The 50,610-nt window shown below is 51.2% G+C and overlaps 2 protein-coding genes across 5 annotated transcripts; both read left to right on the top strand.

Moving 5' to 3' along the window:
• The first annotated feature begins 6,557 nt into the window (after positions 1 to 6,557).
• Lrrc15 (leucine rich repeat containing 15) lies at positions 6,558 to 20,515 on the top strand. Its single transcript, XM_021643897.2, has 2 exons — positions 6,558 to 6,639; positions 14,969 to 20,515. Exon 2 carries the CDS (start codon positions 14,972 to 14,974, stop codon positions 16,736 to 16,738), a length of 1,767 nt encoding a protein of 588 aa, XP_021499572.1. The 5' UTR covers positions 6,558 to 6,639; positions 14,969 to 14,971; the 3' UTR covers positions 16,739 to 20,515.
• Positions 20,516 to 22,384: 1,869 nt separating this feature from the next.
• On the top strand, positions 22,385 to 32,494 carry Cpn2 (carboxypeptidase N subunit 2). Of its 4 annotated transcripts, none has more exons than XM_060370177.1 (3): positions 22,385 to 22,519; positions 28,017 to 28,112; positions 28,269 to 32,494. In XM_060370177.1, the coding sequence occupies exons 2-3, from the start codon at positions 28,017 to 28,019 to the stop codon at positions 29,607 to 29,609; spliced, it is 1,437 nt and encodes a 478-aa protein (XP_060226160.1). In that variant the 5' UTR covers positions 22,385 to 22,519; the 3' UTR covers positions 29,610 to 32,494. The 4 variants fall into 4 exon arrangements, with proteins under 4 accessions (XP_060226160.1, XP_021499559.2, XP_060226159.1 ...); XM_060370176.1 differs by having other exon boundaries at positions 22,389 to 22,519; positions 28,014 to 28,112; XM_021643884.2 differs by having other exon boundaries at positions 28,017 to 32,494.
• The last annotated feature ends 18,116 nt before the right edge of the window (positions 32,495 to 50,610 follow it).

Raw genomic sequence — 50,610 nt, 5'->3', positions numbered from 1 at the left:
CTGAGATGAGAGATACTTGTTCTATCCCTCCAGACCCATAAGAAGCCAGGACGGAGTGAACTCTTCTCACGCACACAATGGACTCCAAGTGAAGACAATGTCTCATAGTAGGGCCTCGGATGGGGTGACCATCAGGGCACCCCAATGAGGCATAAGCTGAGGACCTGAGTTTGGATCACGAGCACCGATGTAGCAGTAGGATATACAGAATGAAGCTGAAATCCCGGTGCTGGGGAAGCAGAGACTTGGGGATATACCTGGGGTTTGCTGAGCACCTAATCTAGTCAATCAGTGAGCTCCAGGTTCAGCCAAAGACTTTATCTTCAAAAAAATAAGGTGAAGGGCCAGCAAAATGGCTCAGCTGGTAACGGTGGTTTCTGCCAAGCCTGACGACCTAAGTTGGATTCCCGGACCCACAGGTTAGGGAAAGAGAACTGACTCTTGAAAGTTGTCCTCTGGACAGGGAGGCTGCAGCTGGGATACAAAGTGAATAAACTGTAATTAATAAAAAAATAAATTAATTAAAAAAAAGAAAGTTGTCCTCCGGCCTCTGTGTATGTTCCCAGAAAAATTTAAAACAGAAAAACAGGGTGAAGAATGATAGAGGAGGATGTCTCTGACTGCCCACACATGCATGCACACACATGTAAACCTGCACAAGTGAACTCATAATAACATGCACCACACACATAACACACATTCCGACCTTTCCCTCAGGACCCTGCCTCCTGCTCCTGCGTACTTCTCCCCATTCTGAGGTGCCCTGGCTAAGGGCTTCACACCCCCCCCCAAATGCTTGGCCTTTTTCTACACCCTTCTCCATTTCCTCCTCCCTTCTCTCCTCTTCCCTTACTCTGCCACTTACTGCAGCCTCTTTATAAGAATTAATTGTATCTATTTAATTCACTATAATCATGCGTGCTTAGAGACCTGCATAGGCCATAGTGCCTGTTTAGAGGTCAAAGGGTAAGTGGAGGCATCAGCTCTCTCTTTGCATGGCTTCCAGGGCTCAAACCCAGGTCATCAATCTGACTAGCTCCACTGCTACCTCTTGGTCCTTTGGTTGGCTCCCCATCTCTCTCTCTCTCTCTCTCTCTCTCTCTCGCTCGCTCGCTCGCTCTTGCTCGCTCTCGCTCTCCTACACATGCATGCCCATGTCCTTCAGGAGTCTCAGAATTCATCTTCCCCCCAGTTTTGTTTTGTTTTGTTTCTTTTGAGACAGGATTTCTCTGTGTAGCCCTGGCTGTCCTGGAACTCACTCTGTAGACCAGGTTGGCCTCAAGATCCACCTGCTTCTGCCTCCTGAGTGCTGAGATCAAAGGCATGAGCCACCACCTCCTGGCTGGTGTCTGTCTTAAGCCAGGGGATTGGTAGACTCTAGTTAGTTAACATTTCTGGGCTTTGTAGAGCTCGACCTCCGTGCCTTCCTCGAGCTCAGATGGGCTTTCAGACTCCCCTGGACATTCCACAGTGGCTCAGCCATGCCCCACAGCCCTCTGTACCCTCATCAACCAGCTCTTTTAATGACACTGTCCAACTAGTTAGTCTCCCATGCCTACACCTGGCTGATTGCCTTCGCACTTTTCTCTCTGATGATGGCCCCCTACAGGGGTCCCCAGTCCACAGTTGTGAGGGCCTTACTTTGTATTCAGTGGTTGGCTCAAGAATCCATTTCCCCTTGCAGGTGAGAGCAATCCCACACGACGAAGCTCTGGCCAGTGGGCTACGAGTGGGATATTTGAAGTGTACGGCTTCTAGAAAGAAGGACCAAGCCCTAAGCTTCCTTTCCTTGCTTTTCCTTGAAGGTGAAGGCAGTAAGTTCAGCTGCTTGGGATCATAAGGTGACAAGCATGGCTTGAGGATCTGTCGGTGACAACATCTCCAGGGCCAAAAAAAACCTACCATTCTACACCTAGATGGAAACACCACGGTGCTCCAGCTCTTGCGATACTGGCTTCCCTGTTGATAACGCCTCAGCAACCCTGCTCCGTCAGTCCATGGGAAGCACTCCCTCAGTGGACTTCACCAACTGATTGCTAAGCAAGCTACCTGTCGATGCTCCAGGCCTCCCTCATCTCCTGCCTAAGCTGCTACTGTCGTTTTTTTTTTTTTTTTTATCAGGTTTCCCCATTCCACAATCCCTTAGTAACTGTCACCCAGACTATCTGTCTTCCACGCCAGCCTTTCCTCTCCTTGGCATCACTGATTTCCCAGGCCACATAGTTTAAGTTGTCTGCCCGGGGGACATCCTACATATTGCAGGACTTCATCAGCGTCTCTTCTCCCATGCCCCAGATGCCAGCAGCCTGTTCCGAACAATGAGAACAAAAACGTCTTTAGACATTGCCAAGTGTCTCGTGGAAGCCAACAGAGTACACTGATCTGGCTACACTCCAGCTCAATGCTACTGTGGCTGGCAGGATGCATCCCAGTTGGCGAGAGTCCTCCAATGCCGGCTGTGCCCTCCTCCTGGATCGTGGATCCTCTTCTGACGTTGACCCTGCTCTGGAGACGGATCTTCTGTTTCTCACACACAGGGTATGTTGACTGTTCACATGTCCGTGCCTTTACAATTGCTCTTGTTTCTTCTCAGAATGCCTAAGTACCTCCTTATTCTGACAGGAACAGTTCAAGCCATCGGTGCTGACCTCAGAGGCCCCACGGCCTTTGATGCTTCAGAGATGGAGGGAGATGGGGAGGGGGCTGGAAGGAGAGAGATGGAGCAGCACTGAAGGCCACTCAAGGAGGAGACTTTATTCCATTCTCTGGCTTTTGGAGGACCATGACTGACACAGGTTGAGGCTTACCTGAGGAATAGTGTCGCAATAAAATATGGTGATAACATATAGAGAAGTGACTGCTGCCTTGCTATAGCCATGCTATCATTTATAGAAAAGCTGAAAAAAGTGCCAGGAAAGCTGTCATGCCTAGCCAAACCCGGTGGTGCACGCCTGTAATCCCAGCACTCAGGGAGGCAGAGGCAGCCAGATCTCTGTGAGTTCGAGGCCAGCCTGATCTACAAAGTGAGTCCAGGATAGCCAAGGCTGCACAGAGAAACCCCTGTCTCCAAAACCATAAACCAAAACAAAACCAACCAACCAAACAAAAAAACCAAAACCGGAAACAAAACAAATGCCATGCAGAATGAGCTGTGAGAGGGGCTATGACGGTGTTTCCCTGGAAGGGTCTTCCTCTGGCAGTTAGGGCCTCAAGTCATTCTTACTCCTGGTGTGTGGTTTCCTGGAGAAATTTTAATTCTTTTGGTCCCGATAGAAAAGTCCAAGTCCTTCTTTTTTCCTGCTCAGTCTTCTGTCTTGGGGAATTCAGACATCTGTTCTGAGCACTTTTGAATGCAGTGTGTGGTCTGTTCACCGTCGCTCTGTGGGAATGAGATTGCCCTGGCAAATGGCTTTACATATCTTTGTTAGGACAAAGTAGGTTGTCCTGTTGCCCACAACCTTGGCACCCTTGGGTGCTCTCTGTCATCCTCACTTTGCTGTTCCACCGGGGGACTCACAGGATGACAATGCCATGAGGCAGAGTGCTAGAAGGAGTGCTACTAGATTTCCTCCATCGAGTAGAAGCTGGATCCCAGACCCCAGTAATTCCTATTCTTCTTCTTTCCCCTCATTGATTGATTGACTGATTGATTGATTGCATGTGTGTGTGAGAGAGGGAGGGAGAAAGAGGGAAAGAAGGACGGAGGGAGAGAGAGAGAAAACATGCGTAGGAGAATCGTGTGTGTGTGTGAAAGAGAGAAAGAGAGTCTGGGTGCTAGCATACCATGGCATGCATCTAGAAGCCAGAGGCCGGCATTTGGGAGTGGCTTCTCTCCTTCCACCTTGTTGAGTGAAGGCCCTCTTGCTAGCTGGCCTTTGAAATCCCAGGGGATTCTGCCCTCTCCTAGTCCTCTCTTGAAGTAGGAGGGTTGGGACTGCAGGTGTGCATCCGCATCCGACTCTTTTACCCGAGTTCAGTGGCTCCACCTCAGGTTGTCAAGACTGGCCTCAGCAAAACGCTCTCTTACTCACAGAGGCATCTCACAGGCCCCTCTACCATTCTTAACCAAAATAGATCCACACGGGCCTGGAGGAGGGGTCAGACTCCCCTTTGGCTCTTCAGCAAACCTGGTCCTTCTGGTTTTCCCTACTGGCTAGATAGAAAGTAGGCCCTGAGGCCACAGGGCCTTAGGGTGGTGAGTCAGGCTTTTCCTTTTGGCAGTAACAGGTCTTACTGTGGGGGATGGCTGGGCACTATGTTGCTTTCTCATCCTCGAGGAGGCACAGGTAGAAGAGGTTCTATAGGGCACCCATAGGAGGACCTCTTGTACAGCTCAGTCACCGTATGTCAGTCACGTGTTACCGAGAGGGCCAGAAATCTGGCACCCTCTCCCCATGCTAGCATCCTACAGATAGCTCCAATCATGCTTCTTACCCCTTCTGATGCGTCTGGCGCTCCCCACTGCCTGCAAGGTCACACACTCCTCAGGGAGGCCTCCCAGACTCCATCAGAAGCCTGGGCCTCACACACACTTGACATTTGGCCAAGCGCCCTTCCTTGCTCTGCCTTGACGGTTTTCCTCATCCACCCACTGTTTCAGCACCATGACTGCAAATGCTTCTCCCCTTCTCCCAAGGACCGTTCAGTCCCTCGTATCGTCCCCCCTTCACCTGCACACAGTCCCCTCTCTAGAGCCTCTCTAATAGTACAGTGTTTTTTACCTATGCCATGCCCGTGTGAACACTTATTCCCATGGAGAACACACAGGTTTGCATACCGGCTCTGCGCCTTCACCTGTGGCCTCTGGGGAGTCGGCCCTGGCCTGAGCCTTACGATGGAGATAATGACTTCATTTGCAGTATGGGGAACTACTGATAGGCTAATAGTCCTCTCCCATCCCTCCCCACGGAAGGGGACAATTGGCAATGTCTAGGGACATCTTGGACTGTCACCATTGTGACGTTACTGACGTTTGTTCAGAGAGGCTGTTCATCATCTTATCCTGCAAAGCACTGGGCAGCTCCACAGAAAGTGTCACCTCGCTCTGAACCCCACTGCGATAGGGTTGAAAAGTGAGGTGTGGAGGAAGGGACACAGAAATGTAACACAGGTCCTCGAGGACCCCCCTCGTACAGCTATGCTTCGTGAGCGACCATCCTTAAATGTACCCAGTGTTGACAGCACAGTAACTCTGTGTAGAAACCGAAGGAAGAAAACAGGACAAGGGAAATATTCTTATTTTTGAAGGTCCATGGGTGGGAAGCTGATGGCGCTGGGTTGATGGAAGATGTGGAGGCTCCGAGGTTGGGGAGACAGGTTGGTGGACAGGAAGGGGCCCTCCTGAGGAACAGTGGTGGGAAGGGAGGCTGAGGTCGGATGGCTGGGGGCTAGGGGTGTGGTGGCCGCGCTCTCCTCGTTTAATGGCCGGGGCACTTTTGTCGCTGGCTGTGAATCACGGTGCCATGACGAGGTATGATTCAGGCTGTAGGGCTTGACCACGTCAAGCCACCCAAATGACTGTTTCAGTAATAACACGGCACTTTTATGTCCGCCTTTCATGGCAGGTCTTAAAGCTCCCTGCAAACATTAATTAAGGCTCCTGCGTTCCACGAGGTGCTGGGTGCAAACATCACTCTCACCGCTTGGTAGAGAAGGTAAACTGAGCCAAGGCAGCTTCAGCCTTGAAGTGCTTTGTTTGGGGGGGGGGAGAAACAAAGTCGTGGAAAAAGAAGTCGAGGCCTGACTGTCCTCTCCCCAACCGTGACTCCTCCGCCCTCTTCTTTAGGCTCTCTCTGGGACACCTTGAATAGAAATAGTATCCTGGTTCCCTTCTGAGGTAGGGGACTGGGGGGCAGGTAGGGGCAGAGGGCATGTTCAGGCTGTGAAGCAGAGGTGAAAAGTGCAGGCAAGCCCTCATTCCCATTCACCACCTTCATGACTGTCACAGCCCCAGAGACCTGTCCTGCAAGCCCCTCTCGAGCAGCAGCCTCGGAGCAGAAATGGCCTGGGAGGGACATGACACGGTGCTTTTAGAAGAGACATGGCGGAGGAAATTATATTCTTCCTTGGAACTTAAACAGTGAAAACTACTGAGTATTCCTTACATTATTCTTGCATGTTTTCAGTGAAATCGGTGCTACTTCTATACACAAACTTTAGAATAAGGGTGAAGAAAGGGGCGAGGAATGGGGGAAGACGGGGGAGGGGGGGGAGCAGATTCAAAGGCTACTGAAAGCAGGATTTTGACCGCCCCTAGGGTAGTGACTAAAGCAAGTGCAGTGTCCCAGTCACCCAGAGACCCACTGAGGTGGCAGAAAACCCCTTTCCAGCGCCACAGTGGACACAGAAAGCGAATCAGGAGATGGGGAAGGCGGGGAAAAGAAGAAACTTATTTCCCAGTGCAATCGAAGAATATCTCTTGAGCTTGAACTCAATTCCCTGGTGATGCGCGCGCCCGCCCGCCCGCCCGCCCGGAGTCGGGATGCCCCGCCCCTCAGGCTGACACTGCGGCCTGCGGTGACTCACGGAGGGGGGATGCTTAAATGACAGGGAGGACCCAGAAGGCCCTCACTCATGCTGCAGCCTTGAGCCTGACCGGTCCTCCTCCTCTCCTCGCCGGCTCCCTCTTGTTGGCTGCTGGTAAGTGGGCGCCTGCCCTCTGGTCCCGACTTCTCCCCACCTCCCGGCTGGGCTGACTGTAGGACTCCAGAAGGGGCAGGGCTGGAGCGTGCCTGGGATGCTCTGAGGAGGACAGAACAGGCATAGACGGCACAGACCGCTCAGGAGCTGGGCTAGCCTGCCCCCACTGACCCGGTCCCAGGGTCCCAAGCTGTGAATCTTGACCTCCTCCTATTTGCTTTCTTTGTCTTTATGGTTTGTGAAGTCAGCCTGCGGTGCAACGGGGAGCGCTTTTGACCTGCAGGGAGTTAGCTGAAAGTTGACTGAAGCACCGGGTTTACCTCCTGCGGGACACAAGATCCATAAAGGTTCTGGTATTTGGAACCGGAATCATTTCCTTCGCACCTACAGATGTGGCCGCTTATAGGGGGCCCTGCCCACGGATCTGTCCAAGATGGTGAACTTAAATACAGGGTTTCTTCCCGGGAGAAATCAGTCCTCTAACTGTCACAGATTTACAGTGTTACCAGACGGAGTCCAGCGGATGCACAGTCCCTCGTTAGGATTGCCGCTTTGGAATCCAGTTGCCTGGTTAGATGGCGAGGTTCTAACTCTGTGCGCTTAGATGATCCCATTCTGGTCATCCAAATGTTGTCATGGGCTCTAGGTCAGGGGGGCTGATGGATTTGGGAAGGAGAGGCTGGAGGTAGGCTTGTGATGAGAATCAGGTGTTGGTGTGTATGTATGTATGTATGTATGAATGTATGTATGTATGTATGTATGTAGTACTAAGGAACAAACTCAGGACCTCAAGCATGCTAAGCAAGCACTCTGCTACTTAGCTGTAGCCACAGCTGACTGTGTGACTTTTTATTTCTTTTTGAGACAAGGTTTCACTTTTTAGCTCTGGCTGTCCTAGAACTCATGATGTAGAAAAGGCTGGCCTCGAACTCCTGCTGCCTCTGCCTCCCAAGTGCTGTGGAAAAGCAGAGCCTTCTGGACCTTCCAACCTGAGCCGTCTACCTTTAGGGCCAAGTGCACCATCCCAGGCAGACTGTGACTCCTGTCATGTCACATGCCTGCCACATGCTGGCATCTATTCCTGGAGATCTAGCTGGCATTACCTGTTTCGGGCAGCTCTCAGATGTGTGTGTGCCCCTGCTCTGTAACTTAGAAAGTCCCTAACCAGGTCTTCTTTCTTTCTGCATCTGCCTGAACATCTGGAGTGCATTCAGGGCCAGACAGTCCAATTTGCCTGTGGTCATGAGTCAGCTGCTGGTCTCAGCAGCGACAGTGACAGGGAAGGCATGTGAAAGGGTCGTGGCCAGCAAGAGCTCTGAGCACACCCCTCAGCAAACATAGGAAGGTTCTTCCCAGGGCTGGGGGGCCCTCCCCAGACCAGCTCTGTGATGAAGGGATGTGAAGGGTGAGTAGAAGCAGATCCAGATGTGCAGAAATGAGAGGTGGGAGACAGGCTGCCCAGACTTTGTCCTGCCAAGCAAACACGCAAAGGCAGTGGTTACAGATGACAGCTTTCTTCCCTCCATCCCAACCACAGAGAGACAACAGGAGCTGCAGGTTCCAGTGCCTTGGCTGTGGGACACAGATCTGATCCACACCATTTCCCTGTCTCACATCTAAGGTGCCACTCTGAGAAGGAGCATCTTTGTAGACTATTGTTTCTGATGAAAAGCCCCCACTTTCAAACCCCTGCTGTTTTTGTGCCGGGAAGTTATTGCTCTTATAGCAAATTATAGCTCTATTCTGGCCTCTACAGGAAGCCAGGCTAGGCCTGCCCCAGGCTTGGGAGGGTCCCCACAGAGAGCCTGGGGTAGGACTGCTTTACCCTATTCAGTTTCTTTTGGAAAAACAAAACAAAACAATGAACAATATTTTGGGTTTGGTTTGGTTTTGTTTCAAGGGTTTCTTTGGATAGCCTTGGCTGTGCTGGAACTCACTTGGTAGATCAGGCTGGCCTCAAACTCAGAGGTGTTCCTCTGCCTCCTGAGTGCTGGGATTAAAGGCAGGCATCGCCACCGCCACCACCACCACCACTACCTGGCAATATTTTGGCTTGAACACCCCAGACAATGAGGTTATGAGGCTCTTGCCCTGGGATTCAAGGGTGCTTTGTGTCTTGGGGTAGAGTATTCCTAAGCCATGGGCTGTTCGTACTGAGATTTCCAGGCTCAACCCTTCTGGTGACCATCCAAATCGTCTCTCCCCTCTTCCAGGGTACTGTGGTGACCCTAAAAAACACACCACCGGGGCAGCCTCAGTGGGTAAAGTCACTTGCAGCATGAGTTGGGGGAGGATTTGGGCTTAGCTAGTAATGCTGGGTAGGTGGAGGGTGATTATATGTGAGCCAATCAGGTTAGGGGGAGGGGCAAGGCCGGCCCCCTCCTCTTCCCCAGAGGTGGTAGCCTAGACACAGAGGAGGGCCTGCAGGAGCCTCGTGATGAGGTCCAGAGGTTCAGCAGGCTCTGGGTTGAGAGTCTTCAGTTGCCTCACTGAGGACCGGTCGATTTCTCATCTACAAAACAGCCAAATGGTCTAGGAAGATGACGTCAAAGGGCTCTTGTACCTGTGGTGTCCTGGACTCCATGAACTGTATGTGGGAGCAGATTCTAGGCCCAACTAGAGCAAGCTGCAGGTCCCAGGTGGGGAAGGCAAACCAGGAGGTGTGCCTGGATGGTGAGGCAGCCTTCAGCCTCATGCTTTCCCATTCTCTCTCGGTTCTTGGTGGTAAATGATGCAGGCTCTGAGCGTGGCTTCCCGGGTAGTCTAGATCACATTCGAGGTTCTTCCGAGTGTGGTGTGTGGACACTTGAGTCCCTGTGAGTGTGAGTCTAGGCCTCAGCCCAACCTAGAGGTTAGGAGCTCCTTGGGCGGAGCCTCCAGATATCTGATTCCGCTCAACAAGATAGCAGTAATCACTCCTCGCTTTTATTGGAAAGCCGCTTTGTTTCCAGAACCAGTCTTACATCTTGCACACATCAGGTCATTTCACAGTCATAGCAGTGGTGCTGGGAGATCAGATCTAGTCAAGAAAACTCTTATGCCACTGTGTGTGTGAGAGTTTGTATGAGTGTGTGTGCGTGTGTGAGAGAGAGATGGACAACCGGAGGTCTGAGTTCCATCCATGTTTAGCCTCTCTGACTTCACACTTCTTAGAATATGCACCAAAGAGCAGCTGGCAACAACACTGGGCAGGAATGGGCAGGAATGGGGACGATCGCTCCAAGCCTGGCCTCTCTCTTGGGTGACCTAGGGTCCATTTCACTCCAGAGGAGGCCTTGATAAGGAAGTCATCCTCAGGAAGCGTCACACATATGGCAAGAGATCCTCTTTGAGAGCCTCAGTTCCCCCGGAAAGGGCAGTTCCACTGGAAAGGGTAGGAGAGGCCCTAAGGCCTCTAGGGTCGGGGTCTGTGTGCAGACAGAAAGATTAGCTCAGAAGTTGCCCTGCCAGGGAACTTTTGAAACAAGCAGGCTTGAGGAGGTGAGAGTTTTCAAGCCTTGGCATGCAAGTGGGGCCTAGCCCAGGGGCTCTTTGTGGGGAAGGGAAAATGGTAGAAAGGCAAGTCTTCGTTCCAGGATCTTTTTTTTTTTTTTCTCCTCCAGCTGAAACACAGTAGAACTATAAGGGCTTCAGAAGCTTTTACAGAAAGGGAAACTGAGGCCTGCAGCAGTCACCTAAACTCATGTTGTTAATGTCAAGACCAGAGCAGAATAGGGATCTCCATGGCCCTCTCAAAGTCTCAGTTTGTGGCGTTTAAATAAGGAGTCTCTTTCCCGGGGACACTGTGTTTAAGGAACGTGAACAATGGTACAAACAACCCCAAGAAGGCCTAGTGCCCAACCAGCAAAGCCCAGGGCTTCAAGGCTAATTATGGCTTCGCTTGTGAGTCACAGGGTGTTTCTACGGAGCCCTTGTTTCCACTCCTGGGGAGGGGCCGCGTCCATGTCCAGGTGAGCCTCCTGTCCTTCTGTCTGTCTGCCAGCTCTGTGACTCCGTGGATCTGACTGACGCCAGGTGTACCCCCTCCCCAGGGGTTGGCTGAAATGATTGAGGACGCGCTCAAAGCCCGGAGGAGGAAGCTGTAATTAGGGCAGCTTTGAGGACCTTTAACTGCCATTGTCACGGCTGCCAAGCGGCACTGGGCAGCGTGGGCTATTAGGTCACCATAGGTTGGCTCCTTGAGGCCAAGGGCCACAGCCTGCAGCACTGCCAAGGCCTAGCCCCAGGCCTGCTTTGGGTGTTCCTTCCTTGCAGGGCTCAGGCATCTTTGGAGTGCTCCTGCAGGTGGTCAGGAGCAGGAGGATGGGGGTGGGGACGTCGGGGGAGGCACCAGCTGTAACAACCACTGGAAAACAAGAAACGGCTGCACGCAGCACTGGGTGGGCTCAGGAGACAGAGAGGATTCATAAAAAGACACTGCGGATTCTTGCAATATTTGGTGTGCTGAGTGTGGTCCATTTTAGACTACAGTGCCTGGTCCCATGGGGAATCATCGCCTCCCTGGTGTTCCTCCCGGGCTAGGGAGTGCCCTGCCAGAGCTCAGAGGCTTCGTGGGGCTGCCCTGACACCCCTGCCTAGCTGGAGAGTTAGTCTTGGTGGGGGGCTCCTTCCCGCAGGAAAAGACAGCAGGTAGAGCGTCAAAGTGATGGACATGTAATCGCTCTCCATTACTTGGGCTGTGACATCACCCTTGGAACTGGGAAAATGAACATTTAGGAAAAATAAGCAGTTCAGACAGCACCAGGAGTAGTTGGGCCTCAGCCAGGGTACATCATCTCCCACACATCAACCAAGGAAATGGACCCGAGTCCTGGCCGAACAGCCTCTTGGGAGACGGATGGTTCTCACGTCCACTCTGTGGTACACAGCCATGGAACCCGAGGTCTCAGCCGTGGGCTGGACCTCCACAGTCTTCTCCACTGACCGCTTCCATGGGGTGGGAGCCTTTTCTTCATCTCATTAATCTAAAAGCACTCATCTGTGCTTAAACACGGTACTTGCTGCCTCTGTGAGACTGTGCGCACCAAGTATGAACCGAACCCTGCCGAGCCATGACCCTGGCACACTAACATTGGCCTCTGCATCTGAATGGCATCTTTTATCCCATGGCAGCTTTTTACATTCTAGAAAGGCTTATGGATTCTCTAGGTGCTCTCCTGGCTATTCATCTGTAGGTCCTTCAATGGGTGCTCTAGGCTCTTATGTCCTCTCACCATCTTCTGGGAGTTCTTTAAGAAACCAGCTCGTCATTGGCCTTCAGGTCCAGAGTGCAGTAAGATGTGGTCTGATCGGGGGAGTGTAGGGTAAGGTCGCCACCTCCTCCGCTCCACACTCTGTAGTTTGGTTAAGATGGCCTATGAGCACATTAGCTTTTGTAGCAGCGAGGTTTCTTTGTTATCGTCAATAAGAAGCCTTATGTTCTGAACTCCAAGCCCTTTTGTTCCTGTGCTCTCTTTGTATGTATGTGTTTGTTGAGGGGAGGGGGGGTGGTGTGCACTTGTTCCTGCCAGGTGCACACAGGAAGGCCAGAGGTCAACTTCAGGTGTCCTCCTCATTGCATACCACTTTGTTTTTTGAGAAAAAAGTCTCTCGCTGAACTTGGAGCTCCTCCACTTTGCTGATTCCATCCTGTCTCCTCTCACAGCACTGGAATGACTTGTGCCAGACTCTTTTTTTTTTTTTCCAGATTATTTATTTATTTAATGTATATGAGTGTCCTATCTGCATGGACACCTGCAGGCCAGAAGAGGGCATCAGATCTCATTATAGATGGTTGGGAACCACCGTGGGGTTGCTGGAGATTGAACTCAGGATCTTCGGAAGAGCAGACAGTGCTCTTAACCGCTGAGCCATCTCTCCAGCCCCTCTCCTTTTGGTTTTTGTTTTTTAGACACGGTTTCACTCTGTAGCTCAGGCTAGCCTCAGACTTGCAGGGATGCTCTTGCTTCATCCGCCTGAGTGCTAGCATTACAGGCATGAGCTGCTGTGCCTGGCTCTGTGTGCCCTCTGCTTAAGCAGTTTTCTCTCACTCTCTTTTGGACCTGACTCACTGTTTAAATGTGGTCAGCAGCTTCACTTGCCTCCTAGTCTTTTGCCACCAGACTCGAGTGGCCATGGAGCTCTTTTCTCTTCCTCCACAGCTATATATATTTAGACAAGTCCTTCATGAGAGTTCAACAGGCCAGGGCTAGAAAGGGCTGTGAATAAATGAAAAGCTGACATTTGTGTGGTTGAAGGACAAATAGGGCCTTTTTGAGATGCTTGTTTGTTGGGGGATGGAGCGGTGTAGAAAGCCCACGCCAGAGTGGGGAGCCAGTCTCAGGTCCCCATGATCTCAGGGCATGGAGATAAACTGCAGAGCGCCCTCACCACACACAGTGTGTGCCTTGACTGCCTCCTGACACCCCTGCCTTTACTCAGCAAATCCACCCATTAGGAGCGGCAATGCACACCACTCAAAGTCCTCACTTACAGGTTGGAGACTGGAGCCTTAAGACCGAGGCCTCAGTTTCCCTGCCTCTTGCTTCCCTATAAAATCATGAGGGGTGGCAACCGCTTAGGCCTCAAGAGTTATAGGCTCCTTTGAACTAAGACATCATGGATACTCATGCTGATGCACAGAAATCCTTAGTTCCTTGACTAAGAATGCCAGACTGGAGACACTTTGAGGACTTCCTGCCTTTGGGGACCCATGAGTGTAAGCTATGGGTAAGCTGAACAACCCAAAGACATGCAGTAGTGTGGCCATGCATAGGATGCCCTTGGGTCTCTCCTCCCATCTAGCCCACACAATAGCCTCAAAAAGAAACAGAGGCCATCTCCCCCATTTATCAGAGAAGGAAGCTGAAGTTGGAGGCCTGAGAGCTCTCATTCAAAAGCAATCAGTACTGTAAATATCCACACTGGGAGCAATGCCCATGGCTCTGTACTAACCATTGCCATAGGTGACTTTATATGCCAATTCTTTTGTGTACATGGCTCCTGTGTCTAAGGAGACATCTGGACCCACTTATACACCCTTCAGCTTAAAGTGTGTCTATGTTTTCAGGGACTTACTCCAGGCCACCCAGTGTCTCTCTGTGGGAACCAGGACTCACACCAGAAGCCACACCCTTAGGCGTCAGCCGGGGCCCAGCCACCTCATCCAGACAGACAGCATGTGGTATAGACAGTGGCTTCTTATCACAGATGGCTTGGATTAAATCCAGACGAAGCACACGGGGACAGGCTGAGAAAGGGCCAGGGTGGTGATGGTGGCCATGGGCTATTTGGGGGGGGGGGGCAGGAGAGAGGGTAGAAAGAGCTGCTTGCCTTCACTCTTCCCTCCCTCTGCTGGCCTTCCCCGCCCCTCCCTGTAACCCAAACAGCTTCCCCGGGGCTCAGGACCCATGGATGCATCTCGTTTCCCATCTGGTCCTTCCAACGAGGCGATCCATATTCTGTCAGCCTGTCAGATGTGCTGAGAGACAGAGAAGTTATAAGACAGTTCTTCAGGGAACACCACTGAAGAGGGGGCCGAGAGATTTTAAGAGTCGTAGGCGGGGGAGGGGCCTGTCGAGGGCTCACCACAGCCGTGGCTGCCTGCAGAAGACTTGCACAAAATCAAGCCAGGCAACAGTTCAGCGTGGGTGGGGAGGGGCGTGAAAGTAGATGGCTGCTAATGGAGAGACAGTTTTATCTAAGGGTGTGGCCCCTGGTAGGTAGTGGAGATCCCGTGTGTATATGGGCAGCACAAACTGGACTCAGTGGGCTATTAGAGAAAGGACATGAATTGGTACATGTGGGTGGATAGGTGGGGGGGTGGATCCAGGAGGGATCTGGAGGAGGAGTGGAAGGGGAAGTGAATATGATCGAAATACAATGTATGAAATTCTCAAAGACTTAGTTAAAACATGTATTTTTATATTTAAAGATACAAATTTTGTTTTTGTTTTTGTTTTTTTTTTATCTTAGCAAGCTATAGGTTGGTAAGATAACACCCTTAAATAACTTGCTAACTAGGGAAGGAGACAAATAAATGCCACCTAAGGCTGGCTGTGATGTGGCAAGAAAAGAGGTTGGGGTTATCATTTGCACAAGGGTGTGACTAATACTCACGGACGAAATGATGGCTTGGGCATGAAATTGACCGAGTGGGAAAGACTTGAACATGAGGAGCCTTCCAGGTGAGGTGATTACTAGGGCAAAAGTTGAAGGACAGTGGCTCCCTGGCCAAAGCAGAGAGAGCTTTGAGTCAGGTGCATGAGGGTGGGGCTTAAAGCCGTTGGTAAAACTGAAGGCTGGTGGTGGGTGAGGTGACCGTGACTCACACATCTCTCTTCCCACACAGGCCATGCCACTGAAACACTATCTCCTTCTGCTGGTGGGCTGCCAGGCCTGGGCTGCAGGCTTGGCCTACTATGGCTGCCCTAGTGAGTGTACCTGTTCCCGGGCCTCCCAGGTCGAGTGCACAGGGGCACAGATTATGGCAGTGCCTACCCCTCTGCCCTGGAATGCCATGAGCCTGCAGATCCTTAACACGCACATCACTGAACTCACTGAGGACCCGTTCCTCAACGTCTCAGCCCTCATCGCCCTGAGGATGGAGAAGAATGAACTGTCAAACATCATGCCAGGTGCCTTCCGCAACCTGGGCTCGCTGCGCTACCTCAGCCTTGCCAACAACAGACTACAGGTGTTGCCTCTTGAGGCCTTGCAGTACCTAAAAAATCTCGAATCCCTCCTTCTGTCCAATAACCAGCTGGTGCAGATCCAGCCAGGCCAGTTCTCCCAGTTCAGTAACCTTAAGGAACTCCAATTGCACGGCAACAATCTGGCAGCCATCCCAGAGGGAGCCTTTGACCACCTGGTGGGACTCACTAAGCTGAACCTGGGCAAGAACAGCTTCACCCACCTGTCACCTCGGGTCTTCCAGCACCTGCGCAACCTCCAGGTGCTCGGGCTAGCTGAGAACAGGCTTTCGGACATTCCCATGGGCACTTTTGATGCTCTTGGCAACCTCCAGGAGCTGGCCCTGCAGCACAACCAGATTGGCACACTCTCCCCTGGCCTGTTCCACAATAACCGCAACCTCCAGAGACTGTACCTGTCCAACAACCAGATCATGGAGCTGCCCCCTGGCATCTTCATGCAGATGCCCCACCTCAACAAGCTCACGCTCTTTGGGAATTCCCTGAAAGAGCTCTCCCCGGGGACCTTCGGGCCTATGTCCAACCTTCGGGAGCTCTGGCTCTACAACAACCACCTCACCTCCCTCCCTGACAACATCTTCAGCAACCTGCACCAGTTGCAGGTTCTGATTCTTAGTCACAACCAGCTCAGTTACATCTCTCCGGGAGCCTTCAACGGGCTGACGAATCTCCGAGAGCTGTCCCTCCACTCCAATGCTCTCAAGGACCTGGATGAGCATGTCTTCCGAGGCCTGATCAACCTGCAGAACATCTCCCTCCAGAATAACCACCTCCGGCAGCTCCCTGGCAGCATCTTCGCCAATGTCAACGGCCTCATGACCATCCAGCTGCAGAACAACAATCTAGAGAACTTGCCTTTGGGCATCTTTGATCACTTGATGAACCTGTGTGAACTCCGTCTCTATGACAACCCCTGGAGGTGTGACTCAGGTATCCTTCCACTCCGTAACTGGCTCCTTCTCAACAGAGCCAGGCTGGGGACAGACGCTCTTCCAGTGTGTTCCAGTCCCAACAACGTCAGGGGGCAGTCCCTCATCATCATCAACATCAATGTCCCTGCGCCCAGTGTCCAGGTCCCAGCAATCCCTGACGTATCTAGCTACCCAGAAGTACCACGTTTTGCAGACACATCCAGTTACCCTGATACACCAAGCTACCCCGACATCACATCCTCTAACACACAGATCCCCAATGCCGTAGAAGACTACACTGGTCTGACCACCACCGGAGCCACTGATGACCGCAATACCTGGGGCATGACTGACACGCAGAGTGGGCTGGCCATTGCTGCCATTGTGATTGGCATCGTTGCTTTGGCCTGTTCCCTAGCTGCCTGCATCTGCTGCTGCTGCTGCAAAAAGCGGAGCCAGGCAGTCCTGATGCAGATGAAGGCTCCCAATGAGTGTTAGGGAAGGGGGCTGGAGCAGGGCTGGGGAAGGGATGAAGCAGAGGATCCGGGAATGTGAGCGTTCACCTTCCAAACCTGGGTCCACACGGCCAGGCTCTGATGGCCCCTGAGTCTTCCATAGAGAAGCAGGCATCTCAGGACCTTCTACTCCTAAAGGAATCGAATTGGTCATAGAAAGAAAGAAAGAAAGAAAGAAAGAAAGAAAGAAAGAAAGAAAGAAAGAAAGAAAGGAAGAAAGAAAGAAAGAAAGAAAGGAAGGAAGGAAGGAAGGAAGGAAGGAAGGAAGGAAGGAAGGAGAAAGGAAGGAAGGAAGGAAGGAAGGAAGGAAGGAAGAAGGAAGGAAGGAAGGAAGGAAGGAAGGAAGGAAGGAAGGAACAAAGAAAGAAAGAAACGAAGGTCAATGCCTAGGCAGCCTTCAGAGGGGCCCTCTGCCAAATCTTCATTGCTTCCAAGAACAAGCTTCCCTGTGCCTAGCCCCTCCTAGCCTCTGTAGATGACAAAGCCTGCTCACTTGGTGAAATAGTTCTCTGCTGGGACAACCCATGCCTCAAAGTATTATATATGCTGATTTCTTTTTTCTTGCTTCTGTTTTTGTGCCATGGCTTGACTCTGTCCCCTCAAAGGAGAGGTTTCCCTTTGTTTTTCTGCTGCTGGAGGCAGACTAAGTTCTCTATGCAAGAAGGTTTGGATCTTCTAGCTCTGTGCACTGGCTTGGAGGGTGCTCTGTGAGGTAGGAAAACATCTGTGCTGTCTCCTGGGCAGAGTTGTCATTGGCATCAATTGCTACAAGCTCAGCCTCTTAGAGAAGAATGTTTAGAGCTTCAAGCTTTCCTTCGAAGACCTTAATCCCATTACGGTATAAAATCAAGCAGAATGGCTTAAGTTCTCAGAACATGAAAATCGACTCATTGAAACTGGTTGAAGAAAGCAACCTGCTTCCTGGGGTCCTTGCCCTCACCCCATACACTTTCCCTTGTATGGGGTTTTTGTATTGAAGTGTCACCTACACACAGGAAATTGGGAGTGTGGTAGAGCACAGCCCTGCAAATTCTCGCACACTGAATGTGTGATGAGCATGCTCTCTCAGGGTCCCCACCCCAAGCTTGTTCTGGAGTACTTCTGGGGACGCTGTGGACTTTACAGCTTTCCACGGGTTAGGGTGGGATTCTCACAGCCTCCCCCATCACTCCACCGGCAGCCCTTGTCCAGGCCTGGCTGTTAGGAGTAAAAGAGATGTATGAGCAATGGGGACAAGAGGCAGCCAAGCTGGCCAGACCAGAAGCATCTGAACTAAGGTGGCCTGTGCAAGCACACTTCTCCCCTGCCAGCAAGCCCTGAGCTGTTCATTGGCAGCCCCCCTACTGATCCTTTTATGGGCATTATATGCCCATATCTGTTTCTAATTTTTGCTCTTTTCTTGGAAGAAGGAAAATAGCTCAGAGATGAGGTCTTCCAGCTGAACAACCAAATGTAATGGAAACCAGGAATCCTTGAACACTGTGGTCAAATCCTCCATCGACATTAGCCAGCTGTAGCTAGGCTACGGCGTGTTCACAGACAGCAGATATCAGGACACACTAAAAGGTCAAGTGGGGGCATGGGCTGGCCCTGCACAACCTTCTGCCTGGGGTCTTGTTTTGTGCTGGATGGTTTAGAGTTTTCTCTTCGAGTAACAGTTGTAAAACATGCCTTTGACGTGTTTCCTGCCACACATGTGTCTATTTCCACACACTAAACAGTTATGATCAGGGCAATACAGCTTTCCCGGGACAACTGATACAACTTCGAAGAGGCAAAAGCAGCGAAACAAGCAGGCGTGGTGACGCACGCCTTTAATCCCAGCACTTGGGAGGCAGAGGCAGGTGGATCTCTGAGTTCTAGGGCAGTTTGGCCCACACAGAGAGAGTTCTGTGACAGCCAGGGCTACTACATAAGAAGACCATCCCATAAAAACAAAACAGCGAAACAGAGAATTTCAGGTTTTCTTATCACTGAGGGGTGAGCTCCACTGATCACAGGGATCTGAAAATCTATCTCCAACCTGCGGTGATGTGTACAAGGCAAATCAGATATCCCTCTGGGTCTTGGCAAGGGGGAAGCTCACCTGATGTGCAGGCTTCCCCTCCAGTTCCCTAACAGAATAGTCCATAAGGGATGCTTGTGAGAGCCAGCACACCTCATGGGTCCAGGGAAGCTGATGCTAGTCAAAAGACATTGTCTCTCCAAGGCAAATCCGGGTCTCCTGAGTGTTTGCAAAGTATCTATAACAACTGCTACACACTTACCAAGCTGTCTCCAGCCCCTGAGTGAGTGTGAGCATGGTTCTGCTGACTGTGACCTGCCGGTGGGCCCTGGGCTGAAGAGAGTGAGCCGGATCTGCTTTACTGCAGACGGAAGCTCGGTAGAGTGTTGTGTTCCCCAGAACCCTCGGGTGCTCCTTGGTAGCTATGTCCAGCCTCATTTGGGCTAGGGTTGGAGAGAGGTGACATCTACAGTATCCGGTGTCCCCTGTCAGTCATAACCAGGAACCGCTGGTCGCTTCTGACATTGATGGTGGGTGTACCTCATTGGTCCAAAGGCTGGAAAGGGTGGGGCATCTGTCTTCTACTGGCCTGTCCAGGAGCCCACAGGTAGTGAGCTAAGTGAACAGGTGCTGGAGCCTTTCCCTGGACCTTCTGCTTCCACCTTTTCCTTTCTCCCCACGACAGCATCCAGTTGGAGTCATCAGGCCTGCTCCTTATTGACACGGACTGTTCAGTTTCTCCAAACCACATCTTGTAGTAAGGGTAGGAGGTGCCAGGAACAGTGGGTGGAGGGGCCTTTCCAATTGGGTACTGCATTTTGCTCAGTTCTGGGGGATGGAGTGAGCTCTGTGGTCCCTAAAAGTCTGTGATAGGGTACCTTGTCTGCCCCCTGGTTTCTGGACGACCAGCCTTTATGTGGAGCAAGGAGGGGATCCAATGCTGGAGGAAAGCTGAGGAAGACCAACTAGAGCCAGCATGCTAATAGACACTCAGGGTCTGGGTGCCCTTCAAAGCTCTTGATATGAATTCTCTTTCTCACCCTCTTGGCACCTTGTAGAATTAGTCCCACCGTTATTCTTTTGTGTTGGGGCCTTTTCTGAACAGTGACCAACAGATAACAGCCAGATGAGGTCTCCTGGCTTGTCCAGGGCTGTTATCAGGAAACCAAAGGAAAACAGGTCATATGGCTACAGCTGGGTTCTTGGAGCTTCTCACCATCAGCCACACAGTTTCCTCAGGCATCCGGATGGCAGAATGGAACCCTGGAATCCACTTGCTGCCTTGGGGAGTTCCTGGAGAGCAGGCTAATAACCCAGGCCAGGAAGCAGGCATTTTGTGTGTCCTACACATAGCTCGAAGCTCCAGATCCCGATTTGGCTCTGGATCCCGCAGCCAGAAGCAGACCTGGCTGCTGAAGAAAAGGATGATGGTCTCAGGAGGGAAGCCTCCAGCAGGGTTCAAACAGAGTGGGCATCAGGTAGCTTCTGGATGGAGCACCGCCCAGGGCCCTTCTCCTAAGGAGAGAGTGTTCTTGCCGCCGGTTGCCTTTGCTCTGCCTTCTACAACAATCACCCTTGCCCCACTAGACAAGCTCTGTAGACAGTCCCAGTTGCTTGGCAGTGCATTTAGAGACTTCTAGGCTCCCAGGGTTTCACAGAATGTGAGCCCTTAAGGGCAGGGTTGGGGGAATCTGTCCTTTGCTAGATGCTGCTTGTAATGGATTTGGTGTACAGAATCTACAATAAACAGTATGTGCGGGGTCAGTGTGTCCTTTGTGCATTCTCTGTGGACATCCTGGCGAGGGGCCTCACACCTGTGTGTGTCGCCCTTGTCACTATATCTAGGCTGACCTGGGTGGATGGCTCCTCACAGGAAGCTGATGCTAGGTGGAGAACAGGCCTGGGGGGGAGGGTAAGGAGGGGACTCAATAACAAATAACAAGTAATATCCGTAGGCCACTGTGGCTAGTGGGGACTTTGAGAATACGTTTGGCCCGTTTGACAGGTTAAGAAAGTGAATTCAAGGCCAAAAATGGATTTCCCAGAGTGACCTTATGAACTAGTGACTGGCTGTCCTCTCATAGTCACCCAGAGTCCACTGGGGCACACTTAGGGAATTCCAGACAAGGGGGGGAGGATTCAAAGCTGCATACTTATTTCGTGGAGGGTCCCTGAAGCTCTTCTTTTGTTCTGCTTTTCAAGACAGGGTTTCTCTGTGTAGCCTTGGCTGTCCTGGAGCTCACCCTGTAGACCAGGCTGGCCTTGAACGCAGAAAAGCTCCGCCTGCCTTTGCCTCCGGAGTGCCGGGATTACAGGCATGGGCCACCACAGGCGCTTGTTGCAAGTATCCCTCTGGGCACACAGACACACATGGATAAACACACACACACACACACACACACACACACACACACACTTCCCTGGTGCCTCCTAGTTTGTAGATTAGATTTGTAATCGAAAAGTCAGAATTCAAGCTGCTGTGACACCAGATTCCTCTTGTTTGCTCTGACATGTTGACAAGCAGGACCGGTTGTATTTCTAGAGGAGCCAAGGCCCTGAGAGCACAGATACCAGAGCTGCTCTCCAGGCTGGGTGTGAATCTCCCAAGAGATTCAGGTCCCATGCCCTGCCACCCCTCAAGGCAACCATCCTGCCTTTGCCAGGCCAGGCCCCACCCAGCGTGGGCCCGGGGTACACTAGGCTCCTGGTGGTTTCCCACTTTTGAAGACGTCTTTCTTTCACCTGTTTTGAAAGAAAATGCCTCCTATTGGTCATTCAGGCCTTTGCAGTGTGGCGACGTCGTCTGTTTGCGTGCAAAAAAGTAATGCTTTGCAGGAGCTTTCTAAAAGCAAGCAACACCTACACAGCCCCAGATTACTTGGATGGCTGACCCCTGGCACTGAGGCATTGTAGTGTCTCTCTTGGTCACCCCTTCACGCTATACACCTCAAATCGTATGAACGCTCATGTGGAATCACATACACATGCACACAGGACACATTCCTCTCTCGATCATACCCACCACACAGTTTCTCTCATTTTCATTAGATATAGTACATGAGTGCATGCGTGCACACACAACTCCACCTACTCTCACATGCCCACTGCACACACCTTCACACACGCTCTCCCGCGTTCACTTCACACACACGCCTCCACTCATGCTCTCACACGTTTGCTTCATACATACACCCGTAACTCACAATCTCACATGCTTAGTTCACACACACAGACACACAGACACATACACACACATACACACGCATACCTCCACTTACCTTCTCTCATGCTTACTTCACAGCACGCACACACACACACACACACACACACACACACACACGTGTGCGCGCGCATACACTCAAAGGTTTTCTCTTAGTGGTAGTACTGAGTGCTGAGCAGGGCGGCCCCTTAGCCCACACTCTATTCACAAGGAAATGGCCCTCAGCTTAGCTCAGCCTGGAGCACTTTTGAAGGGCTAGCGGCTGACTTGAGGTCTTAGAGCTGCCAAGCCTACAGCTGCAGTGGGATTTTAGCCCTATCAGGCCTCCGTCTATGGGAACCGTTTAGGGTCATTTTGCAATCTTCATAGGCCTTGCCCAAGTGACCTTGGGGACATTCCCGGAACAGTGAATCCACATGAGGGGAGGAACCCTTCCCAGGACTTTGGACACCATTGGGGCTGGATCCAACTGAGCACAGGACACACGAAATACTCCTCTGCTTCCCAGGGCTCTGGCCCCACCTGCCTTGCCCCTCACGGTAGGCCCCCTGGGTCTGTGGGGATGCGGGGACATCTTGCTTTGGGTCCCAGCTGGGGCGCTGGAAAGGGACTTGCTGCTCTTCCCTTCGAAGTCTGCAATAGCTAGTCCCCTTCCCTGGGAGAAGCCCCCGAGTGGATCAGCTAGCCTTGGCTGGGTAGGGGCAGAGAAGGTGTGTCAGGCAGAGTCTAAGGCTGAGGATGGCCTGTCCTGGCTTGCAGGGAACTGGCCGTTAGTGGGGGCAGGCAGAGTGGCCACAGGTTCACGGTCCACCCTTGTTGGTGCCTGTCCTCCGACATAATTAGTGTCTTCCCCCGAGTGCCAGGCTCAGATGATGGTGCTCCCATTCATTCTTGAACTAAATTGGATGTTGCTATTTGTCAAGCACCATGCAGTGCCTTAAATGTTCTGTCTAATCAGGGCCTAATTTTTACCCTAAGGGCTAGGATTCTAATTAGGATGAGGAAATTAAGGCTTTGATGTAGATGGGAGATGGGAACCTTTTGAGCCCACACGGCTTGAAAGTACAGCATCTGGATTTGAACGCAGAACAGGCTATGCCCACAGAGCCACAGTGCTTCTCCACTCTGTTAAGAGATAAGGAGAGGTGACAGAGAACCTCAAACATTCCATTCCTTCAGCCTGGTGCCATCTCTTTGCCCAGCTCTGACCCAGGTGCTGGGATGCAGAGCTGGGAGCCAAACTAACGGCAGCAGGACTCTGACCCCTGGGGTTCAGTTGGGATATGATTTACTAGAACACCGAGCAAAAGGGCCCAGTGACCTGCTAGGTTAATGAGGGGCTGTCCTGAAGGCTTGCTGGGAACCGGCTCGGAGGAGGGATAGAATAGGAGCAGGCAGTGATAGGAACAGCAGGCACAGATGTTTTACCAAGGGGCTGGAGGTGTGGCAGAGTGGAAGGGGACAGCGCGCAGTCCCCGCCTTCTTATGTCAAGGTGCCAGCTTTCCCACAAAACCAACACAGCAAAGAGCCCAGCTCCCCTGATCCTTTGCAATGCCGGATGCGAGAGCTACAGACCAGGAAGCACTACCATAGGGTGCTGGAGTTGGTGTTTGGGTGTGGGGTCAAGCCTCACACCTCCCAGGGGCCCCTGAGATCTGTGCCTAGTGTTTTATAGAGTTACCTCTTATAAAATAGCTTTCTTCTTCTTCCCCTTAAAGTGGATGCATGTGTGTGATGTTAAAAATATCTTTTTAAATATGTACATATTTTTAATGCAGAACCAATGTAGATTTATTAAGGAAAAAGTAAGAAAGAAATCCCAAGAGTGAGAGGGGATCCAAGAAAGGGATATTCTAGAGCACCTTAAAAAAAAAAAAGAAAATCCTTTATTTATTCTTTGTCAATTTCATGAAAGTAAACAATGCATCTTGATCATATCTATTCCCAAGTTCCTTCCCTCCCCGTTATTGCCCAATAATCCCCCAAGCACTTTCATGTCCTTGACTGTTTCTTTCTTTTTTATTTATTTAAAATAACCCACTAAGTCCAGTTAATATTGCCTGCTGCAGCATTGGCTAGTCCTGCTGGCCTGACCTGGCTTACCAGGCTTCTGCAGGGAACCATAGTGGCAATGGGTTCATGAGAGCAACATCTGTGTCATGCCCAGAAGTCAGCATTTTGCAGTAACTTTTTTTCATCCTCTGGCTCTTAAGGACTTTCCACCCCCACCCCCAAGATGTTCCTTGCACCTTGGGGTGTATTCATATATGGTGTCCCGTTCAGGACCCGGCACTCAATAGTCACTTATTCTCAGCACTCTGACCAGTTACGAGTCTCTGCCTTAGCTGCTGACCCCTGCGGAGAGAAGCTTTCCCTGGCCAAGGCTGAGGGCAGCACTGAACATACGTGTGTGTGCGTGTGTACACATGAGTGAAGTTGCCTGTGGAGGCCAGAAGAGGGCATTAGATTCTCCGGAAACAGAGTTACTGGTGGGGATGCTAGAAACTGAATTGGAGGGACCACTCACACCAGTTTAGTTTCTCGTCTCTGAGGAAGAAAAGTGTTAAGAACAGGGCTGTGGGGAGTGTTCCCTTTGCTCCAAGGTGGAGCGACCTGGGGAGCTCATCAGTTTCCCTCATTATCCCTCCGATGGCATTTGAGTAGAACTGAACCTTGCTGTGCAAAAGAGGACCATGGTCACTCTCAGGCCATATCAGTCACAACACACCCAGCTCTGGGCTGGGATTGCCTCTGTATGCTCTCATTTTATCCTTGTGAGAACCCCACACAGGAGAGAGTATTGTGCTCACCACTTTAACGACGAGGAAAGTGAAGCCCAGAAAGGGTATATCATCCACAAGGTACACAGCTAATTGAGATTTGAGTCAATACCGTCCAACTCTTGGTTGCTCTGCCATGGGCATGAGTCTTGGGCTAAGAATGGATCGTTTCCTCTCTGCCTCCCCATCCCGTCCTTGCAGACTAGGACAAGGAGGATTCTGTCCTAAACCTGACAGGGCTTTGTTCTGGCCCTTCTCCTCCCAGGGTGGCAAGGCCAAGGGCACATGCCTGTCTGCATTGCTATCTGAAGCCATGCCTCAGGTACCGGAATGTGAACTAGAGTGGATAGTTCTCCCAGAGCCATCATCCCTAGATTGACCCTGCCACTCGCCCTTTGCCTATGGAACACTGAAGGCAGCTGTGGGTAGCAGGGTCTAAGCCCAAACAAGCCTCAGGTGGGAACAGATGTGGACAGACAGCAGGTGGGATAACTCCAGGCCCGTAACTGTAAGGCGTGAGCCTGCTGATACCTACCTATTCTCAGTCTAATATGAAAACTGTGTGGGCTCAGCAGAGACTCTTAGAGTACAGACATGGGCCTGATCTGTAGTATCTGAGTCTCATGCTGTGGGGGTCCCGATTTCCCTGTTCTGAGCATGCATAGGCTTCTCCAAGGAACAAGTTACATGTTTGAGAACTTCAGGAGCCAGGAAACAGGCCCCCAGACTTCCTCGCAGCCCCATGTGCCCTCAGCCACACAGGGGCCAGGTGCTCCTTCAGCTGGGTGGAGCTGCCTCACCCAGGGGCCTGTACCAGGGGCCACTGTTTTCTTCATTGTCTGGATTCTTGACAGTTGCCTTTCTCAGGAGCCTTTCAAGCCCTTGTTTCTTAAGGACAGTGTATGAAAGCGGCCCCAGGCCAGAGGACGGAGCCAGCTTGGGTAGTTCAGTGGGTAGCACTTGTCCGCAGGAGGCCCTGCATTTCTTTTTGTGGTACTTTCCAACCATCCAGATTTTCTCGTGGCAGTTCCAGGAGGCCTGTGATTTGCTGAGGGACCCTTGGGTTGTGTCACTGTCTTGATTACTGTTCTATTGTTGTGAAGAGACACCATGACCAAGGTGACTTCTAGAAGGAGACATTTAGTTGGGGGCTGGCTTATAGTTTCGGAGGGCGAGTCTGTGGTCATCAGGTGAGGAAGCATGGCTGCAGGCAGGCAGGAGCAGGAGCTGAGAGCTCACATTCCAGATCCACAACCATGGGACAGAATGAGACACTGGCCTTGATGCGGGCACCAGTGACACACCTCCTCTAGTAAGGTCACACACACACCACCCCTCTAAACAATCCATTAGCTGGGAAACAAAGATTCACATTATGAGCCTATGGGAGGGGTTCTCATTCAAACCATCATAGTCACCATCCCTGAGAAAAGGCCTTCAGGGCCCCGCACATCCCCAGCTTACAGAGCTTTTTATTCTGAGGGACCGTTTTCTGTAAACTTCCTTATACCCTTTAGCATATATACAGTAAGAGCTTTTTGCCTCTTAGGCTCCTGAGCTCTCTAGGCAATGTTTCTGGCCTGCTGATAGTCAGGGTGTAGACAGACTCATTCCCAGGAAGGGTGGCTGCCTCCCAAACTGCTCATCCCTGCCCTGGAGAGTTGGGTAAACACACCCCACGGAGTCTGCAGGAGTCAGAGGAGCCAGCAGAGGGCAGCAGAGAAAGAGCAGAAGGGTTTGGTTTTCTCCTCCTCCTCTTCCTTTCCTTCTCCTCTTCCTCTTTCTTTTTTAAAGTTAAGTCAAATGCATTCTATCTACAAGCTATTTTCCTACGACCTTTCTGTTGTTGCTCCAACAGTCTCTTTGTAATGATGGTGCCAGCAGCCTGACAGCACGATTTCCTAATTACTCGCTTATTCTGTGTCCCTGCTCTAGATGTGCTCATTTAGTGCTCACAATGATAGTGACACTGTCAGTACTGTTATTATCCCCATCTTGCATACAAGGAAGTCGAATTACAGATAACATGTGATGACCTCGGGGTCACTCAACTAGAAAGCCATGAGCCTGGGATTTGAACTCATGGGGTTTGAACCGCCACCAGTCATGTGGTTAAGTGAGGATGGTTTGCAATGTGCATATCTTCCGATGGGCAGGGTTGGTCTTGCCAGGTGGGAATGTGAACCTATTGTTGCCAGATAATTCTGTATGAAATTCCCAGATTTTAGGAGTGACCTGTAAGACCACCAAGGACTAAACAAAAGGCACCTGTAGGCTACACTGCTCATTTGTATCTGTTGATAGATGTCGACGGGTTTCCTTTGTAATTGTTTGTTTAGAGTCGGGATCTCTCAATACAGCCCAAGCTGACTGAACTTACTAGGTAGCCCAGGCTGGCCTAAAACTCAAACTCCTGCCCTATCTGCACGCCAGCTGCCAGAGTGCTTTGTATAGTGCACACACTAGTAATGAACCACTTCTTTAAGAAATGAAAACTTAGGAAACTAAAAGCTTGGCCTTCCTGGGTTTCCTGTGGAACCTTTGTGTCTGGACCCTACAAAGTTCCCTGGTACTGGGGCCATGGGGGACAGGCGGGGCAGGAGGGCAATACTTGGCTCAGTTCTGAGGAGCCCAGTCCCTACACTGTACCACATTTAGCAGACCCAGCTAAGAGCATGGGGGTAAGGGTTCCTCTTAGCCGTGCCCTGAGCTCTGGAGACGCAGGAGGATTGTGGGTTAGAAATTTCCACCTCAGGGCTCATCTGTCTGTATCTGACATGTGATCTCAAACAATCCCACACTGCCTCTGCCTCTCTTCGTTGCCTTTTAGACTCTTTCCATATCACTCTCCGATCTGGAAAGAACATGGACACCCAGAAGACCTAGGCCACTAACTTGCAGGGTGTCGGGACAGGCGATGTGGCACCTTTGCTTCCACGGAATAAGAACTAGGTCACTACTCTCCACAAGGCTGCTGGAAGGTGGTAGGAACAAGTTGCTAAAGTCCTAAGCTGGGGCTGGGGCCCAGCCAAAGCTTTCCTAGTATAAAATGACCCTAAGTTCAGTCCTAGGCTAAGTACCACACAAGCAACTGTTGCCAAGCCACGGCCTCTTTGAAGAGGCTGATTCTTGCTCACAGCCTGATCTTGCCTTTGGGGTGGGCAGTGGGCAGGGAGAAGGTTACTGTCTAAAGCTCCGGGCACTGTAGTATGATGATGCTCTTGATTTGTTTTCTGTCCTCCCTGGATCCAGAAGATGTCCTCAGGAGCCTGGTTGTGCTGGGCCTCACTCCTGCTCCTGGCCAGGCCCATCCTGCCTTGCCCCGTGGGCTGTGACTGCTTCGGGAGTGAGGTATTCTGCTCCAGCGAGCAGCTGACCGCCATCCCTCTGGACGTCCCCTCCCATGTCACAGACATTATCTTTGTGGAGACTCCCTTCACCACAGTGGGGACCAGGGCTTTCAGCGGTAGCCCCAACCTAACCAAGCTGGTCTTCCTCAACACTCAGGTCCGTCACCTGGAGCCTGATGCCTTTGGGGGACTGCCCAAACTGGAGGACCTGGAGGTCACGGGCAGCCACCTCTCCAACCTCAGCGCCAACATTTTCTCTAACCTGAGCTCTCTGTGGAAGCTCACGCTGAGCTTCGACAGGCTGACAGCTCTGCCTGACGACCTCTTCCAGCAAATGGACACCCTGGAGTTCCTCCAGCTTCAGGGAAACCAACTCCGGACCTTGCCCGGGAGACTATTCCAGTCTCTGTGGTATCTGAGGAGCCTCAATCTGGCGCAGAACCTCCTGACAGCGCTCCCTAAGGGGCTGTTCCAGTCACTCACCAGCCTGCAGGTGTTGAAACTGAGTAACAACATGATGGCCGGCCTCCCCGAGGGCCTGCTGGACCATCTGGGCAACCTGCAAGAGCTCTTCCTAGACGGCAACGCCTTCACAGAGCTGTGCCCGAGTGCGTTCTCGCAGCTTCACAACCTGGAGAAGCTGTGGCTGCAGCGCAACGCCATCAGCTCCCTGCCGGGCTCCCTCTTCTCCTCCCTGCGCAACCTGACCTTCCTAAACCTGAAGGGCAACGCGCTTCGGACCCTTCCCGCAAGTCTCTTCAGACACAACGCAGGCCTGCTCCACCTGTCCCTTTCCCACAACCAGCTGGAGACCATCCCCGAGGGCACTTTTGCCAACCTGTCCCGCCTTGACTCCCTCACGCTCTCACATAATGCCCTCACCCACCTTCCTGAGGATGTTTTCAGGGACCTCAAGCGGTTGGTCAAACTCTGTCTGGACGGCAATAACTTGACGGCCTTGCACCCAGCCCTCTTCCATAACCTGTCCAGGCTGCAGACGCTCAACTTATCCAGGAACCAGCTGACCACGCTCCCCCGGGGCATCTTTGACACCAACTACGACCTCTTCAACCTGGCCTTGTTGGGCAACCCCTGGCAGTGTGACTGCCACCTCTCCTACCTCACCAGCTGGCTCCACCTCTACAGCGACCGGCACTTCAACGCAGACACTCACTGCGCAGGCCCCGCCTACCTCAAGGGCCTCTTTGTGGCGAACTTGCAGCTGGAGCAGCTGAAATGCCCGGTCCGCTTCGGGGAGCCAGTGGGCGGCTGGGATCTGGTGTTGGAGGGGAAGCCAGCCCGCAGCCGCTGTGCCTACAGCAACCGCGAGGGCACCGTGTCGCTCGCCTGCGAGGAGGCCCGGTGTCGCTGGCTCAACATCCAGCTGCCTTCCAGGCCGGCCATGGCCTTCAATTCCAGTCAGGAGTGGGAGCTGCGGTCAAGCTGTGGTTCCGTGAGGGTCGCCGTGTCTATTGAGGCCCCAGCGGCCGCGCCCTAGGTGCCGCAGAGAGCGAATCTCTCTGCCTCTCGGGGCAGAGGGAACTGAATGTCTGAGGCTAATGTAAGGGACGTGGCCATATCTCCAGGGCAGGGAGGAGCGAGGCCGGCTTCACCTAGCGTCTCCCCATCCTCCTTCATGCCTCCTTCGTGAGACCTGTGGCCTAACAAGGTCATGCTCAAATCTTCCAAGTCGTCCTTGAGAACCACACCTTGGCCTAGACTGTTGGTTCTCAACCTTCCTGATGCTGCGACCCTTTCATAGTTAACCCACGTTGTGGGGACCCCCAACCATAAAATCATTTGTTGCTACTTCAGAACTGTGATTTTGCTACTGTTATGAATCATAGTGTAAAAAAATATAGGAAGCTGAGTTTTGGCAAAAGGGGTCACGACCCACAGGTTGAGAACCATTGGTCTAAAGCTTAAAAAACTGCCCTGTCCCTCCTAGTCATAGAGTTTTCCTCTCATTTAGCCCCACCCCCACTCCCCGCTTTGAGTTCTAGCCTTGAGGTATGTGCACCACTATTGTAGTTATACAGAGTAGAGGCCCCTTTGAAAGATCAAAAGCCACTTAATTGTCTGTTTTGACTTCTTGCCCAGTTTTGCTTTCAATGGGTAGAGAGAGGGAAAGGGCTAGTTTAGAGGAGCCGAGGTGACCAGAAAAGGGTAGGGCAGGGTTGTGTGGGGGAAATGTTACTGTCCTGGCCACCTCTCAAGCTGCATCCAGGAGAAATCAAGGCGAGACGGTGCCCTAGGGCAAAGGCGGGCTGTGTGGCTCTCAGCAGGGCCGCGTGGTTTTGCGGGTTCATCACACAAGATGGCTGTTCCTGGAGGAGGAAGGAAATGGCCTGGGGTGGGGGAGCTGGTGGACTGGGGAGCATGCTTTGTGCCCTGCCTTTCAGGGCTTCTGCCTCTGGGCTGCTCATTTGTTGAATAACTCTCTTCTAGTTTCTAAGGTGTCTCCTCTGTCTCAGCTGGTGGGGTCCAGCCACCACTCACGGGATGGAGACCTCAGCACTGGTCACCTCGCATCTCCATCTTGGGCTCAGCACTTCCTTGGTGGTGATCCACATCTAAGCTGTGTCCCCACCCCACGGACTCCTGATTTCCACCCAGCAGACTGGCAAGCCCGACCCTAGGAGCTTCTCACGACTTCTCACTCCCCATCCTCAGGCCGCTGAATGGTCCTCCCTCATCTTCCCTTTCTTCTTTCTCATTCCCCAGACCCTTGCACGGCCTCCTGCTTGGTTATGGGGCTGCAGAGCGGAATGGGAGTAAGACGCATCATGGCAACCCCGGCGACTCGCAGCTCAGGGGGGAAATTAGACGGGAGTGCGTGGAGAGTAACCTCCAAACGTGAAGAGGTCCGTGTGCGGATGTGCCAAGGCTTTGGCATGCAGGAGGTGTTCTAGCCGTGTTTGTGCTGTGATGAAACGCTGAGCAAACTGAGGCAACTCCGGGGAGGGAAGGGTTTATTTGGCGTCTGAGTCCACATGACAGTCCATCGTTTTGGGAAATCAGGGCAGGAACTCGAGGCAGGAACTGAAGCGGAAGCAAGGAGGAACACTATATTCTGCTTGCTTTCAGGCTTATGTTCAGCAGCCTTTCTAATACCTTGCAGGGCCAACCTCCCCCCCCCCCCCCCGGGTGGTGCTGTCCACAGTGGACTGGGCCCTTCCACATCAATCATTAATGAATAAAAAGCCCCACCATTGGCCCTAGTGGTAGACACCTTTAATCCCAGCACCCAGAAGGCAAATGTAAGTGAACTTCTGTGAGTTCAAAGTCAGCTTCATTTACATAGAGAGTTCAAAGCCAGCCAGAATGGCAGAGTGAGATTCTGTCTCACCAATCATCATCATCGTCATCATCATCAATGCCAAAGTCTTGTCTCTATGCCAATCTGTTAGAAGCATTTTCTCAACTGGGTTCCCTTTCCAGACACCTCTTGCTTGTCCAAGTTGACAAAATTAACCAACACAGGAGGCCTGTGGATCCCTGGCCTTGAGGAAGCCACAGGCTGAGCAGAGTGGGAGTTAAATGCTGGAGACGTGAGAGCAGGGAGGGTAGGACAATGCGCTGGAGACGTCACGGGAGAGGTGGGGGAAACAAGGATGAAGGCCAAGGCTTGGAGCCTCCTGGGCCTCTGGGGCAGGGTGTGATATGAAGGACTCGGGAAAAGAACCTGGGCCCTCTGCAAAGACAGAAGCAGTCCTAAGTGCTGAGCCACCTCTCTAGCCCCCTTTGAGGAATCTGTTTGTTAAGGGTTCTGCAGGCAATTCACAGGGGCATGCTCCTGCCTGTGCTTCAAGCAGTTGACCAAGAACAGGAAGCCAGGAAAACAGCTTGAGCTGGTGCCCGGCTAGAAATGAGAATCAACAGGGCAGGGGATGCTAAGGAAAGAGAACCAGAAGGTTTTAGCAGCTTAACACCACATACACAGATGGACTAAAGGCCCCGATGGTAAATTACAGAAATGCAAATGAAACCAGGATACATACTTCTCTACGTCTATTCTGCAGAAACAGGAAAGCTGGAGAGCTCATATGTGGTGGTGTAACAGAGCCCCAGACCTTAGCACACCTGACTCCATGATGGAAGTACCATTCAGGCTGTAAAAATAGCATGTAGACAATGCCACTGGCCAAAAATGAAAACAAAGCCCTCAAAGCCCTAGGAAATTCTCTAAATCTACTAGCCTTGCTTTTTTGGCTTCTGTAGTTTTACTTCTTGCTCACTGTTCTTGTAAACTGAAGTATGTCAACCCAGAACATGGTTTTTGTGCTTAAAAACTCATCCTAAGAAAGGCTCGAGGCTACCCTGGGATCCCAAACACCCAGTGTAATCGCTGGCCGGCTAATAAAGACTTTCTGTTGGCTTAAACCCATGGCTGAGCAGTCTTCTTCGGTGGATTCCACAACAGTAGGAATGAAGGGCAGTGCTGTTGGTGAATATTTTCCGCCCAAAGCTAACAACAGTTCTGAGTCAAAGGAGGGCTTGGGGAGCGGACAAGTGGGTGGGTGTGGTGGGAGATACAGGAGAAAAGCCTGATCTCAGGGGTTTCTCTTCTGTGTGACTGCAGATGGTGAGGTTCTGACCAGGACAGAGCCAGGTTAGGCAAACGGAGGGGCGAGATGCCGGCATTACACAAAGAGGCAAAGCTTCTCCTTCATCTCCTGGATGCTCAAGCGGAATTATTTGGAAAGCAATAGGAGGTAATCAGCAGATTCGTCAGCAAATTTGCCAAAGCAACAGATGCCCAGACTCACTCAGTTCCATTTCTAACAATCATTTGGCTTAAGAGTAATTTAGACCACACGGTACAAGGGTGGACGGCTGGCCTAGGAAGGCTGAGGAGGCTGAGCTGCTGACTTGTATCAGGAATGTCTGTCATCGAGGACACAGCAGCACAGAGCACATTGGAGCAGCTTTAGGACAGTTAATGCGGGAAATACCTGTCTGAGTTCCAGGCACGACCCAAGACGTCCTTTGCTCACTGCAGAAAGAAAGGAGAAAGGCAGCTAACAGTTCTCTCAATTAAGACTTCACAAAAGCTTAACTCTGGGGCTGCCAGGAAGGATGGCTCAGTACATAAAAGCACTTTCTGTGTAGAGCTGATGGCCTGAATTTGAACCTCAGATCACATGGTGGAAGGAGAGAACCGGTTCTCAAAAGTTGCCCACTGAGGGGCTGGAGAGATGGCTCGGCAATTAAGAGCACTGTCTGCTCTTCCAGAGGTCCTGAGTTCAATTCCCAGCAACTACATGATGGCTCACGACCATCTATAATGACATGTAATCCCCTCTTCTGGCTTGCAGGTGTACATGCAGACAGAGCACTCACATACATTTAAAAAAAAAAAAACTTAAATAAATAAATAGATTGTTATAACAAAAAACCAAACTTGCCCACTGACCTTCACAGACAGACCATAGCATGCGGATTCCCACCCACGTCTGTACCGGTGGACAAGCACACATAAGTGTGTACACACACACACACCATAAACACATGCAGTAATAATGTAGTTTTCAAAAAAAAATGTAAAAGCATAACTCCAGCTTACGTTAGGGTGTAATAAGATGTTGAGTCAAATGAAGCCGGGGAAGATCACCGGTCAGCAGCCAGCTTACATCAAGGTAAGCTGTGCGAGCAGGTGGCTTTCCAAGTGCTGCCCGATACCCAGGGGGACCTCATGTCATGTTCACCTGGCATGGCCCCTGGAAACAGAACCCGGGTCTTCTGGAAGAGTAGCACCTCTCTTGACCACCGAGCCTTGCCCACAGCCACCAAGATCTGAGCATTTGTTGTATGTTTGTTTTATGACTCTGCACTAGATCAATGCAGCTGGCCCCTGCTTTCAGGACACTTGACATTTAGTCACGTATTGCTAAGGTCTGTTTCTTTATCTATGCAACATGGAGGCTGATCGAAGCCCAGAATTATCTGGACTCTAAAAACAAAGCAAACACCAGGGTCTGGTGTTCTTGGCGGAGTTCTGCTTTCCTGGCACGGTCTAGTTTGCAGCACTAAGATCTAAAGAAGCCCCAAACATCAGCTGGGCATAATGGTGTGCACAAATTCTCCTGACTGCTCAGGGCGCAGAGGCAGGCGGATCACTTGGGCCCAGGAATTGCAGTCTCAGCTGGGCAATATAGAGAGAACCCATCTCAAAAAAGAAAATAAAGTCTGGCCAAAATAAAGCCAGCATGTACGTGCCTCCTCTTCTGAGACTCTGACTAAAATTACATTTCAGGGATGTCAGGGAACTTGACGTTACCCTCCAAAGACAAACAAACGACAAAGTATTCATTCCTCGTGACTAACCGACAGCCAGGGTTGAAAACAGGGCTTCACTTGTGTAAGTAAAAGCTACCCAGATTTGTGTCCAACGGTGTCATTTGCAGCCTAAGCCAGGGCTGTGGTGTAAATGCTGGCCTCCCGGGACCAACCCAGTTACACAGAAGGAATCAAGCCACAAAGACTTTCAAAAAAATGTGTCTCCATGGGCGTGGTGAGGCACGCCTTTAATCCCAGCAATGGGGGAGGCAAAGGCAAAGGCAGAGGCAGGTGGATCTCTGGTAGTTCAAGGCCAGCCTGCCTTACAAAGTAAAGACAGCCAAGGCTATACAGAGAAACCCTGCCTCAACAAACAAACAAACAAACAAACAAAACACCCTTCCAAGAAAAACCACAACAAAACAAGACAAAATATGTCTCTCATATTCTTTTTATTTTCATTATAGAGCGCCCCCTCCCGGCACACAGGACCCTTTCCAGGAGTCTTTCAACACTATGCAGATTGGTGACTTCCTCTTAGCCATGGAACTCCGGGCAGAAGGCTAAGCTCTGTGTCTCCTTAGCAACAGTTCAATACTGCGCAATGCACCAAGACAGTGGTGTAAGACAGGTTTCTGAAGAGTGATTCTTGTCATCATTTGTATTAGTCAGTCCTTTGACATGGTTTCAGTCTGTATGGACCACGTACATCGACTGTCTCATGATAACAGAGCTGAACAAATTCCTGTCTCCTGGTGACAGGGTAACTGTTCAAACATCAGAAACAACCTGTTCAGTTAGCAGTCATAAAAGCACAGCACTCGCTAGACACATCGCTTTACCTAACAAAGACAATGAACGACCTGTCTGCTGGCTTACAGATTTGCTGTACCACACTGGTTATTACTGTTTCAGGGTGCATTCCTGAGTTTATGAAAAACGTTCAATGAGGGGCAGACTGCCTGTCTGGTATGTGAGAGGCCCTGGATCGTGTCCCTGGGATCCTAAAAAAAGAAGCAAAACAAACTGCTCTCTGGAGAGCAGCTTGCTTTAGACTTTGGCGCCCAAACACGTCTGCTGTTGCCCGCTCTCTCGATTGCATGAGGTTAACGTCGAGTAAGCAGCTAAACCATACACCTGAGTTGGCATCAGGGCAACCGACACCCTACAGAACCTCAGCATTATCAGAACGTATTCCTCGTGAGGTGTGACACGGCCGTACTTCTAGGGGAGCGGGTGGTGAGGAAGGGGTTGGACAAATGCTAGCTCTGGCTACTCGCTTGGCCGTGGCTTTGCTCTACGTGCTTGGCCGGTCTCCTGACTGACGGTGAAGAAACTGTTGTTTGTTTTTGAGACAGCATTTTTCAGTATTTTTTTTTTTCTTTTGACAAATGGGAAATGTACTTTTCTAAATATTACGGTGTGAGAGAAGATGTTGAATTGGAAGGTGCTGTGAGCAGACGACTTAGCGCTGTGCAAGTCCCTCCGTGAATTATTTCGCGGGTTTCCAGCTTGCGTCTGAGGACACATCTGGCTGGACCCCTGCAGATGTTACGATCCTGGTCTCGGCCCGCCCCCTGGTGGCCGATTGGAAGAACTACGTTCCGAGGTGGCCGTGACGCCCGAGACGCAGGGCCAGGTCCGATCTCTGCCACGCTCCCGTGTGCCAAGGAATAGAGTTGGCAATGTGGGCCTCCCGCCAGGTGTTAGTGAGGCCTGTCTGGCACGAGGCTGACGTGTGCCTCCCCCACGATGTCCAAAGGTTCCTCCAGACACCGCTATGGTGTCAGTCCGGTCAACAGCTCTTACTGCCGTCTACTACAACTGGAGTCTTGTCTGCATGGACAAGACCTGAACCCTGCCTTCAGGGTTCCAGGACCGCCGGAGCTGGAAGAAGCATGTTTTGTCTGTTTAGAATTACATCGGCTGTTCATCGTTTTGTAAAATCATTTCCCCTTGGCAATATTTAGCCTGCATTTTAGAACCTTAATTTGAGTATAAACAGAGAGACGTTTCTTTTTTATGCCTCTCCTTATGTAGCATAAGCAAACACGTGTGCCTTCATCAGGCCTTTTAAGTTCTGCCCCTCCCCCGCTCCCAATGCCAATGAGCTAAAGCTTCTCAACCTTCCTAATGCTGCAGCTCTTTAATACAGTTCCTCCTGTTGTGGGGACTCCCAACCACAAAATTATTCCATGGCTTACTTTGTAACTGGAATTTTGCTACATGACGTAAGTATCTGGTGTGCAGGATGGTTTTAGGTGATCCCTGAGAAAGTATCATTGGACACCCCACCCCAAAAAGGGGTCCCAACCACGGGTTGAGAAACACTCTCCTGGGGGCTTAGTCCTCAGCCTGGCGATATTGGGAGACGGCAGAACCATTGAGAGGTGGGATCTCATGCCAGCGGTGGCACACACCTTTAATTCCAACACGTTGGAGACAGAGGCAGGCAGATTGCTGAGTTTGAGGCCAGCCTGGTCTACAAACTGAGTTGCAGGACAGCCAGGGCTACACAAAGAAACCCTCTCTGGAGAAAACTGAAACAACAAAACAAAGAAGCCCACCACCACCAGAAAGGACTTAGTGGGAAGTCTCAGGCAACTGTGGCTGTGTATAGCGTGTGTATTTTCTCTTTTGTTCTCAGGACTGAGGTGATCAGGATTCCTCAGCCATGGGCTCCTACCAGGATGTGTTGTCCTGCCAGAGGCCAAAAGTAACAGGGCCAAGTGATGGCAGATCGAGACCTCCCTCCCCTCAGAGTTATCACTCCAAACAAGCCCCTCCTCCTTTAAGTGGATTGTCTCGGGTGTATTGACACAGTCACAGAAAGCTGTTCTTCAAGGATCTATCATATTGGACTCAAAACTCCTCCTTCTGAAACCCCCTTACGGACACACCCAGCAGTAGTCTATCCTGAGAATTCCACAGGCGAGAGCTCTATAGTTGACACATAAAATTAGTCATCAGCTTGGAAAGCTCGTCTGTGGCCCCAGTTCTACCTCCAGTTTGTCTTGTGACTGAGCAAATGACTTCCCTCCCAGCCTCTGACTATTACTCATCTGGAGACCAGCAGCTGAAGGCCTTGAGTACTGATGTCCCTCTTCAGGAGCTTGTCTCACACTGCCAACGTTGGCTGCCCACTCAGGAGCCACCACCTCGATCGACCTGGATGGAGTCACCTCCTGGCTCGGGGAGAGTGTGGGGGCCTTTCTTCCTACTGCTAACTCCCTGGGTCTTTAATCACTTTTTCAGACCTGTGTGCCAGGCTACCCGGCCCAAGCCTGTAGGGTAGCTTATCCCAACAACCATCACCATTCCAGGCTCTCTTTGTCAGGGTGATCTTAGATTAGGGTGCTCTCTGAGCTATAGGGTCAGCCTTCCCGGCAGGCACCCCGTGGGAGGGGTATCCGTGGAGGGGGAACACGGATGCTTCTTCAGGGCTGTGAGAGAGCTGGCGGCACACTGCTTACCTGGAGCCCTGCTGTGTGGAGCTTTCTAGAGCCTTCACTTTATGTGGTGGCTGCTGAAGGGTTCTGGCTGGCTTGCTGGCTGCAGAGACAGAACCATCTGCAGAGTGACAGAAGGAGCCAGTGGCTCCTGTTTAATGACTTTATGAGTAGGAGAACTTGACTAGTACAGATGTTTCTGTCTTGCCCAAGGGACCGGCGTTCTGCCTGGAGTTTTTGCACTTGGCTGAGAGAGCCTTTCCTAGGGAAAAGGAATCTAACTTTGGCCCTAAGGAGCCATGTAAGAAGCCAGATAGTGACATGCATGTACAATCCCAGAACTCCTAACAGTGAGATGGGAGAGAGAGAGAGAGAGAGAGAGAGAGAGAGAGAGAGAGAGAGATCTAGCAGAAACAAGAGAGACCGGGTAAAAGGCAGAAATTGACTCCTGAAACTTATCCCCTGACCTGTAGACTCACGCCATCTCATGTGCACACACATCCACACACAAAAGAACATTTAAAATCCGGTAAAAGACAGACAGACAGTCAGGCAGGCAGGCAGGCAGGCAGGCAGGCAGGCAGGCAGACAGGCAAAAAGAAGGAAAGAAAGAAAGACAGTCAGAAGGAAAAGAAAACAGATGGAAAGAAAGAGAAGCCTTTCAGAGCTTTTCCTGAGTAAAAACACCTCCACCAGAAGGGCTCAGCATGATCTAGCTCCCCAGGATTCTAAACAACCTTTTGTACCTGGTTGAGTTGAGTATATAGGATAATAGGACCACTGTCTGCTCCCTTCCCCATCCCTCACCAACCAGAAACTCCTTGAAGGGCAAATGACAAATTTGGGGAGCAGCCTCTCGGGGCATCCATTTCTTTGGAACCATCAAGCACTCTGTAGAGACACTCCCGGGCCAGTTCTGGCAAGTCTCATGGAGAGCAGGTGTCCACCGGAGCAGCTATGGACACGGCCGGCTTCCTTCGCTGTGAAGCTGATTATTTTTCATAACCAGATCTCTGCTCTGCCTTAGAGAATCTTGATACTCAGATACTCCTGGATTCATGCCTAGAGGCCAGCAAAAGCATCCATTTACAGGGTGGCTCCTTGCTCCTGCAGAACTTGAAATCTTCCCTTGGGTTGCACCATGGGCCTGTGATGTCCGTCCAGGCTCTCAGCTCTGGTTTCTTGTCTGGGAACCTCCAAGGGCTTCTGTGTGAACACAGGTGTCACCTTCCCACTGCCACCCTCTGTGCCCTAACTCGCAGTGATTTGGGGCTTAGCCTTGCTTACTAATAGCTTCGCCGAGCTGTAACACTCAAGGGCGTCAAGAGGTCTGCTAGATCCACTCAGCCTGCAGAGCTGCAGCCCAACCTCCAGCCTCTTTCCCGGCAGTAACCGTGCCCCCATCACCGTCCTCTTTGCTTGCTGCAGTCTTCCAACCACGCACACACACCAGCGACGAAGCCTTGCACTGCAACCGTGACCTCAAACTTCAGCTCTCCTCTCATTTGTCACCCAGAAGACCTTGAGGCCTTCGTGACCATGACTTTGGGATGGAGTCCTGAGCATGGGGTACCACCCTTTGCTGAGACTTCTGGTTTGTCTCCAGCAAGAGCCCACAGTTACCCACCCTGCATAGTTCCATCCACGCATTGGGGAATCCCCTCTCACTTTCTGTGCCAGGAGGTCTTTGCAATCAACCACTTTCTCTCCCCATGTAAAAGTTTCCCCATAAATCTCCCATATGGTACTGCATAATGAGCCCAGGGCTCTGATACAGGTGACGATGAATATGCCTCCTGGCATATGCATGTATGTATGTATGTATGTATACTCTTAAATCCAATGAAGCTTATTGGATGCAGATTGAGATGGGAAGAGAGAGAGAGACGTGGTGGGGAGAGGGGGCACCCTGACAAAGAGAGGGGAGGGAGAGAAAGCAAGAGAAGGAAAGAGCAAAAGAACAAGAGAGAGGGGGAGTGGCTGACAGGTCACTATGTACCTGGCCCAGATGATGTCATAGGATACAGGTACTGACATAGGACGTTGTCAGGACCCTAAAGATCCCTAAGGGAAGGCCTGGCATATAGATTATTGAATCTGCATATGAAACACAGCATTTTTTTTATTGTAATGATCAGCGATGGCATGCAGAGTCCTGTCCCCTGCACTTGGAGATTCAGATGGTTGCAGAAGAGACCGCCTACAGACAAGAAACAGCACACAGCCTCTTTGTTCTGGTTCAAATCTGACAGATCAATGACAGAGTCTTGATGCTTGGTGCCCAGCTTGTGGTGCTGTTTTGAAGGCTGAAGAGCCTCCAGGAAAAGTGGGGCTAGCTGGGCAGTAGTGGAGCACGCCTTTAATCCCAACACTCGGAGGGAGGCAGGGGCAGGTAGATCTCTGAGTTTGAGAACAGCCTGATCTACAGAGCAAGCTCTAGGTCAGCCAGGGCCACACAGAGAAACCTTGTAGTGAAAAACAAAAACAAAAAATGAAGAAGAGGAAGAAGAGGAAAAGGAGGAGGAGGAAGAGAAGGAGGAAGAAAAAGAGGAGGAGGAAGAAGAGAAGAAGGAGAAAGAGGAGGAGGACTAGGAAGGAGAAAAGGAGGAAGAGGAAGAAGAGAAGGAGGAGGAAGAGGAGGAAGAAGAAGAGGAGGAGGAGGAGGAGGAAGAGGGGCCTGGCCTTTAGCGAGTGGGTTGGAAGCAGGTCTTCAGGATTGAACCTTTGAAAGTTATACCTGTGTTTTGGTTGTGGTTGTTTTTTCTGTCTCCCAGCCCACTGCCATGTGGACGAGCAGCTACCACAGATCCAGCCCCTCTCCCCTGCCTTCCCCAGCATGAAGGGCTTGACTGACTGTTGGAAACCCTTAGCCATGATAAATCTTTCTTCTCTAGGTTGTTTTGTCATAGTGATGAGAAAACCAGATACACACTTAATGCCAGCATGTCTCATGCTTCCACACCTACAGGAAGAGTCTTTTCCAGACACCAGGCACTTCTGGAATTGACTCCGAAGCTAAAAGGACGGATTGGTATTGGTCGTTGGAATAATTTAATTTTTTGCTCCGAGACCACCATTTCCTGGTGTGTGACATTGTTTTGACATCTGTGAAACCAGGAAACGTATGAAGTCTCCTGGCATCTTAAAAATTGGATCCATTTAATTAGCGTGTCCTAATAAATGGCAAGCAAAAGGCCCAAGGGCATGTGTGCGTCATTAGATACCCCACACTCATCCACAGATGTAGCTGGTTTTCAACTTGAAACGTAAGAACTCCAGCGAATAGAATCCCACGATCCAAAACAGGGCTGAAAAATGTTCCTCAGTAGCCAAAATGCTCCAAGCACCTAAATGACAATGTCTGCATTTGCTTGAGGAGGTGCTTCCCCTAGAGTTCAGTAGCCTTTGTGTTAGAGCTGGCCCAGCAGATTGGTTCACGTGATTTTCAGACTGTAGAATAAAAGCAAAGATGACAAGCTGGAAGGCATATGTGAACCTTGCTGAGGATGACCTGCTGATGGCGTGGGAAATGATGGAAAAAATGACAAAATCAGCCACAGAGTGCAGACCGTCCCTCGGAGGGCCGCGCACTGTGAGCGTGGCACATTCATCCAGAGACGGAGATCTCCCTGGGAAACTCCGCACCTCCTAGAAGGCTGTTGGGGTTGGCACTCTCATGGAAGCGGAGTTCCAGACAGTTGTTTAATGCCATTTAATCGAGAGATGAAGCGGGACCCCGGGACAGGAGGAGGAAATCCAGCAGAAGACGCGTCATGAAGGCCACCATGGAAGCCCTGAGAACGCTTCCAGAGCGGCCTTCTCATGGGGAAGAGGTGAGGCTCTAGCCACCAGCGCCAACCTGTAGGGCCTAATGTCTGCATTTCCACAGAGGACTCAGGCCAAGGGTACAGCACTGACCCCCACAGTGGCTGTGGGGAAGGGTTGAGGTGACAGCAACGAGTGTCACCACAGTGTGGCAAACAGTGCCCACACTAAAAAGTAAGTGCTAAGTTCTGTGTCACCTCAGGAGCCGGGCCTGGCATTACAAAGGGCCTGCTCATCAATAGCGATCCCTGGGGGTGGCGAAACAAGGGCGTTCTGTGGAGAAGGTGCTGTGAAATGCCTGACTGAGGCCTGAGTGAGAGGAGGCAGCTGAAGCCTCAGACTTCCGGCTTCAGTTTCTGGGAGCTGAAGTACAGTTTCCCCCCACCCATCCATGCTTGGTCTAGGGCTGTTCACCCAAGACATTTTTATTTTCCTCTTTCTGCTGTGTCGGGGTGCTGAGACCCACTCACTGGTCCACAGACTACTGGTATCTCTGGTCAGGCTCTTTAGAGTCAAACTCTGAAGGGCTAGTCCAGGTGCAGGAAATACGTGCCGATGGCTAGAGGATGCTGCTTCTGGCTACAGTAGGCCAGTACATCATCCAGACCAGCAGGGGAGCAGGAAGGGCTCCCTGACATCTGATGACTCGTGGCCAGTTCCCAGCACAGTGGCCCCTCCTTGGTCGGCCCTGGAGCACGATCTCCATGCACGTGACCTCTATCCACTTGGAGAGATGCTTTTAGATACCAAGTGTCCTGGTTTGGGCAACCTGAGTCTTTGACCCTTGGCTTTAAGAAAGTCACTGTCTCTTTGGGCTTCTGTTTGCCCCACGTAACAAGAGCTTTTAGGTCTGTGGGACCCCACTTTTCTCTCCCCTCATGACTGGTCAATATCATCTGGATGCAAGTGCCGAGCGAGCACACAGCAGGCAGTCAGCCGGGCGCCCCTCACTCTTTATCTAGAAACATGTGACTGAAATTTTTTCACAAGGCTGCTTGCTGATAAGACAGCTCATCATCTCTGCAAGTGTAACAGAAGGCACGGTTCTGGTCCGCTGTTTCTGAGGTCTCTGTCCATCGTCACTTGGCTCCGTGTTCCTGGGCCTGAGGTAAGGGAGAGCATCGTGGCAGAAGTCGTGGTGGAAGAAAGCTGTTCACATCCCGGCCTTTGAAGAAACAGAGCAAGAACTGGGTAAGGCCTGGCATAAACCATTGCCTTCAAAGCCTTGTCTCTGATCACTAGCTTCCTCCAGCCCACCTCCTGATTCTGCCGCTTCCCAATGATGCCGCCATGACAAGACGAATCCATTAATGCGTTAATCCACTGAGCGTCCGAGCCTTCAAGATCCAATCGCCTGTTAGTAATAGCACCATGATCTGAGGACCAAACCTGTAACACATGAGTGTTTGGAATTATGTTTCAGAGAGAGTCTATGCATGAGAGAAGGCAGAGTTGTTATTTCAGGTGGACATTTCCAGGGTGATTGAAGGAAAAGCGGTAATGAAATGCAGCAGTCAGGGCTGGAGAGGGCTCAGTGGTTGGGAGCACTTTGAATCTCAGCCTCAGGTGACTCATAACCACCTATACATAACTCCAGCTCCAGAGAGATCTAACACCTCTGGCCCCTGTGGGCACCTGCACTCATGTGCACATACGCACACACACAGACATACCAACACAGCTAAAAATAACTTTAAAAAAATATTTGTTTTTGAAAAAGCAACTGCCATATCCAGAACAAGAGTGTCAACAGTTGCGTTTTCATACTTTGGCTTATGCCCGCCGACGCTGATAGGACCATGAAGAACGACTTTTCCACAGATGAGCTCGTGTGATGTGGCTCGGGGCAGCAGCTGCTGCGTAGGACCCACTTAGTGCCCACCCTCGCCATCCCAGCAGAGTGAATGCAGCCCTGCTTTGTGGTGGCTTGTGGGGAACAGCGTTTGGGGTCAGTGAGACACCATCTCCATCATTCACAAAGCGTGCTGGCAAGCCATGGAGATGTCAACAAGCAGTGAGCTCCCAGATTACCTGGGAAGAGATGTCGCCCCTTGAAGAAGAATGCTTGGGGCCCTCTGGAGCCAGGTCAGGAGGAAGCCTGAATGCCAAGCCGTCATTTTGAGAGATTGATGGAAGGGGCGTGTGTCCCTGGGGAGGCTGAGGCCTGCCATAGTTTCATTGCTCTTATTTACAGCCCACCCCGGGCATCCATCACCCGCTGACAGCTCTCCATAAACTGATGACTGGGGGCTGCACGGCCCCTGTGGCCTTCCTGCCCAGCCCTTAGCTGGAGCAATGCTAGCCTCGGAGACAAGACCTGGAGGCATGGAAAAGGAGGCTCCAGAGCATGTCCTGACCCTTAGGAGCTCAGTACCCAGAGACAAGGTGTATGCAGGCATGCTTGAAACCCTAAAGGTTTATATAGCCAACATTTGTGTGATAACTATAGCACAGATAACTTGATCCTTAGTTCAGAACAGGAGAAAGAAGCACAATTAACCTAAGAAGCCAGTAACTCAAGTTTTATTTGAAGTTGATTTGGGAAGAGGACATCAAAGAATCTTTGCCACTGTGGTTAGATAGCTGGCTTTTGCTCGGTGTGTGTGTGTGTATGTGTGTATGTGTGTGTGTGTGTAAGAGTATGTATGTATAGATGTATGTATATGTGTTTAAGAGTGTGTGGATGTCTCTGTGGATATGTAAGAGAATGTATGTGTGTGTGTGTCTGTGTGGTTGTATGTGTGTCTGTGAGTTTATGTTTCTTTGCATGTACATGTGAGCATGTGTGCATGTACACATTGTGTGCATATACGTGTGAGTGTATGCATGTATGTATATGTATGTATATGTGTGTGTGTGTGTGTGTGTGTGCCTTGTGTAGGGGAGAGTGTGTGTGTGTTGGGTAGCAGATGTACTAGTTGAATCCAGTGCAATGCGGCTACATGTGGATTTCCTGTGCTTAGCTAGCACAAGGCTGAACAGCACTCCAAGTGCTAAGAGACAGAGACTCCCTACATGGCCAGTTAACCCCAAGCATAGCCCAGAGGGAGCATGCCTAGCAGCAGTTGTACTGACCGTGGTTGGAGTGTGTGAGGGCCGGGATTTGGAGTTAAGAGTCCAGGCTAGGGTCCCAGTTGGCTACTTCTCCCACTGATATCAGGTCTTTGTTTCTATCTTGTCAGCAGAAAGGGTGCCAAGCAAATGACATGACACAGAAGAGTTGAAAACCACAAGTGCCCCTGGGAGGTTGTTGTGGTGTAAATCCCAGCTGAGGGGGCCCTTGAGGTACAGTGTAGGTCTGGTACTTGCACAGATGGCTTCCATGGAAGACGAATAAACCTCTGCATGCCCCAGCGGACACAGCCATGATGTGTAAAACCTTAACAGTCTAGAGGGTGTTTTTTCACCAATGCTGCACTCACTTTAAAGCACCCATCTTGTGTGGCCAGAGACATAGCTCATGGTTCCGTCACCAGAGAGCTCACCTTTGGCATGTCAGATTCTCTGTCCTTCTGTGCCCCTCCCCCTCCCCGGGTAAACCTTTGTGGAATGTGTCTGGCTAGGGAAGGCAGCTGGCATGAGGACCCCCGTCTCTGAGTGATCAAAATGCAGCAGGAGAGACTTCTAGTCAGCCACTGTCACCACTTGGTGAGAAAAATCCTTTGTCAGTGTGAGGGAGGCAAGGGCCCCCGGAGAAGTGTTTCCGTCCCTTGCTGAGTGACAAATTGCTTTCAGATGTCATAGTTTAAAATAGCAGTGCTCATTGAGGCTCTTGCGTTCCTATGGGTCAGGGAAAAGGCCCCAGGGACAAGCTGCCTGTGTCACTGGGTGCAGCTTCTCACTGTGGCCAGAACTCTCCGGTCCCCGAGCTTGGTTGAGAGGCAGAGAGAGGTGTTCTCCTTTCAATAACTCAGCCTTAGAAGTCACAGGCAGGGCCTCCACTGTCCCAAGCCTCATCCCGACCCCAGGAACACAGAGGCCATCTCCAGATGAGGAACCTCATGCAGGCTGTGACAAGCATACAGGAGAGACCAACTTGGACTCTGTAGCCCTACTATGTTAGGGGAAGGGAAGGAGGTGGGGACATCAGAGTGGCTTTCTAGGGGAGGCGATGTTTGGCCTGGGTCTCAAGAACTGGAGAAATCAGATATGAGGCCAGGGTGGTGAAGAAGCAGGGGGAGTGAGCAACCGCAGGCAGTTTCCTGAGGTGGGAACATGTGTGCAGCAGGGTGGAGTGGGGGTAAGGGAGGCGTGGAGGCTGCAGGGTGGAGGGGTCTAACCTGAAATGTTCCTGCCTCACCGGCTGCCAGCACCTCTGAGAACTAAAGGAAATGTGCTCTCAGGCTTTCACACAGTTTCTGGGACCCAAGTCAAAGCCCTCTGTCCAAGGGACCTCAAGAGTCCCTTTTTGCCTCTGCATCTGTGAAAACAGAATGGGCCGAACTCTGTGCCCCAGGAGGCTCATGTGTTAAGACAATGGCTTGGGGGAAATGGATAGATCCTGAGGACTCAGGCCTAATCCCTTGGTGGATTCATCGTATGATGGTGCTGGGAGGTGGGGAGAAGTAGGAGGTAGGCTGGGTAGAGGCCACGGGTCCCTGGAGTCACGCTCTGGACCTCTAACTGGCCACAGCAATCAAACAAGCTGACTATCTGTGTTATGGTTTTGGTTACTGCAACAGCAAGACCAAAAGCAAGTTGGGGAGGAAAGGGTTTATTCAGCTTACACTTCCTTGTTGTAATTCATCATTGAAGGAAGTCAGGACAGGAATCCAAACAGGGCAGGAACTTGGAGGCAGGAGCTAATTCAGAGGCCATGGAGGGGTGCTGCTTACTGGCTTGTTCATCAAGGCTTGCTCGGCCTGCTCTCTTATAGAACTCAGGACCACCAGCCCAGGGATTGCACCACCCACAATGGGGTGGGTCCTGCCCCATCAATCACTGATGAAGACGATGTCCTACAGGCTTGCCTGCAACCTGATCTTATGGAGGCATTTTCTCAATTGGGGTTCGCTCCTCTCAGATGACTCTAGCCTGCACCAAGCTGACGTAAAATATCTGGCACACTGACTATGGGTTGAAAACTTCAAAACCCTGGGCCAAAATAAGTCTTTCAACCCAGGGCCAGTGAGATGGCTCAGTAGGTACAAAAAGCGCTGGCTATGCACATCTGTTGGCTGTGCATGCTTCCAAGTGGCATCTGTGTTAGGCTCAGAACCCAGGCATCCACGTTCCTACAGGCAGTAGTAATAACACGCAGTTCAGTCGCTTCCAGGCTGTCTGTGATGAGGTCACCGGCCCATGTCTCAGAAGAACAGGGCGGTATGGCTCCCATTAGTGTCCCACATGCTACTCTGCCTCTTGAGTCAGTTCAAATGTAAGTGGTTGGTCACAGAGAGAATGTCCAGAGACGGGACCAGCCTGCTAACACTCACCAGAAATCAACCTTCCAGCGCAGCAGTCAGCAGCAGGCCTGTGGGACCACTTTTGCGGGTGTCTATAACTCCAGGAAGCCTCCGATCAATTGCGCCACCCAGACAGGGGCATTGATGAGCCTTGGCTATACCTGGTTCCTAGACAACGTCTTGTGCTCCTAGCCTGATAAAGTGTTTGCAAAGTACTCTTCCAGGGTTTTTATTCTTGAAGTTGGGGTGGTGGTGAGCCCCAGAGAGAGTGGTTACTTGTCCCAGGTCACACTGATTTGTTGTTAGAACAGGAAAGATGTCCCAGGCGTCGAAGCATCTCCATACTTGGTGGAGTTGTTAGGGGCAGAGCCTAGGCTTTCAGAGTCCCAGTAGGCTTATTCCATGTGGCCACACTGAGAAAAAGACATAGAGAGGCACAGTAACCCCAAATCCATCTTTGAGGTTCTCACCTACGGGTTAGGTTTAACAGAAAGCAGAAGGTCTGCATACTTAAGCAGCCTGGACACCATTGTCTCTGCTCCAGTCTCTCCTGAAAGGCTAATCTGAAAAGCTGCCAGGCTGAACAGAATCTCTTCTAGGAAAACAGGTCCCTCTTTGGTTGCTACCAGGGATCCAGACTGCTCCAGTCCCCAGGAGACTCTAGGGGAAAGTTCAGTTCCTTGGGATCCATTGTCTCAAAAGTCTAATAGCCAGAGGGTGAGGCATAAGTCTCTCTCTTTAGAATATCTTCATTTCTACCAGGGCAGTTTCTGTCCTCTCTCCCAGCCCTGAGGCCTGGCATGTCACTGAGCCGCCTGACACCATTTCTTGCTGTTTCTCCAGGAGACTCAGCCTCAGGATGGGGAGACTCTGGTATGTGTCAGCCTTTGTCCCAGCTAGAGAAGGACACCCACCACATTGACACCCGCCCCCCACTTCTACCCCTCAGGCTAAGCTGTAGACTGTGCCCGTTCCCTCCTGGAATCCCCCTCCCCCCCCAGCTCTCCATGCTCAGCTCTGTATCTGTACACCCGAGCTTGCTTCCTCCAGTGTTCCTGAACTGGGCATTTGCCAGCTGCCCTTATGTCCACTCTTGGTCTTCTATCTCAGGATGCATGTCTGTCCCAGGTTCCTGGCTCTCTGGGCTCCCAAATAGGTTTGGCCAATAGCACATAGTAGATTGGGGCAAGAGGAAAGAGGAGGATCTGGTTTGTGGCTCCATCTGACTGTGTTCTGAGGGAGAAGCATCTCTTGAATGACCTAAGCTCGGACCCACCCAAAAGAACAGCTGTGGTTTCTGTTCCGGTCATTTACTGCCATTTCCTGTCTCTCCTTCTGTAGATGCAGCCAGAGACATCCACCTGCTGCTAACCTCTGGACTGCCTCAGCCTCTGACTTGGCTTGTTGGGTCTGATGGTAGTTATTGAGCCCCTTCTGTTCAGTCCCACCGTTTGAAATGCCAGCTTGGCTCCTGCTGGACCGAGGCAGACATACCGACTTCTTGGAGACAGCTTCAAGTCAGAAGTTAACCGTGCTGGGGTTGGGGGTGGGAGGACCTGTCCTAATTTGGTTGCTCTGTCATGTGATAAAATGCTGATCAGAAGCAATGTCGGGGAGGAAAGGGTTTATTTGGCGGAGGTCAGGAGAAGGTGTCTGGGCCCCTGGAACTCCAGTTACAGACAGTTGTGAGCTGCCGTGTGGGTCCTGAGAACCAAACCTAGGTCCTCTACAAGAGCAACAAGTGTCTTACCGGCTAAGTCATCTCTCCAGCCACCTCAGCTTGTTTTCCTTTAAAACCCAGGACCACCTGCATAGAAAAGGTACCGCCCTCAGTGGGCTGGGCCCTTCTACATCAACCATTGATTAAGAAAAGGCCCCTTGTGTCGAGTTGACAGGAACTAACCGGCACATAGCATACCGTCCCCTCTCACTGCCCAGCAAGGCAGAAGACACAGCCGTTTCACCTCTCCTCCCCATGATCTCTGCCTTGTTTCCTCCATCCAGGACAGCCCAGATACCTTCCTCTCCGTGTTGTCAGCCCAGTGGGCCCCTCGCTGGCACTGTCTAAGGGGTCTGTGTGGTCAGTCCACGATTTATATGGCACCCTTTAACTTGTAAGAGCCAGACTTCCCTATTTGCTCCTGGGATGGCTATTCTTGGTTGTCAGCCTGACTATATCTGGAGTTAACAGCCCCAAATGGCTGAGCACACCTGTGAGAGATTTTTGCTTAATTTTTTTTTCTTTTTTTCTTTTTTTTTTGAGGCAGGGTAACGCTAGCTGTCCTGGAACTTGCTCTGTAGACCAGGGTGTCCTCAAACCTGGACATCTGCTTTCCTCTGCCTCCTGAGTGCTGGGATTAAAGGCATGCTGCACTGCTGCCTACCTTGCTTCCTCATTTGAAGTGGAAAGATCGGCTTCTAGACTGGGTCTTTGAGGTGGGAAAGCACCATCTCTTATCTGGGCCACACCTTCTGCAGTCAGCCTGTGTCAAAGACAGAAAAGAAGCAAGTTTACCGTCTTTGCCTGCTTGTTCTCACTGTTGCCGGCAAGTCCGTTCCTTCACTGGCATTTGGGCCTGGTTCTTTGGGATTCCAGCACGTACGGAAGACGGCCCGAGGCATCCAGCATCATGAACTGAACAGCTACTGGATTCTTGGATCTTCTGTTGGTAGACAGCCATTGTTGGACTAGCTGGACCACAGCCTGTTAAACATTCTAATACCCCTCCCCCTCCAATTTATATATATGTGTGTGTTCTATAAATTCTGTTGTTCTACAGAAATCACTAATACAGGTCTCAAGCTGCCTTCCAGTCCTGCACCATTTCCCACCTTCCCTCCCCACACTGTGCACCCCAAAATCCTGTCACCACATTGGTCATTTACTCATTACCTGACTCTGCATTGTCCCCTGTTCTTTTGTTTATTCCTTAGGCCTCCTCCTCCTCTTCTAGATTGTTTATTGATACCCTAAGGCCCTCAGTCCCGCCTCCCTGAAAGCTCTTCTTGCACATAGGTAACTGGAGTTTTTCTGCCTCAGCCCTCCTTGTGTGACTATCCCCACACAGGATTCAGTAAATATTTATTGACTGCAACGGAAAGTATTTCTTGTCATCAGCTGGCCCCCAGGCTCTTGGCCCGCCTCAAGGTTTCTTCCTGTTTGAACAATCACCTGGGGCGAGGGGGCTCTGCTGTCCAGGCCAGGGATGCGCGCCTTCTACCCCATTCTCAGTCATTCTGGTTAATGGTTAACTTGAGTGTCTTTGCTTTCTGCAGAGCAGATAACAGGTGGTGTGGCTGGGGATGCAAAAGAACAAGGCCTGCAAGAAAACATACCCACTCCGTTTTGACTTAATGCGAAAGCTGATCATCTGGGCGCTGGGGTGATGACTTAGCCGCTGCTTTTGCAGAGAGCCTGATTTCAGTTTCTGGCACCTCCACGGTGGCTCTGAACTAACTGCAGTGACACCAGTTCCAGGGGACCTGATGCCTTCCAACCTCTGCAGGCGCTAAGCGTGTATGTGATGCACCTACACACAGG

The sequence above is a fragment of the Meriones unguiculatus genome, chromosome 17, assembly GCF_030254825.1.
Source record: "Meriones unguiculatus strain TT.TT164.6M chromosome 17, Bangor_MerUng_6.1, whole genome shotgun sequence".
Classification (NCBI taxonomy): Eukaryota; Metazoa; Chordata; class Mammalia; order Rodentia; family Muridae; genus Meriones; species Meriones unguiculatus.
This window is presented reverse-complemented; position numbering and strand designations above follow the sequence as displayed.

Bases quoted from the DNA above. Each gene is read 5' to 3' on its own strand.
- Lrrc15 (XM_021643897.2), top strand. From the start codon at position 14,972: ATGCCACTGAAACACTATCTCCTTCTGCTGGTGGGCTGCCAGGCCTGG.
- Cpn2 (XM_021643884.2), top strand. From the start codon at position 28,017: ATGTCCTCAGGAGCCTGGTTGTGCTGGGCCTCACTCCTGCTCCTGGCC.